This window comes from Oryctolagus cuniculus, chromosome 1 (genome assembly GCF_051225735.1).
Source record: "Oryctolagus cuniculus isolate XC-2025 breed Fujian yellow rabbit chromosome 1, ASM5122573v1, whole genome shotgun sequence".
Taxonomy (NCBI): Eukaryota; Metazoa; Chordata; class Mammalia; order Lagomorpha; family Leporidae; genus Oryctolagus; species Oryctolagus cuniculus.
This window is the reverse complement of record NC_142867.1, coordinates 122,600,568-122,670,682: the sequence shown is the minus strand read 5'-3', so window position 1 is coordinate 122,670,682 and position 70,115 is coordinate 122,600,568. Positions and strand designations below refer to the sequence as shown.

The 70,115-nt window shown below is 53.6% G+C and overlaps 2 protein-coding genes across 4 annotated transcripts in view; one reads left to right on the top strand and one right to left on the bottom strand.

Annotated features, from left to right (window-relative positions):
• Nucleotides 1–13,811: 13,811 nt before the first annotated feature.
• Nucleotides 13,812–46,197, bottom strand: KCNJ5 (potassium inwardly rectifying channel subfamily J member 5). The gene is made up of 3 exons (XM_002708453.6): nt 45,864–46,197; nt 21,770–22,718; nt 13,812–18,255 (listed from the first exon to the last, which is right to left on the bottom strand). The coding sequence occupies exons 2-3, from the start codon at nt 22,704–22,706 to the stop codon at nt 17,933–17,935; spliced, it is 1,260 nt and encodes a 419-aa protein (XP_002708499.2). The 5' UTR covers nt 22,707–22,718; nt 45,864–46,197; the 3' UTR covers nt 13,812–17,932.
• A 20,794-nt stretch (nt 46,198–66,991) lies between these two features.
• The window catches only part of KCNJ1 (potassium inwardly rectifying channel subfamily J member 1), a 32,261-nt gene continuing 29,137 nt past the window's right edge, over nt 66,992–70,115 (top strand). For all 3 annotated transcript variants that reach the window (XM_008259312.5, XM_070065451.2, XM_008259307.5), the window contains exon 1: nt 66,992–67,196. The gene's annotated coding sequence lies outside the window, so the exon portion shown is untranslated. The remainder of the gene's footprint in view (nt 67,197–70,115) is intronic.

The window sequence follows — 70,115 nt, the reverse complement described above, 5'->3', positions numbered from 1 at the left end:
TGTCAGTCCCCAGCACCATGTCTGGTGAAGAACACCGACTCCATACGTTGTGGAATAAATACGTTCCGTCCATCCCAGGTGAGACCTGGTGCCAGGGCCCCCCAGGCCTTGCATTCCTGGATTCCCTGTGCAGGCAGGCAGCCATTCTGATAGGCACGGGGGCTCAGCAGAAGCCCCAACCGAGCAAAGAGCCCTGACGCCCATTGGGTGGTCAGATGGGTAGGGGCGTGGCCTGATCTTGCATCATTCTGACCATCAGAGGGAGTTTCGTGTATGTGTTAGTCAGAATTCCCCAAAGAAATACAACTAATAGGATGGACATGGCTAGAGAGACTCATGTTAGGAACTGGCTCATGTGCTTGTAGTCTGGAGACCCTGGAAGGAGCCGATGTTGGAGACAGGTCGGAAGTCGTCTTTGGGCCCCGTGGATGTCAGTCTTCTGTCAGCCCCTCCACTGGCTGCAGGTAGTCGACCACCATGATGGAGGCATCCGGTCTGTGTTGCCTGAAATCCACAGCTTTAAAAGGTGTTGTCTTCACAGAGACATCCAGAGTGATGCTTGACCAGGTGTCTGGTCTCCGTGGGCCAGCTGAACCGACACAGAAAGCCAGCCATCACAGTGTCTTTTGGGGGAAGCCTTCCTGGAGTGACGGTGGGCGTCTGTTGAAGAGCACCCTTCCCTGGGAAAACCGGGCCCCAGCCCTGTGACGCCCCTCTGGGCTGGCTCCTCTGTCCCCACCACAACCGCTGCCCCGTAGGTGGGAGGACCTGCGTTTCCCTGATGGAGAAGCACGAGTGAGATCAGTGACTTAGCAGTGGACAGCCGAGGCACTGCTCACAGCCAGGTTTACAGGTTTACCTGGCTCTCACCCTTACTTTGCACGGTCATAAGAACTTCTGTGGTGCTGGTGGCTTTGTATTTAGCACTCACACTCTGTCTCGGGCGTGGGTGCTGCTCTAAACACTTTACCACCGCCTACCCACCACTTCAAGCCCCTGGAGGTGTGAGAAGCCTGTGGTCAACATGGCCCTGCAGGGAGCCTTGGGGGTGGGGTGGGGGGTGGGGTGGAGGGTGGGGAGTTGGGGGGTGACGAGACTTGGGGGGTGGGAGCCTGGAGGGCTCTGAGCTGCCTGGGGCTGGTTATCTCCTCCACCGTATTCACACCTCATCTGCTCTTAACACCTCCCAGCGCTTCTGAGATCAGCGCCTGCCTGCATTTGACACTTGTGATGAGGAGAGGAACTGCAGGGCACCAGGGATGCTGTCAGCACCCGCCCTCCCCTCCCAGGCCCAGCTCTTGCACTCGAGCTCCCAGGGCTGTGGCCTCTTTCGCAGGCTGCCTGTCCGTTTCTGAGCGCTCACTCAAGGGGCAGAGTCCTACTGTGCGCAGCGGAGTCGTGGGGCTTCCTCGTTTGCCTCACCCCTAGAGAGAGCCTTTTGCAGGAACAGCCAGTCACCTCCCTTTCCGCTCAGGTCAGTGCGGGTGTTGAGGAGGGGTCACCAACAACGGGGAGACGCTTCCTCACTGGCTGGGCCAGTGGGCAGGCAAGGCCTTTGGCACTTCTGGGCGATACTGGTCCTTATTCAGTGTGGACGGTGAGACGGAGACCACATGCACTCCATGGGTAAGGGGAGCAGCGTGGGCTGAGTTGGAGAGTAGAGTCTTCTGGGAGACTTCTGGGAGAGGGAGGGTAAGTGGAATCTTAGGGAGGCAGAGGGAAGGGAGCAGGCCCTGCAGGCCTGCCGGGAGCTCCATGTCCAGCCTTCCCACCTGCCCTGGGCCCTCACTCTCCACTGTGCCTTTGTAGCAGGCCTCTCCCACTTCCTCCTGCTTAGCAGAGTCTTCCTGTGAGTATTTTTTTTTTAATTTATTTGACAGGTAGAGTTACAGACAGTGTGAGAGAGAGACAGAGAGAAAGGTCTTCCTTCCATTGGTTCACCCCCCAAATGGCTGCTACAGCTGGCGCACTGCACCGATCTGAAACCAGGAGCCAGGTGCTTCCTCTTGGTCTCCCATGCGGGTGCAGGGCCCAAGTGCTTGGGCCATCCTCCATTGCCCTCCCGGACTACAGCAGAGAGCTGGACTGGAAGAGGAGCAGCTGGGACTAGAACCCGGCGCCCATATGGGATGCCAGCGCCACAGGCGGAGGATTAACCAAGTGAGCCACGGCTCTGACCCCCGTCTTGTGAGTATTTGAACCTGCTCCAGTCGCTGGTGTCCTAACACAGCAGCAGGCCACGCTGGAGTCCTGCTTCTCAATGTCTCACCTCCCGCGCCCCTCTGCCTGCCCCGGAGCTGGCCTCCCGCTCACATTGCCTGTAGCTAACATCCCCACCGTCTATGCATGACCCCCTCGGAACACCAGGGGCTGCTCCCCCAGGGACCAGCTGGCTCAGGTCTGCCTTCGTGGCTGTCCTGCCCCGGCTTCCTTCCCGACTCAGAGTCTTCCTGGGATGTACACAGCGTCTCTGTAGCTAACAGAGGAAAGGGGGCACTTAGCTCCGTCTCCAGCTACCCCTGCTCCAGAATGCTCTTCATACGTGTTCTTCCCATCCGCCCAATTGCTCAGGCTCCAAATGAGGGAAGCAATCTTGACCTCTCTCGCCCTACTCTATCCACCTCTCCCATTCCTCACCTGCCCCTGTCAAGCCGACTCTTAGCTCCTGGAGCTGTGTGTTTCCTTCCATAGCTACAGGGTAGCTGCTGCTCCCCGAGACCAAGCTACCAGGTTGCCTCCTGGACTGACACATTTGCTCCCTAACTGACCTCCTGCATCCACTCCGGGCTCTCCCCAGGTCACTCTGCACACTGCAGCCCGCTTGATCTGTTCCGAGTTCCCAATCTCATCTCCAAGCTCCCCCGCGTGAATCAGCCAGGGTCAGGCCATCCTCCACATGGCCTGGAGGCTTGACTGGGCTGGCTCTGGAGATGCTGCCAGGCCCACCCGGGCTGCCCTAGCCCCTGTGCCCAGGACTCCGCCCACGCTGTCCCTCCAGCGTTGCAGGCTCCTCGCGTCCACATGCTGCTTCCGAAGTGCAGGGTGTTTTTCTTCCATGTCTTTACTGAATTCACTCCTGCTCATTCTGCCATGTTCAAATCCGGCACTGTTGCCTGGAGGAACTGGCTGGGGACTGCCTTGGCCTGGGTTAGCTCTGCGTTCTGTGGCATCGTTCCCAGGGCGCTCAGCAGAGTGGCTTTCCCAGTGGGGACTCGGGGTTACCTGCAGCACGACTTTGGGGGTGCCTCCTTGTCCCCACCCGCATGAGAACTTCTGTCCGCCGCTGTCATGGCTGCACCCGAGACTGTGTGTCCTGACCCTGGGCGCTTGGAATCTGCTGGCGGCCTGATCCCTCTCTCCTGCCCGCTCTCCCTTTGTACCACAGATCCGGTCTTGATCTTTCCTTGCTGGAAGATCCTGGGTGACTGGCAGTGATGCACAGCTCCTCTTGTCAACGTGCTCTGCGTGGATGAAGGGGGCCCTAGGAGGCCACACGGAGCAGCCGTGAGGTTATTTTTTTTTTTTTTTTGAAGTTTCACATTTCCTTTGACAAATTCATATGAAGTTTACATTCCAGTTTATAAAAGTCCACTTGCTGAAAAAAAAAAAAATCGCGATTCCCACACAAAGCTCTAAGAATTGATGACGCAAGCATTGCCTACCAGCCACCACCGGGGCCCTGGCCTCCGCCATACCTACCGCTCCATCCCATCGATAGTGGAGAGAGTTGAGCAGTGCAGGTCGGCTGTCCCCTGAGGCAGATGCTGCTGATGCCCAGCTCCCAGGGCGCCAGGCCCACCTCCGGGTATTGTCCTGGACTGTCTCCCTCCCTGCCCCACACCCTGCTTCTCTGTGCAGCAAGAGCTTGCTTGGCCAGAGTACTAGGCTGCCTGGCTGAGAGTCTAGAGCCCCAGGGCAAGCCTCAACCCATGAAGGGAAGAGTTGGTGTAAGAAGACCTGGTTTTCCACATTCGACGGCCATCACCCCCATCCGACGGCCATCACCCCCATCCAACGGCCATCACCCCATTAGACGGCCATCACCCCCTTCGACGGCCCTCAGCCACATTCAACAATCCAGCCTGTGTTCTCTCTCCGGCTCATGCCGCAGCTCCAGCAAATGAAAGGCATGGAGCAGGGGGTGGATAATGACTGTGGAGTTGGCTGGTTTTGTCTCTGCCCCATGACAACACAGAATGAAGGGCTCAAGTCCACCAGCAATCGGTCACCTCGGAACGTGCCTGGAAGCCAGCAGGTCCCTGTGGCCATGGAAAGGCATGCTCATCTCCTCTGGCACGAGTACAGGCTGTGCTGAAAGTGAGGTCCGGAGTTGGTCATAAGGATCAACTGAGCTATCAGAGACCTAAAGCACAGCCCCAGCAAATTCTACAGGCTCAGGTGAAGGCCGGGATGATTTGTCAGCTTGGAACTAAGCAGAAGTGGGCAGAGGGAGCCCAGGGCGAGTCTGCCACCTACAGAAGGAGATGAAGATCCTTAGAGGGCAGGGCAGCCCGGAGCAAGGCTCAGAGAGCCCGTGGGAGCTCAGGCCTGGGCCTGCATAGAGGAGCCCAGAATGTCCAGGCCTGGCTGTGGGGCAGGTGACTTCAGTCTGAAGGCAGACGAGGCCATCAGTGGACTGCTCCCTTGGGGCTGGCTCTGCCAAAGACTGGGCAGCTTGTAACAGCAGCAACATGTTTCCCCCAGCACTGGGCTCTGGTGAGGGCCCCCTTTCTGGTTCAAGGTGGGCACCTTCTCGCTGCAAGGGGTCTCGCTCTGACCTCTTCTATAAGGCACCAGATACCATCCATGAGGGCTCCAGCTCATAGTCCCTCCCAAAGGCCTCACCTCCTAACACCACGTCGGGGCTTCAACATGTGAATCTGGGGGAGCAAGAACTATAGCAGAGAGCAAACCAACCAGCGAAACACATACATGGAGAAGGAGGGGAAGAGAAGAGTAAGCAGACGTTATAGGGAAAGTAATGCCAGGGTGGAGGCGGTGGAGGGGCTGGGAAGGGAGTGGGAACACAGGCATTACAGCCTTGGTCACCACCTTGTCCACTACACCATGGGTAGAGTGCTGGAGGAGAAGCGATTGAGCAGACAGGGAGGTGTTACTTACACAGCCAAGTGCAAACCACACTCAGATGCTCCCTCCAGCTCCCCCTCTCTGGGCAGGGTTTCCAGCAAGTGGGACTGCTGACCCCCAGCTGACCAGTCTGCTCTGTCTGCTGGGTCACAGCAAGCCGGGGCTGACTGAGGTCATTGTTTGGCTCTGTGACCTGGCAAGTGATTTTCGGGGGACTGCTCTGCTGGAGATGAATTTATTACAGCTTTCTGTTGTGACTCATTTCCGCGTGTTGCCCACATCTCTGAAGAGAGTATTCGCAACGGCAAAGGGGCTGATTCATGAGCCAACGGTTCCATCGACTGCCCACGTAGGTAGACAGAGAATCCGGCTTCCAGAGGTCTCTTTTGGGTCCTACCCTGCGTGAAAGCCGATTCCTATCCCTGCTCAAGACTTCACAAGGCCAGGGAAAGAGAGCCTGCTTGCTTTTCTAGAATGCAGTCCCATCAGCCCTCCCACGCACAGGAGTAACTGGGAGCTGAAGCTCATTAGCCGAGACGTGCCCTTGGCCCCAGCACCCTGCCCAGCGTGCATGAAGCCTGACTGGCTTGTGTCTCCAGTGACCACCAGGAAACCCTGGGCAGGAGCTGGCGCAGCACCAGGTGCAGGGGAAGCCAGCTGTGGAGCACACACACAGCAGATGATCTCTGCAGACCAAGTGGAGGCGTGCAAGGCTGGGGTGCAGGGAAAACAGGGAGGAGGGCTGCCTACTGGGAGGGCAAGGGGATCTGGGCCCCACACAACAGTGTCCTGCTCTGAGCAACAGGACAGGATGCCCCAGTAGCCTGGCCTAAGAGGTTCTCAGGAGGCCTGTGCTTGCGTGGAAAAGAAAAGGTGATGTAGAGGGGGGAGAGGACATGAGGGAAAAGCAGGGCTGGCTCCTTGCTGGCTTAAGAGCCGAGTGCACCTGCTGAATGGAGCTGCCCTCTGTGCACAGGGCCCTTCTGGGCCGTCTCATTGATTCCACGGCTGAGAGTGACCCTCAGAGGTTGAACCCAGGTGTGTCTCACAGAATAGTTTTCCTCCTTCCATGATGGTGTGGACCTTCAAAGTGCAGACGGGGGATGCCTCCTGCTCTGCACAGGGAATTGTTAGCAGACAGCAGTGGTGAGACGTTAACGCCAGGGCAGGAGCCTGCTGTTTCGTCCACGCTGTTGTATTTATGACTCTGGTTGTTAACTGGGGAGGAGGGCTGTGGGGTCTACGGGCAGGAAGCAGAGTGAACGCCGGAATGACGCAGTGGAGACTGCTGTGAGTCTCAGAGCGGGGGGCCGTGTCTTTGTGTCTGCCTTGTCACTGTGTTGGTGGACGTGTTGCCACCTGTTGGATGTATGTCCGTGAAGCCTGGCCACAAGGTTGTGCTACAGAAATGTGAAGCAAGCTATCATGAGAAGGGCAGGAGAGAGAGTGCTGGGCACCCTGGAAGGGAAGGGTGCTGACTCACGAGTCACAGAGACCATCCTTGAGTTCATAAGACAAAAGAGGTGGAAGTACGTGGGACATTGCATTGAAACTATGACCTGGCTATTGCTGCGTTCTCTTCCCAAACAGGCTATCCGAGACACAGTAAGTACAAATTAGGAGAGGTGGGGTGGGATGCGGGGCAGTCATTCAGCAGTCGAATTTGGCACTAACCCTCAAAGTTCTGTACCCACTGTTCATCTCTTACATTTTTCCCCCTGAGATCCCACTTGCAGCAGGAGCCCAGCATTTCATCCGATACACCTCTCTGCCCGCCAGCTACTTCTCCAGCTGAAACGAGAATGCAAATCTGTAAAGAGAATATGGAAATTCACTCCTTTAAACTAGTTACATGTCAGACATTACAATAGAAACCCAGGAGGTGACAGGAAATTTAAAGAAATGCTTCAGAAATGACAATAACGCATTTAAATGGGCAGTGGAAATCCAAGAAATCGCAAAGCTCCCCAAGTAAAAAGAAGTAATTAGGAGAGAAAGTCAGAGCAGCCCAAATCATGTGACAGGCTGGAAAGAGAGAAACGGAGGAGGTCGGGTTCGGGGGGAGGGGAGCCAGTGTCGCAGCAAAGCTGGGCACGCGACATGGGTTCTCATGCTTGGCCATCCTGGGGCCGACCTCGTGAGCTTGGGAGGGAGCAGACAAGTGCAGTGGGAACTTCCAAGGCTGCGGCCTGCTTAGGCTAGAGAGTGAACTGTTGCTGCCAGGGTGCTGGCCTGGGCTATGGGTGGAGTATGGATTGCTTCTCTGCTAAACCCCCGAAGTTTGATCCCCAATGTCTTGATACTAAGGGTTAGTGATAGTAAGAGTATGGAAGGTTAATCCCCTTATGGATTTAATTAAATTAGAGGTGGGGCCCTTGGGGAATGATTAGCATTAGATAAAGTAGTTAGGGTGGAGCCCCCTGATTGAATCCTGGTGGGTTTTTTTTTTCCCAAAGATTTATTTTATTTATTTGAAAGGCAGAATTACAGAGAGACAGTGGGAGAGAGAGAGAGAGAGAGAGAGAGGTCTTCCATCTACTGGCTTACTCCCCAAATGGCCACAGTGCTTGAAGCTGGGCCGATCCGAAGCCAGAAGCCAGGAGCTTCTTCCAAGTCTCCCACATGAGTGCAGGGGCCCAAGGACTTGGGCCATCTTCTACTGCTTTCCCAAGCCATAGTAGAGAGCTGGATTGGAAATGGAGCAGCTGCGACTTGAACTCGTGGCCACATGGGATGTCAGCACAGCACAGCAAGTAGTGGCTGTACCCGCTATGCCACAGCACTGGCCCCTTCTTGGGGGTTTTCTAAGGAGAAGATCACAGATGTGCACACGCCCTGTCTCTCACCGTGTGATACTCTGAGCTGCCTCTGGACTCTGCCAGCAAGAACGCCATCCCTGAGCCTGAATCCATGGGGCCAGCCTGATCTTGAACTGTGAACCTCCAGAACCATGAGCCCAAATAAGGTTCTTTCCTTTATAACGTCACCTGCCTTGGGTATTTCATTACAGGTTAAGCTGACACTGGGGTGGTTGTGTAGCCTTCGCATCTGTCTCCCTGTTGGGCTTTCAGGCCTCTCTTGCTCACAGCTGGGTGGGACTCGAGACTCGGGCACCATGCCTGGTCTGGGAGTCCTCAGCCCTGGCCTGGGGTGCTCCAGTGAGGGCTGCTCAGGGAGGTTGTGTGTGAGTGTGAGAACTGCAGAAATCCCCTCTGCAGGCCAGGTGGGAAATGCTGCCTCCTCCTGGCCACCTGCAGTATTGCGTCTAAGTTGGGCAGAGAGAGGTCTCGGGGCAGTGGGCTGTCTGTGGGCAGGGTGCTGTCCCCCTCCAGGTCTGTGGACAAACAGCTAGGATGTGATATTTTTCTTTTCTTGCTTGGGGCATGGAAACATTCTGAGAACTGGGGACTCCCTGATGCAACCCACACCCGTGGATTGCCCTCAGGAAATCCCGAACCCACACTACTTCCTCCGGGCACAACACAGGTGAGGACGGGCTCAGGGCTGATGGGATTGGCTGCTGCAGGTCCAAAGCAGGTCTGCAGAGATGAAGGTGGAGAGCATGGCGTGGCCCTGTGCGGGGCAGGAAAGCCGTGCCTGGGACGGGCACCGGGTGCTGCGTCATTGTGTAGATCACTAACATCAGTTGATGGCGAGTCATTGATTGCTTTTTTAGTTAAGACCTGCATTTTGTGTCTTTTCCTTCAGTCTTTTTTTTTTATGTCTGAATCCATATGTTTTCATCCGATTCTTTCCTGTAGTGACCAACAACACGGCATTTGTCTTGGTCTGCACACCACAATGATCTTTGTAAACAGAGTGCAAACAAAGCAACACAATTAGTGAACCAAGCGACTCAGAGGAGGGAGGCAAAGAGCCGTCTTACAAAGCCTTCCACTCTGAAAAAGCGTTGGTTTGCCTATTTGCTGCTGCTGTTGTTTTATAGAACCAGTCTCATTTTCATCTGCGGAGGAGAAAGTTTAAGCTGGCTAGGGGATGGAAACCTGCCCCAGGATCCCTGAGAGGGAGAACTGAGGGAGCAGTGGGCTGCATGGGTGAGACAGGAAGGCGGAGGGAGCAGAGATTGAAAAGGGGGAGATGGAGGCTGGTGCTGTAAGGGGAGCAGGTTAAGCCTCTCTCTGCAATGCCAGCATCCCATATGGGCGCTGAGTCAAGTTGAAGTACCATTTCCAATTCAGCTCCCTGCTAATGTGCCTGAGGAAGCAGAAGAGGATGGCCCAAGTGCTTGGGCTGCTGCCCCATGTGGGAGACTCGGAAGAAGCTCCTGGCTCCTGGCTTTGGTTTGACCCATCCTGGGAGCATTGCAGCCATCTGGGGAGTGAACCAGTGGATGGAAGATCCCTGACTCTCCCTCTGGACGACTTTCTCCACTTCTTAAGTAGCCCGAGGCAGACGAGTACCCAGTGTGACCAGCTCGGAGAGCCTGTTCCCAAGGCACAGGTGGAAAATGGGGCAAGTGACTGTGGCCGTGGGCTGTGTTCTGTGGCACATGGAAAGATCCTCGTGCGATCTGGTGATTATATAAGGGATGTGAGATAATCTTTAGGATGAATTTGTTTGGAATGGGCAACAATACACCTGAGTTTGCAACTTGGTACTATGAGTGGTCTCCCCAAAGTTCCTGCAAAAAGCATACTGTGAAAAACCGTGGATTTCAGATTTTTTGCACCAAGATAAACATTGCTGTGTTCTACTTTTCATGGTTCTGAGGTTCCCTCGTCCTGGGAAGAAGTATTTGAAATTATCTGTGCCTTTAGGCCTTAGATGACAGGATCAAGAACAGCCAGACTAAGCAGCTCGGAAAATGCCTCCATGTGGCTGATAACCTGTGACCCTGCATCTGAGGCCGGTCACATGGGTCAGCCTACGATAAAACCCTCCCATGGCTGCCCGATGCCTTGGAATGAAACCCCACTGTGTGCTTTGCCTCCCCATCGGGCATGGGTGGACTCCACTTCCCTGCCCTCCAGGGCTGCAAGTGCCGTGGTCTTTTTTCAGTTCTGCTGACACACCTTGCGTCTTCCACGTCAGGACTTTCATACGTTCGCTTCCTCTGCCCAGATTCAGCAGCCCTGCCCAAGTCTCCTGGTCAGTCCCAGCTCCCAGAGCAGGCACCCTTCAGGGCGTCAGCCCTGCCACCTGCTGCTCTAGAGCGTGGTCTGTTTGTTTCCCTCCTAGCCCTTCTTGCAAACAGTCATCCTTGTGTTCATACTTTCTCCATCTCTCCTGCTCTCTGCTCCCTACCAGCCAGGGAGGCATCCCCACTTCCACCATATGATGAAGCATGAAGGAGCCACCCACGAGCAGTGGGCCCTCATCAAACACTCAGTGTGTTGGTGCCTTGACCTTGGACCTCAGCCTGCAGAACTGCCTCTGGCAAATTTCTGTTGTTTGTGTTACCTGGCCTAAGATCTTTTGTTATAGCAGCTGGGACTGACTAAGACAGTCTTGACTGTTACTGAATCTACAGTGTCTCTTCTTGTTTCTGACACAGATTTGGAGCTCAAAACGTATTTGCTGAAGGAAAATAAAGGAAAATAAAGTCACGAGGACTCAGAGACCCCTCTGGACCACGTGATCGCTGATGCAGCATCCCTACTCTCTGCCACAGTGAGAAGGTCACTGGGATGCCCAGCAACTCCCAAACCTGGAGGAAATGGTCAGGATGGGCCGCTGCTGGACAAAGGCCCAGGTCCTCCTGCCAGCGTGGGATTCTGGGAGACAAGCGCAGGAGGACACTGCCTTGCAGGATTCTGCCCTCGGGTCAAAAAGCCTGTGAGGACCCACAGGCAGGCTGTGTGGGTGGGGGAGAATCTGAGCCTGATGCTTCAGCTGGAAAGTGGGGGGCAGGCTCTCCCAACGCGTTATGGAATGGGGCTGGCGCGGGGGCTGACACAGCCAGTCTCCGTCCGTCAGGGAGCAGTCCGGGTTTAGTCATTGTTCTCCCCTCCTTCCCAGCTGTCATTGCGGATCAGAGCCAGGGGGCTGTCCTCTATGTGGGGTAAATTCCTGGATGGCCAAGGCTGCACGCTTCTCCACACGGTTAGGAGAGGAAACACTTGCTGCCTGGAAGACTCACGTCACACAGGCAGGCTGCAGTCTCTCCTGCGAGCAGGGTTGTCCAGGAGGCAATTTGGAAGGTGACAGTGGCATTGACTGGGTGCACACTCAATGCACGTCTCTATCAGCCCTTCCACCAGCAGCAGCCGTACCCCTCTCAGCTTTGCGTCTCTCCCCTTAATGATTTTGCCACTGGGTAGAGGGATGAAGTTCAAAGCATATGCAAAGGCGTCTAAAGGCTCAGTAATTTCTCTCCTGAGATTTGGGATCTTGGCTTCCCCTGTGGGAGCCAACCACTTATTTGAGTAGCAGCTTCTGGATATAAGTGAAGGGTGCCTTAGAGGATAAGTCAGCAATGCTTCTGCATGCAAAACGCCTTCCAGACATTGATTTCTACAAAGTTGTCAACAGGCCTCCCAGCTGGATTGAATGGGGTGGGAAGAGGCATCTGGCGTGAGAGTGGGGGTGCTGGTCTTCTGGGGGCACTAGCAGAGTGGATCTCCTGGGCTGGGCTGGGTTTTTCTTTTCTTATTTTTTTAAATATTTATTTATTCGAGAAGTAGAGCTACAGTGAGAGGGAGAGACAGAGAGAAAGGTCTTCCATCTGCTGGTTCACTCCCCAAATAGCTGCAATGGCTAGAGCTGGGCTGATTGAAGCCAAGAGCTAGGAGCTTCTTCCAGGTCTCCCATGTAGGTGCAGGAGCTCAAGGACTTGGGCTATTATCCACTGCTCTCCCAGGCCATAGCACAGAGCTGGATTGGAAGAGGAACAGCCAGGACTAGAACCGGTGCTCATATGGGATGCTGGTGCCGCAGGTAGAGGATTAACCTACTGCACCACCACGCCAGCCCGTGGGCTGAGTTTTTCTAAGAGAAACATTTAGGGTTTTGCTTTTTATTAGGTGTGTGTATTTAGGTCTCCTTCCCTAAATTACAATCCAGACCTCACTGGCAAATGTGCCCATTTTAGACACTTTTCTCCCCCTGTGCTGGTGCCTCCATTCGGACCTGGGACAGCATTTGTAGCACAGTCCCAGGGTGAGAGGCTTCCCTGCAGAGCAACCTCCAGCCATTCCCCAGGCTCCCTGGCATGCAGGAGTCAGTTCTTTTTCAGCCCCGCATGGAGGCGGTTTCACTGTCAGTGCTGCCAGGAAAGACTGGGCACCTCCTATCTATCTGGAAGCTCTGGTGGGCTGCTGGGTCAGGTGCAGGAAACAGCCCCACAAACCACAGGGCGGCACAGCCCTTCCCACCTCATGGTATTGCATCTCCTTTCGTGTCCTAGCGTGGGTGAGCTGCCAGACCTTCCACAGAGGTTGGAGTGAGAGCTCTTCAGTGAGCCTGCTTGTCAGTCTGGATGCTCCAGGGCCATCAGTGGGCAACTAAGGAAGAAGAGAAGCCAGCCCCCCATCCTCTGCTGCTCGCGCCATTTCCAGTGGCCATCCATGGTCTGCCCCGAAGGCTCCACAGCTCTGCCAGTGTCAACTGTCATGGTCTCCTTGTCCTCACCCTCTGCTCTACCCCATCCTGTAACATTTGGGGCACTTGTAGCACGAATGTAGATCACCAGTCCAGAGACTCCCAAAATGGGCATTTTCAAAGTTACTCATGACTTAGTGATAGGAATTGGACATGGTTTCATTGCATTCCCCGAGCATTCATACATTGGGAGCTCAGTCCTCAGTGTGATTGTGTTGAGAGGTGGTGGGACCTTTAAGAGGTGTGGCCTTGTGGGGAGTGGTGAGATTGGTCCCACCCACCCCCATTCTGGCTTCCTGTCTGGCCTTGTGATCTCTCCCCATAGCAAGTTAGCAGGTTCTGGCCACTGTGGGGCTCTTGCAAAAACTGGTACCTAAGGATTAGATTTTCAGCTTCCAAAATTGTAGCCAAATGAACTGCTATTCATTTTGTTGTTTATTTGTACATATTTGAGAGGCAGGAAAGAAAGAGACATAGAGAGGTAGAGGTGGAGCTCCCCTCCACCGGGTCACTGCCCAAACAGCTGCAATAGCTGGGGCTAGGGCTGGGCCGGGCCAAAGCCAGAAGCCAGGAACTCAATCAGCCACACGAGTGGCAGGGACCAGCTACTTGAAGCATCACCACCACCTCCCAGGATGTGCATTAGCAGAAAGCTGGAATCAGGAGTGGACCTGGGATTGGAGCCCAGGCACTTTGCTATGGGAGATGGGCGTGTTAACTGTCGTATTCAATGCCGGGACAAATGCCTCCCCCAACCTCCATCTTTGTAAGTACCCAGCCTCGAGATTTTTGTCACAATAATGAAGAACCAATGGCCGCGGATAGGGTTAGGTAGTGTGGACTGTGAATATTGGACACTGAAGTGCATGAGTGTGATCGGGGGGTGGAACGAAGGTGTGAGTGTGAGAACCCTCCCTTCTCGCATCCTCTGCACCTGCTGCTGTCCTGCTCTGCAGAGGCTGAGCCCTGACACCTGGTGGACCTGTCCCCGCCCACCCCTCTCCTCCCCACCTCTGCCCGTTTGACCCTCTCAGCATCAGTCCGGATGTTAAGATCGCATTTTTCAGTCTGATGAAAACAAAAGGGCACATTTACTGAAACCGGCAGTGAGTTTGTTTCTTGGGAAAGCAGTGGCCATGTATTTAAAATGAGAAAGAATCCTGTAAGGCCAAATCCATTTTATTGGGTGAATCTGTAGCAGTGCGGTGGTGTTCTTTTTCATAAGATTGACAAATCCTACACGGAGAGAAAGAGATTTGACACAGCAATTTAAGGAGATGTCATTAGCAAGCACGAAGCCGAGCAAAGTGATTCCTCCCCATCGGATCTCTTTTCACAGCTCATTAGTTCTCTGGGAACCAGAAAAAGGTGCTTCCCAATTATCCTGCCACAGCGTGGTGCCGCGGGGAGAGGAGGGGCTGTCCCTGGTCCTGCTGCGGAGCCCGTGACTTGCTGCAGACAGCGATGTTTATGCAACCTGGTGGCCCCTTGTGTGTGCTTGGGAGGAGCTTGGCACCAAAGCTTTGTCTCATTATCTGTGGCCGTGAGCAAAAGCATGGACCTCTCTGAACTGCGGCTGTCTTGTTAGTACCGAGGGGCTACTGTGTGCTTCTCTGCAGTGTTTTGAGAATCAAGGTCACGCACCACGGTGACGCCAGCCTGCCGCCAGGCACACAACAGGTGCTCAGGCCAAGGGACACTGCAGAGATGAGTCCGGACTCAGGCTTAGACAGCAACAGCAACTCTTGTCTTTTTGGCAACTTCAGTGCAAGCAGTTTAGGTTTCTGTGATGCTCCCCTTCCCTGAGACACGCCACTGAGGCCGGCAGGAAGGAGGCCATGGAGTAAGGGCTACGAAAAATGGGGACCATTTGCTCCAGATCACCAATAGAGAAGGGACTCCCCGAACACACAGGGGCTCCTCTCCTCCGTCAAGAGCAGCTGTCCTAGGCAATGACCCAAAGCAGTAGGAATGAAGACCAGTGGGCTCCCTGGCTGTGCAGGAGGCTGGTGGGTAGCATCTGCTGGGAGAGTCATGGGCAATACCCACCTTGGCCTGCAGGGGTGCTGATGGGTGGAGAAGGGGAGAACTGCTTTTTTTTCTTTTCATTTCTTTTTTTGGACAGGCAGTTAGACAGTGAGAGAGAGAGAGAGAGAGAGAGAGAGAGAGAGAGAAAGGTCTTCCTTCCGTTGGTTCACTCCCCTAATGGTCGCCACAGCCGGTGCTGCGCCGATCCGAAGCCAGGAGCCAGGTGCTTCTTCCTGGTCTCCCACGCAGGTGCAGGGCCCAAGCACTTGGGCCATCCTCCACTGCCTTCCCGGACCACAGCAGAGAGATGGACTGGAAGAGGAGCAACCGGGACTAGAACCCAGCGCCCCAACCGGGACTAGAACCCAGGGTGCCGGCGCTGCAGGCAGAGGATTAGCCAAGTGAGCCACGGCACCGGCCATGGGGCAAGCTTTTCTTCTGGGGTCCTGGAGGCTTCTCCCTGGTAGTGGGCCTTTCCAGACAGGAGAGGCGGGGATGTTAAGGCAGGAAGTCGGCACTTGCGGGGTCTCACAGATGAACTTTGGGAAATGCTGGAGATGCTGAGGTCTGTGGGGATCACCAGCAACCCGGTCTCCAAGCCTGGCTCCACTCGCATTGGTCCATGCAAAGTGACAAGCGCAGAGCCAATCCCTTGCGGAGGGCCACACCCCACAGGGGGTCTGCACGGAGGGGCAGTGTTGGGACGTGACCCACCGAAAGGCTGGCGGCCCTCAGACTTAGCATCTGGTAAGTCCATGTTTAGTCCAGGACTTCTAGGATAGGAGAACGTTCCAAACTCTGATTGGAGCAACTGGTCGTCCAGCACAGGGTGTGCTTGGGATACCAGGGGCTGCCTTCTTGTACTGTCACTTCTTTCCACGCCAGGAAGCAGAATTGGCACATGGAGATTAATAGTTTACTAATCCCTGTGTTGGCGGGCTCTGGCCTGGGGAGTTTCGGGACAGCGCTGTGTTGATCTGTTCCGCTTCTGCAGCCTCTGGAGTTCCTAGAGTGTGCTGACGGGTGTGCTTTGGCCCTGACTCCTGGAGGCCCCAGCAGCGTTAGAGAGGTGAAGGGTGCCTTCCTTGGCCAGGTAGGGGATGTTGCAGAATGGTACACAGAGGCCAGTGTGAATCAGGAACCTGGCCAATGTCCAGCTGCCAGGGTGGCTGTCGCCATGGCATCCCATCCTCACCTGGCCACCTCCCTGGGGTTGTCACCGGTGGGCACTGACTGCGTCTGACTCCGACCAGTTCTAGGTCTGGCAACAACGGGGTGTAGAAATAGGCCTGCTGGGTAGGCCTGGATCTGGGGAGCCTGGGTGGAGGCGAGGGTGCTGGCCCTCACCCAGGAGCTGGGCTGTGGTTCCTCTACATTGCAACCAAGGCATCCAAGCTTGCTGGTGGGCGCCCACCTTAGACTCCTGATGGCATTGGCTCCCCCAGTGGGTGCAGGTCTGCTGCCTGCCTCCCTTTCCCCTGAGGGTGGGGTGCCAGTCCCTTACCCCTTCCCTCCAAGCCCTGCCCCTGGCGGGAAGGCCCCACATGCCCACTGCTCTCAAGGTCACAGCCATGTGCTAAGCACAGAGACCCTCTCCTGAGAGGCGGGCAGGTCTCATCCCAGGCCGCCGCCCTCCTCTTCTCACCAACCCCAGGACCTAGAAGACCTAGCCTGAGGGTGTGGGGCCTGGGCTCCACACGCTGTCCCCTTGCCCTGTCTTACTGTGGCTCTGCCTCTGCCCCCTGGGAAAGTGCTCCAGGACCTGGACAGGATGAGGCTTCTGTCTTCAGAGGCCAGGGGAGCCATGGCTGTGTGAGGCCGTGTGGCTGGGAACGCGGGAATGCTTATTGCCAGTCCAAGGCAGCCCAGCAGGAGGCCGTCTCAGTCCCTGCGGTCTACACCGCCTGTCTCCAGACTGCTCCCTGGACTTCCAGACTGGAAAACCAAAGCCCATGACATCCATGTCAAGGCTCTTCTCTAATCTGTTTCTCTTAACATGTGCCTCCCGGACCCCATTTCCAGGGTGGGAGGACGCAGCCTGCCCCTCCTTCCCTGGGCCTTGCCCCTGTCCTGCCTGGCCCAGGCCTCCTGCCGGGTAGAAGGGAAACCCAGGGGCTTCTCACCCAGCCCAGGAGCGTGGTTCAACCTGGGCCTGGCAGTGAGGCCAGGGTTTAAGCTAGCTCCTGTCCCATCTTGCATTGTGTGTGCTCATCCCCTGGAGTCCTTCCCTGACACCTGTCTGTCACCTGTCACCACTGCCTCATGTCCTGTTGCTCACCTTGACAGCACAGGTGAGCACCCTGAGCTCAGGCTGTGTCGGGGCATATGCTTATTTTCAGACCGCTGTGGCTTTTCTTTCTGTGTGTCCCCCCCTCCCCCCGCCCACCCTGCCCTCTGTAACTCGGCTTTCTCCCCCCTCACACCACAGGCTCTGAGACTGTGAGAGAACAGGACAGAGCCGGTTAGAGGTGTGCTGTGGATCTTGGGCCATGAAGGACAGGACGAAAGCCAACTGCTGAGGCTCTCCCTTGGGTGGGAGGTGCAGGCCATGGTGCGAAGGGCCCAGGCCCCCTTCTAAGACTCACTCTAGGGAGATCCAGCGTCTGGAGGGTGACAGTAGGCACGCAGACACAGCAGTGGGGAAACACGCTCACTGGGCAGGTGGCAGAGACAACCAAGGACCCTGTGCTCTGTGGCTCTCAACAGGATGCCATTGGCTTCAGATTTCAAAGGGGTTGCCTACAGGACTTGGATGGACCTGAGCCACAAAGGCTCCATGAGCTCACCCCAGGCCAGAGGTTGGAGCTGCCATCTTACCAGGCAGATCCCCCTCCTCTCTGAACCCACAAGCCTCAGGTCATAGCAAGAGGGCAGGGGGAGCCCCTTGCAGCTGTCAGTCCTTGGGGAGGTCTCTGAGGAGTCTCAGGAAGAGAAGTGACTGGGCATCAGTCGACAGAGAGAGGACAGAGGCCACCCTGCACCTGCTATCGTGGGGGAAGCCCGGTTGGCTTGGCCTCTAGCCAGTGCAGACAGAGGCTGCGACACAAAGGGCCCAGGATGTGCCCTGCAGGAGGCCACCTGCTCCGGGAGGCCCTGAGCTGGGGGATGCATGAGTTATTTCTCCCCCACTGAGCCTTGACAGCCCCTGGGCCCCCTACCAAAGCTCACTCAGCAATCTCCTCTCTCCCCCGCCCCGACTCCGCAGTGCCTTTGTGCACAGAAACCGGGGAGGGGAGGCTTCGGGGACGTGGCCCCCTCACACGGAGCCCCTGGTCTCCCGGGAGACACAGAGCCTCTCGGGCTCGTCCTCTCCGTCCTTCTCAGCCTCGGCATCCGGCCCCGTCTCAGCACAGCCCCCCAGCAGGAGCGGACTGGGGAGGTACGGCAGGAGGCGGCCTTCCCGCTTCATTTCCGCCAGTTCCTTGGCACAGCAGCTGGGTGTGTTGGTCTCGTAGGTGTCGTGGAAGGTATTGTAGTCCACCTCATAGAAGCCCTTTTCTAAGGTAAGGACTGGTGTGAATCGGTGGCCCCACAGCACCTCTGTATCCATGTAGGAGCTTCGTGCTTGGCAAGTCATGCCTGGAGAGAGAGAAGCCAAATAAATGAAGGTACAGTCACCCATCCGTCTGTCCCTCCTTCCACCCATTCATCCAGTGATCGATCCATCCACCCATCCTTGTCTCCTTCCTTCCTTCCTTCCTTCCACCCATCCATCCATCCGTCTGTCCCTCCTGTTCGCCCAATCAAGCATTTGCAGAAGGTTCACTTCATGCTAATCACACTGGAAATAGAAAGCTGGGCAAGACACAGTACTTGTCCTGGAGGAGCTCAAGGTATGATAGGGGCAGAAAATCAGAGCTCACCTCACATGATCCTGGAGTACTGCCCTGACTAGGATGAATTCACTTTTGAAATAGCTTGAGGCTAGGGCGTGGCTACTGATAAAGCATTTAGGTCCAGAAGACCGAGGTAGGAGAAGGCAGGAGAAATTCAGAGGTGAGGCTGCCGGGAGTTGAGACTGTATGGGGACTGTGTGAGTAGACACATATGGATAGCAGCCGCAGACACACACACACACACACACACACACACACACAGCCTGGCTTCCCGATTTGAGGATGCTCCAATGCATCCGTTCCCTGTCCACTCAGCCCTCGCCATGCCTGTGTTATTTTTAGGTGCTGTTTTCTCTCCAGAGAGGGAGGGAAGCTTTGTTTATGGATGAGGAAGCCTCTGTTCTTAAGAGTCCCAGGAAAGCAGCCTCCTGGTATTTAATCTTCTGGCCCTGCCAGGTGCTGGCTCGTGCTCTTTGGAAGCAGAGAGAGACGCTTTCCGCAGCTGCCCACTGGGAGCCTTGCCTGGGAGGAGTCTCATGGAACCCGGACCCAGGTCAAAGGTGGCTTCCCACCCACGTGTGCTCCAGGGCCTTGGCACCCCCACACACGGTGGGCTCACAGCTCCTGTCTGCTCTTAGGAGACACCCGCCCCAGGCAGGCCTCCCCTCTCAGTGCTCACTGGCCCCCAGCCTCAGCAGAGGTGTAGACACCCAAGGTCTACAGGTCCAGGCCAGATGCCTGCAGGCCCCCCAGGGCTCAGTGAGCCAGGCCTCCCACAGGAGTCCCTGTTGGGCTTTTCCTGCTCTTCTTCCTGTCCCCCCTCAGGGGGATGGGGCCCGGGTTGCCCAGCAGAAGCGATCCTGCATGTGTCCCTGGCCACCGACAACCCCTGTCCCCCTTCAACGTGTTTGGGAGGAGTCTCCAGCCACCGTTACATCTGGTGTTCATTTCGGCACTGAGTCCTCCCAGCACCCGAGACTGACCCTCCTCATTGTGCTGACAAGTTAATCAACTTGCACAAATGCAGGTAGGCGATGGCAGAGTGCTGCTGTTCTAACCTAGATCTGACAGCGCAGCGTCTGCTTGCCTAGGTGAGCCTGCTGGCCACACCCTTCGAGGCACTGAGGTCAGACATGTGTGGCCAGAAGGCCTCCCTCCCTCCTCGTGGGCCTCCCCAGGAAGGGAGGAAGTCAAGCAGTTAGGACAAGGCAACTCTGGGCCACTGACTTTGAGGGAGATGTCGTAGACGGAGCCAGCTGGGCCGGGTCAGGGCCTGCTCCTGCTGCTGCGTGTGGACCACAGGCGCTCCCTGCTGCACAGCCGGCATCAGCCAGGGTGACCACAGGAGGAGAGGGTCAAGCATGGCTTTAGCATTTATCCTCATGTCTCTGACCCGGGTCCCCCTTTGTGGTTTCTATGCAAACTCAGCTGATGCTCTGATCAAGGGCAGGGTGACCTGGGAGGCCCCAGCTCTGCAGGAGGAAGGTTCCTGCATCCTGGCTGTCCTTGGCCCCAGGGGATACTGCGGCTGTCACCATATGTTGCTTGGCCAGGCTCCGGCTCCCAGCAGATGGCCAAGCAGCCCCCTCTGGCACCAGTCCCTGAAGTCCGTTAGCAGCCCCATCCTATGCCACTGCTTCCAGAACAACGGGAATGTCTGTGGATGCCCCTTTGAGTCTCCCATCCAGGAAACAGCTTCCCAAAGGCTACAAAGATGTGCTGGCCACCTGGGAGACAGGCCCCCATTATTTTAGTGAAAAACCTTATTGTGAACACTGACAACCTGTGCCATCTTTTGGAGAGTCAGCATCCACATGTATAAAATGGGGCTGAAGCCAGCCCTTCACTGTTATGTGCAATAATTAGAACAAAATAATTTAAAAGGGGGGGTGTGTGCTGTGGTGTAGTAGGTTAAGTCTCCACCTGTGGTGCCAGCATCCCCTGTGGGCACCAGTTCGGGTCCTGGCTTCTCCTCTTCCAACCTAGCTCTGTGCTATGGCCTGGGAAAGCAGCAGAAGATGACCCAAGTGCTTGGGCTCCTGCACTCATGTGGGAGACCTGGAAGAAACTCCTGGCTCCTGGCTTTGGACTGGCCCAGGTCCAGCCATTGAGGCCATTTGGGGAGTGAACCAGTGGATTGAAGGCCCCTCTCTCTGCCTGTCCCTCTCTCTGTCTGTAACTCTGCCTCTCAAATAAATAAATACATCTTCTAAAAAATGTGCCATTCTGAACATGGGTGAGTTTTCTATAAGTCGCCTTCTCTGGCTGCTCTGTCTACTCCGTGATAGAAAGAGAAAGAAGGTGAGAGGAGGGAAGGAAGTGAAAGGCAGGTGCAGGGTTTTGCTGGTGGGCTCCCAGCTGGGAGAACTGGCCCTGAATGTGGGTAGGGGGACGGTGGTTCTCAGCCCGGGCTTGGGCTCCCTCAGGCCTTAGGCTCCCAGGGCCACATGACCAAGGAACATTGGAGGCTCCTGGCTGGCCTGTGAGGGTCAGCTCCTGAGCAGGGAGGAGCAGGCTGAACGTAGAGGTCACGTTCTAGGGCGTATGTGAGAGCCGACGGCCCAGCATGAGTGACTGTGCACTGCAGGAACAAGCCAGCCTGCTCTGGGTTCACTGAGCAGGGAGGCGCCCGGCAGACTGCTCGGGAGTGGGCGTGGCCAGAAGAGCCCCTCCCCCAGGGCTGGGCCATAGCTCTCTCCAGAACCAGGATTCTCTGTGGATGTCCTGAGTGCCGGAGAGGCGGCACACTCCTCTCTGATGAGCTTCACAGTATACAAAGCCACCCTACTGGAAAGCATCGGTCTTCTGTGTCACCCCATGCTTACCAAAGTCATTTGATCAGACAACTCTTTTTGGGGGTTGCACCTGTGCCAGGCTGTGGTGGGGAAGGCAGTGCGGCACTTTGAGGTTCAGTACCTTGCTCTGCAATTTAGGCATTAGTGCTTGTTCTTGGGGAAACAATTTAACTTGTCTCCGCCCGTGTTTCTTTCATCTGTACTTTAACTGAAAACTATTTTATTGGGGGGGGGGGAGACAAGCAGTTAAAATATGTTTCAAGTCTAGAACCTCGCCTGGAGAAGTCTCAGCGTTACTGTCAGCTTGAGCAACAGTGCCCTTCGGACCACAGTTTTGGGACTGGGTGCCCTGTGCTGTCTCTAGACCCGCAGACACAAACCTGCATCTTCTTGGGGTCGCAGTGGCCCAAGGTCCCGGTGTGGGCAGGGGCCTCGGTGGCCACGGCGGACAGAGCACCTTACCTGTTGCTTCCACCATCCCTTCTAGAATGACCACGACTTCGAACTCCTCCTGATCCAGCTGAGCCCGAGACATCTCCCAGAAGGGGCTCTTCTCGTTGATCTCGTGGGAAATGATGAGCGGGGACACCAGGAACAGGCGGTCGTCGCCGGTGTCGAAGCCCACATTGATGTCCGTCTGGTTGAGGGGGATGAACTCCCCTTCTTTGGTCTGCCGGGACTTGATGAGCTTGGCGCGGATGGAGGCCTCCACGATGTGCGAGTTGCGCAGGTCGCCCACGCGGAACATGAGGCACAGCTTCTCATCCCGCATGGAGATGACGGCGTTGTTGGAGAACATGAGGGTCTCGGCTCGCTTCTTCGGCTGGCTGATCTTGACAAACATGCAGCCCACCATGAAGGCGTTGACGATGGAACCCAGGATGGCCTGCACCAGGAGCAGCACGATGCCCTCGGGGCACTTCTCAGTGATGACCCGGAAGCCATACCCGATGGTCGTCTCCGTCTCGATGGAGAACAGGAAAGCCGACACGAAGCCGCTGAGGTTTTCCACGCACGGAATCCACTCCTGGTCGCCCACGTGGTCCAGATCCCCCCGGATGTAAGCAATGAGCCACCAGATGAAACCGAAGAACAGCCAGGTGACGGTGTAGACCATGGTGAAGACCAGCAGGTTGAAGCGCCACTTGAGGTCCACCAGGGTGGTGAAGAGGTCGCTCAGGTAGCGGTAGGTCTCCCGCACGTTGCCATGGTGCACGTTGCACTTGCCGCTCTTCTCCATGTAGCGCTGCCGCGGTTTCTTGCCTTCCGTCAGCAGGCGCGTGCGGTCGGTGGCGATGGGGACGTCATCGCGGGCCTGTTTGGGGATCTTCTTGGGGTCCCGGGGAGTGACTCCAATCTCCATGTCCTGGTTCATAGCGTTCCTAGAGTCGCCAGCCATAGCTGGGATACACTGAGTTAAAAAAAGATACCATGAGTGGAGTAGACTGTTCTCAGCCACAGAAACACCGGAGTGTTTCTCCCCTCCTCCCTGTACCCCGCACGCACACACACCCCGACCCTCTGCCATGCAGGGCATCCGACTGAATTCTCAAGGGCAGCTCGTTCGTATTCCAGGGACGGATCCTAGCACATAACAGTTGCTCAAGAGTTGATTTTGCGGGGGACCAGCCGGCCCTGTGGCTTGGTGGGTTAATCCTTTGCCGGCATCCCATATGGGCTCCAGTGCGTGTCCCGGCTGCTCCTTTTCCGATCCAGCTCTCTGCTGATGGCCTGGGAAAGCAGCAGAAGATGGCCCAAGCCCTTGGGCCCCTGCACCTGTGTGGGAGACCAGGAAGAAACTCCTGGCTCATGCTGTTGCAGCCATTTTGGGGGGTGAACCATCAGGTGGAAGATTTCTCTCTGCCTCTCTCTTTCTTTGTAACTCTGCCTTTCAAATAAATAAATACAGTCTTTTTTTAAAAAAGAGTTGTTTGCTGAATGAATACATGAACAGTCCCTGAATGCAAACTACACATAAAGTGCTTAAAGGATTTAAAGAACTCTGGGGGCAATTGAAAACATCATAATCACAACAATTTAATAAAAGTCTACTATGGTCTTTGTAATATTCTTGGGTTATTGCCTTTGCTCACCACATAACCCGTTGGAGTTAGATATTGGAATACCCAATTCATGATGTGTGCTTATGCACTGTGTTTTCTTGTAGGCCTCTCTCCTTCACTGAGATGTAAATTCCTCAAGGCCATATTTCTGTATGCTTTCTTCCCGGATACATGCCAAGCACCTACAGCATATTTAGGCAACACAAGGGGGTCTTCAAAAAGTTCATGGAAAATGTATATTGTGAAAAAAAAACTCTGCATAGATTTCCAATTTTTTGTACCAAGATAAAAATTTTTAAATTCCATTTTCATGATCTTTTTTTTTTTCAAAAAAAGATTTATTTATTTATTTATTTTAAAGGCAGAGTTAGAGAGACAGAGACAGAGACAGAGAGAGACAGAGATCTTCCACACCCTAGTTCACTCCCCAAATGGCCTCAATGGTTGGGGGTGAGCTAAGCCAAAGCCAGGAGCTAGAAATTCTGAGTCTCCCACAAGAGTGCAGGGGCCCAAGCCCTTGATCCATCTTCTGCTGCTTTCCCAGGTGCATCAGCAGGGAGCTGGATTGGAAGAGGAGAAGCCAGGAGTCAAACCCATATGGGATGCTGGCATCACACGCAGGTCGCGGATTAGTCCGCTGCACCACAACACTGGCCCCTCCTTGAAGTCTTTGTGGTCCCCTCATCCTCTGTACGCTAAAGGTACTTCATGAGTACATGGATGAGAATACAGGAAAACATAGTGTTAAAAGAGTAAGTGAGATCCAGGCCACAAAACCAGAAAGTGGCAGAGCTGATATCTGAAACCTGCTCGCCGGGCTCAAAGCCTGTGCTCTTGCCTTTATGCCTTGCTGTCTCCCTTCTTTTTATCTGGGATCTTTTAGCAGCAGACAGAAAGGAAAAGGCAGCGTGTCTGATTCACCACGTGGTCACTCCTCTTGTCTGAACAGGGCGCCTGTGGCTGGCTGAGCACTCACCAAAATCACAAATTGCCGTGCAGAACCACCATGGAAAAATCTGATACAGTTATACCCTGGCCTCTAAGAAATTGAAATGGGCAAGATGTTCACATCCCAAGGTTTTCAAAGGGACGGGGAAGCATTTTTCCAGTCCATGCCCTAAGGAGACAGCGAGACACCTGCGATACCCAATGTGTTGTTTCCCTGCTCTGCTGCTCCAACCCACTTAGAATACTTTGAGGATCTGAGGAAAGACCATGGGAATCTCTGCACTGAATAACAATAGCTTAAGCCTCTGAGTATTCATGAACCAGGCAACTGTGCAAGAAATTTATTTATTTATTTATTTATTTTTATTTTTTGACAGGCAGAGTGGACAGTGAGAGAGAGAGACAGAGAGAAAGGTCTTCCTTTGCCGTTGGTTCACCCTCCAATGGCTGCCACGGCCGGTGCGCTGCGGCCGGTGCACCGCGCTGATCTGATGGCAGGAGCCAGGTGCTTCTCCTGGTCTCCCATGGGGTGCAGGGCCCAAGCACCTGGGCCATCCTCCACTGCACTCCCAGGCCACAGCAGAGAGCTGGCCTGGAAGAGGGGCAACCGGGACAGAATCCGGCGCCCCAACCGGGACTAGAACCTGGTGTGCCGGCGCCGCTAGGCAGAGGATTAGCCTAGTGAGCCGCGGAGCCGGCCAAGAAATTTAAACGCACTGCCCCGTTTGTCACTCACAGCAAAGCTGGCTGACAGCACTGCCTCTTGCAGGTGAGGAGAATGACGCTCTAGAAATATGTGGGGGCCAGTGCTGTGGCTTAGCAGGGAAAGCCACCGGCAGGGCCGGCATCCCATGTAGGCGCCGGTTTGAGTCCCGGCTGCTCCCCTTCTGATCCAGCTCTCTGCTGTGGCCTGGGAAAGCAGTAGAAGATGGCCCAAGTCCTTGGGCTCCTGCACCCATGTATAAGAAGTAGAGGAAGCTCCTGGCTCCTGACTTCAGATTGGCACAGCTCCGGCCTTTGCAGCCAATTGCTCCCCAATTGTGGAGTGAACCAGCAGATGGAAGACCTCTCTCTCTTTCTCTGTCCTGGCTGAGAAACATGGGGGTGTCTTGGCTGTTCTGTCACCCAGCCAGCTGCCTGTTCTCTGCTGTATGCTTGAGCCCAAGCGGAAGCTTTGAGCATTTCCAGGCACTGATAAACTTGTTTAGGCCATTGCCTGAAACACTGAAGGACTGCACACGTTGTTAAGCTCTTAGAAGTCAGCCCGGTTGGCTGGCGCCGCAGCTCACTAGGCTAATCTTCCGCCTTGCGGCGCCGGTACACTGGGTTCTAGTCCCACTCGGGGCGCCGGATTCTGTCCCGGTTGCCCCTCTTCCAGGCCAGCTCTCTGCTGTGGCCAAGGAGTGCAGAGAAGGATGGCCCAAGTGCTTGGGCCCTGCACTCCATGGGAGACCAGGAAAAGCACCTGGCTCCTGCCATCGGATCAGCGCGGTACGCCGGCCGCAGCACGCCGGCCGCGGCGGCCATTGGAGGGTGAACCAATGGCAAAGGAAGACCTTTCTCTGTCTCTCTCTCTCACTGTCCACTCTGCCTGTCAAAAACAAAACAAAACAAAACAAACAAACAAAAAAAGAAGTCAGCCCGGGCTCTAAACCAATTCCTTAAGGCCTGTGTAAATGCCATGCCTGACCCCTAGATGCAGACACACCTGGGCAGGATGGCTTTTTCTCAGTGTCCCTCGCAAGGACAGCTGGCCACTTCGGGATCACCTTGGCCTTTAGCGCTTCCTTCTTTGGAATACACATCAGCCCTATTTTGGGGGTGGTTTGAGGTATTCCTTTGTGGGAACTGCCCAGCCATCACTTTTGGGGTAACCCCAGTTGTGGGTGTAGCCGGACAGCACACCAGGAAACTGTGTCCCGGATAGAATAACGGGGTGAGTGTTCTATAAGTCAATGAAGAAACCGGCTCATTGGTTAACCAAGGCAGAGCTCCCCCAACCTGGGATGGCAGATGGCCCTGGGACTTGTTTTCCTTTGCTACCTGAGTGACTGCGGCCATTTGAAGGTAACCTTTAAAACTTATCAAAGGGTCATGCAAAGGATGATTTGTCTCAGACGTCCACTGGCCACATTCCATTCTGCAGAGCCACCTGCTCCCTGCTCTGTCACAGGGCGCTCATAATGATAAATGCAACAAAGAGGGACATGCATGGGGCTGCTTGTGGAATCCCAAGCAAGATGTGGCTCTGTGCAGATGTTTCCCTGAAAACCCAATGGACATGCATGCAGGCCTGAGAAACGCTGCAGATCTCCAGGTCCTGAGCTCGCGGGACCCACACAGGGATCCATCAGCAGAGGGGGACTGTCCGAGCTGCTGGTGTTGGGTGGGGCAGGCACAGTGCCCGCAAGAATGAGTCAGCGGCCCGGGCACCTGGGCAAGCACATTCTCCCGCCTTCAGCTCTTTGGGGAGAACAGCTTTCTGCTGATTTTCCGCACTGTTTCCTTCTTTATTTTTAAACATACTCTCCTATGTTCTTGTCACAGAAAGCCTTGTGCTGTACCAGAAACAGGAAAGTGTTTTCTTTCTTTATTTTTTTAATATTTGTTATAATTTCCATTTTTAAAGATTTATTTATTTATTTGAAAGTCAGAGTTACACAGAGAAAGGAGAGACAGAGAGACAGAGAGAGAGAAAAGTCTTCCATTCGTTGGTTCACTCCCCAGATGGCTACAATGGCCAGAGCTGCGCCATTCAAAAGCCAGGAGCTTCTTCCAGGTCTCCCACATGGGTACAGGGGCCCAAGGACTTGGGCCATCTTCTGCTGCTTTCCCAGGCCATAGCAGAGAGCTGGATTGGAATTTGGAGCAGCTGGGACTTGAACCAGTGCCCATTTGGGATGCCGGCACTGCAGGCGGCGGCTTTACCTGCTAAGCTACAGTGCCGGCCCCCAGGGAACTGTTTCTTAGGACAGCTCAGTGCAGCCCTGGAACCGTCGCCTGTTTGACAGGACCAGGAAGTAAAGGCAGTCGCTTCTGACTGATGCCGTGATTCCTTCTCCATGTGCACACCGACTGTTCCTCATTCACGCCAGGGTAAGGTTTCCTCTGGGGCTCAGCATCCAGCAAACGTGCCCTACAGTACGAAAACAACCAAAAACCGAGCTGATCTGAACTTTATTTGCCTTAGCTTGCTCTGCTGTGAGGGGTCTTCAAAAGGACACTGAAAATGAAAAAATTGGAGCTGGCACTGTGGTGTAGAAGGTTAAACCTCTGCCTGTAGAGCCAACATCCCATACTGGCGCTGGTTCAAGTCCCGGCTGCTCCTCTTCTGATCCAGCTCTCTGCTTTGGCCTGTGAAAGCAGTAGAAGATGGCCCAAGTGCTGGGACCCCTGCACCCACATGGGAAACCCGGAAGAAACTCCTGGCTCCTGCCTGGCCCAGCTCCAACCATTGTGACCATCTGGGGAATGAGCCAGTAGATGGAAGATCTCTCTCTCTCTCTCTCTCTCTCTCTCTCTCTCTCCTCCTCCTCCTCCTCCTCCTCCTCCTCTCTATATCTCTGCCTTTCAAATAAATAAATAAATCTTTTTTAAAAAGAAAATGAAAAAACTACACATAGTATAAAAAAGCAAACATGAATTTATTTTTTTTGGCACCAAAGTAATTTATCTTTGTATTCTCTTTTCTATCAACATTTTGGAGGATCCTCATATAAATCTCAGCCCTGGGCATCATGCAAGGGATCCACAGGAAGAATATATGATCAGTATCAATGTACATGTATGCTAATAGACTCTCCTTGAATTGAAATGTAATATCCAACTTTCATTATCTCCATGGAATGTTTTTTGAAGAAAATACTTATTTTCATTTTAGTTGAAAGGCAGAGAGAGAGAGAGAGAGAGAGAGAGAGAGAGAGAGAGAGAGAAGGAAAGAGAAAGGGATATCTTCCACCCTATGGTTCACTCTTCAATTGCCCACAACAGCTGGAGCTGGGCTAAGCTGAAGCCAGAAGGCTGGAACTCAACCCAGGTCTCCATGTGGGTGGGAGAGACCTAACTACTTGAGCCATCACCCACTGCCTTCCAGGGTGCATTAGCAGGAAGCTGGTTTGGAAGTAGAGCCAGGACTTGATCCCAGAAACTCCAAGTGAAGTCTTAACTGCTGAGCCAAATGCCTGCCTTCCTAAAACCCATTTTTCAGATGAAGAAGACGAGGCACAGGGCACATAAGTCAACCATCCAAGACCCCAGCATAGACGACTTGCAAGGTAGGCACTGAGCTGACTGGCATGGAGCTCTATTACCCAGATTTCTTCCAGGGATAAACAAAATGTGCACCCTAGAAACCCTGGCCTCCAGGGCCACATGCCTGTAAGTTCAAAAGGATTTTCAGGGACGACAGAGATGAGTTTCTTTAATCAGGCTTATAATTTATGCAGATATTCTGTGAGCATTAATTGAGGAGCTACTGAAGTCCAGCCCATGTGGGAGAAGCAGGTTAATGCAGACCCAGCCCTCCCATAGTTTATATTCTAGCAGTGCCTCTTTGAACCTAGGATTTGTGTAGAAGCTTCTGCAGAGAACAAAGCAAGGAGACGGGCTCTCCGCAGGACGGGGATGAGGCACGGGCTTGAACAAATCCCGTTACATCTCAACAAGCCCTTCGCAGCTCTTCATCTTCCACCTCCTCCTGTGCCCCTGAATGGGACACCGTCCAAGACCCAAGACGTGATGAAAGCTCTTGGGAAAGACGGAGCCTGAAGTCCAGCACAGTGGCTTAATCCCTTTGATAGCAAAACGCAGGAGGAGAAAGACTCAAAAGAGGCAACATCAAAGGAAGTTGTATTTTAGAGGATGCATTACTGGAGCTGACATCCATCTCAATGGGGCTCTGTATGAAGGATTCCAGAAATCACCCACGCCCAGCAGGGAAGACCGCCATGGGGGTGGTCCAGAGGAGGGGAACTGTGGCTACACAGCATGGTGGGAGCTGCCCTGGGGTCAGCAGAGAGCACTGGGCTGGAGCCTTGCCTCCAACTCGGTTTCCCCATCCATGGAAACAAGATTCGCCAACATCTTTTATCCATGTCCTTCATGCTAGGTCAAAATCTGCATTCCCCAGGATTGGAGACATGGAATGAGGTTAGCGGGAGAGCAGTGGAGGAGGACCAACTCATGGATCCCAGGGAGACACCTGTGTATTAACACAAACCGTGAATCTGTAGGAATGCACTCACTGTTAACATACGGCAGGTTGTTAAAATCCAGGCAGGTTGGTGAGTGGGTTGCTCCAATCGCCCCCCCCCCCCAAGGACAAGGGTGTTATAAATAGAATACGGAGATTTCAAAAAGCTCATGCAAAAGTTAATCAAAAGGTGCTGATTTTGGTGCAAAGTGTTTTTGAAATTGATGCACAGTGTTTTTGTAACTTGCATTTTTCATGAACTTTATGAAGACGCCCTCATATATCCAGGGTAGAGAGAAGGCACATGTATGTAGGCAGACTTCCTCGGATGCCCCCTCCAGTTATGATTCTGGGGATGTGGCCATGGGACCCTCATTCCCATCATTAGAAGCTGTTGTGTGGCACAGGGGACTTCAAGGAAAAGAGGGCGTGGCAGGTGCACCTGACCTAGTCATAGCAGCCCTCAGAAGGGACTGGGCTTTTCCGGAATGAGACGAGTCAGAGCAGTAGAGGAACTGGATGAAAGGGAGACTCTCCTCTCTGACTTCCAGGACGGTAGGGTCCAGGGGCTGAAATAGCCTCAGCTAATGGCCAACCAGGTAGTGAAAGCTTCAGGCCTACGAACCACTGTGATCTGAGTTCTGCCACAACCACAGGCCTTGTGTGAACAGGGCCGAGAACACACTCCGTGACGCCTGGACAGAAAATGAAGCTGGGTATGGACAATGAGGAAAGCTGAGTGTGACGTCAGAGTGCCTAGGTTCCTATTCTACCTTGAGCTAAACGACTCTGGGAAAAGTGACTTCTCTAAGCCTCAGCGACTGTGCCTGCAAAATGGGATGATGATGGTGCGGATCTGAGGGTGCTCTGATGACTAAATGAAAGGTGTCTGGCCCTCCAGGTCTGTGGGGTCCGCATCTGTGGATTCAACCAAACAGGCATGGAAAGTATCGGGAGAAAATGCATCTGTACTGCACACACAGATTTTTTTTTCTCCTCATTCTGTAGATGATGCAGTATAGCAATTCACATGCATTTGTGCTGGACTCGGTATTCTAAGTAGTCTAGGATGACTTAAAGATACAGGAAGGTGTGCCTGGGATTTTGGTAGTGGTGGAGGTGTGGTTCTGGGATAGGATTGGGACAGGAAGCAGGGGTGGGGGCGCTGCAGACAATAATTCGAGGATAAGAAGGGAGGACCCAGGGGTCCCGAGTGCGTCGTGTGCACACAGTGCTTGCTGGTTCGCTTGGTCTCATTGGCTCCTACAGAGGGTGCTACCTCCACTTTACAAAAGGGGAGCCAGGAGCTTTGAGAGTTTGTGTCCAGAGCAGAGATCCAGACCCTGCTCTCTGGATTCTAGCATTGGGAGCCCCCACCCAACCCCCACTTCCCAGGAAGCTGTGCCAGGAGGACTTTCTAAGAACTTTCCCTGTCTGCCTGTTCACCTTGAGCAGAGACCACCCCAATCCCATGCTGAGGCCGGGGCTGGGGGCCGCGTCTCTCTTGCAGGTCACCTGCCACCTTCATCCCTGCGGGGGCCTCTTCCTGACCCCTGGGTCCCCTGCGCATTTCGTGGGAGCCAGAGAGAGGGGGGAGCCAGAGTGGGGGGCGTGGGCCCCCTGGGACAGTGCCTCCAGGGGAGCACTGTTGCTCTGGTCCCCCGACAGCCACCTGCTCTGAGGCTGGGAGAGGGCAGCCTGGGGTGCGTGGCCAGAGTCCAGCCCCAAGGCAGAAAGAGCAGCTGGGATTGTCCAGGGGGAGCCTGCAGCGCACAGGAGGCTGAGCCTAGTCCCCAGGGAAGGAGCATGGGGGCTTGGGGGAGCAAGGGCAGACCCAGGCCCCCTTTCCTGGGGGGTGGGGGAGGGCAGTGTCATCCAGTAGCCCCACCACCAGAGCTGGGTTCCCAAACAAAAAGGAAGGGCTGGCGCCTCCCACGGGGCCAGCCCTGCTTTCTCAGCCTTTAAATTTACCAATCCTAAAACAAAGGGAGAAAAACTGTAGCACGGTGAGGCTGGGCTAGGGCTGGGAGCCGGGGCAGCGGTAAATCTTTCAGCACCTCCATCAGGTGTTTCATGTGAAGCCCGGTCGCTCTGCACCTGCTGCCCTCGCCTGTGCGGCGGGGCCGGAGACTTGAATTCCTGGACGTATTCCAGCTTTCCTTATAGGAGCCGCATTCACCTGAGTCACGGCACATGAGGTGCAGATGTGCAGCCCACTGACTCATTCATTCATTCATTCATTCATTCAACCGGTCAGTCAGTGAACCTCCACTGAGCATGTCCCAGTGTTTTTGGGTGTTGGGTCCTGGCCGGGGGGGAGGGGTAGAAAGGCATTGTGCTTTCCCTGCTGGGCATGCTGTGAAAATGAGGTTCTCAGACACTCAATCTGGGGTCCCCCAAATCCGCATTTGTTCCCTAAGTCACGCCTCCTCCTCAGCCCCCCCTTTAGTAAGAGGCCGGTCCTCCCAGAGTGCTACAAGCTCCGCAGGAGGTGCTGCCTTGGTCCCATCCCACAGAGTGACTGTGGTAGGTGATGAGCCCGAGGGCCCCTGGCCTGTTCCCTGGCCACCAGGCAAAGAGCGCACAGCCCAGTTATGCATGCTGGGAGACACCTAGATGAGCTGTGAATGCAGAATGGCTGGGGTGGGTGCAGAGGAGCCGGGGGTGCCCTGGGAGTGGAGGGGCAGGGCTGGTGGACGCTTCCTGGCATGAGGCTGAAAGGTGGGGGCAGACAGGAACAACAGCTCTGGGAGAGGACACCTGTCTCTTGTGTGGTTCTATGTACCGTGTCATTTTTTTTTTAAGATTTATTTATTTATTTGAAAGTCAGAGTTTCACACAGAGAGAAGGAGAGGCAGAGAGAGAGAGAGAGAGAGAGAGAGAGGTCTTCCATTTGCTGGTTCACTCCCCAGTTGGCCACAACAGCCAGAGCTGCGCCAATCCGAAGCCAGGAGCTTCTTCCGGGTCTCCCATGTGGGTGCAGGAGCCCAAGGACTTGGGCCATCTTCTACTGCTTTCCCAGGCCACAGCAGAGAGCTGGAGCAGAAGTGGAGCAGCCGGGACTGGAACCGGCACCCATATGGGATGCCAGCACTGCAGATGGCGGCTTTACCCGCTATGCCATAGCGCTGGCCCCTGCATCGTGTCATTTAATCCACACGCAGTTCCATGGAGTCCTTCTTAGTAGCCTCATTTTCCAGATCATAAGAGTGTGGAAGTCGGGGCTGGTGCTGTGGCTCACTTGGTTCATCCTCTGCCTGCGGCTCCGGCATTCCATATGGGTGCCGGTTCTAGTCCCAGCTGCTCCTCTTCCAGGCCAGCTCTCTGCTGTGGCCCGGGAGGGCAGTGGAGGATGGCCCAAGTGCTTGGTCCCTGCACCCACATGGGAGACCGGGAGGAAGCACCTGGCTTCTGACTTTGGATCGGCGCAGCACTTGCCATGGCAGCCATTTGGGGAGTGAATCAATAGAAGGAAGACCTCTCTCTCTCTCTCTCTCTGTCTATAACTCTACCTGTCAAATAAATTAAATAATATAAATATATATATACAAATATATATAAAGAGCACAAGTCTTAGTCGTTTGCTTGGGGCACACGATGATGAAGGGTGTCGCTCCCCCTCTTCGTGGAGGAACGACACAGGACCCTGCGCTGTTCTTTTGTCTGCTCGGCCCTCCCCGGGTTTGCTGCTGGTTCTTCCCGGGTTGGCTACTGTCCCTTCCACCTCCGTGGAAGGGCGGTTCCCCCTGCCACATTCCCCACTTCCGCGGGGGAGCGGCACACCGCCGGCCGGCTCTCTCGGGGGCTGCACAGGTGTTCCCTCAGATGTTCCTCTTAGATGTTCCTGGTGCATGTTGTCTCTCTCCTCCTTTATAGTCCTCTTCCACCAATCCCAACTCTGCTACCCACACGCCGAGTACGCTGCTCTCCTCCAATCAGGAGCAGCTCCTGCAGCTTGTCAAGTTGGTGAGAGGCAGCTGGGTAGAAGCTGTTGCCTCCTCTCCCAGCGCCATATTGTGGGAGAGCAGATGCATAGAATAAGTCTTAATTCCAGTAACTTAGTCTAGTCCGAGTTGCTCCCCACAAAGGGGCAGAGCTGGGGAGTCCAGGAGCTCTAAGCACAGCCAGCATGCCCCGGAAGCTGCTCCTCCCCAGCCCTCAGGGGCTGGCCAGATGCTCCGAGCCTCAGTGGGGGTCAGGCACTGAGAAACCTGGCCCAGGATGCAGCTGGAGCGACGCACAGCCAATCTGGGTCAGGAAGCCGCTTACCCTGCCCTGCAGTGCCCTGTCCACCTGCCCTGCCTGTGGGGGCTGAGTCCTCCGCCACCGTCCCGGGTTCCTCCAGCGGCTCCTACTCGTCTTCCAGTTGCTCCCGGCTTTTCTGCACTCCCACAGTCCTTGCCCCCAGAAGCTCCCGACTGCGCTCAGGAAACAGGTTCCACGCGTCCAAGGTCACACCTGGTGTTCCAGCAGTTTCTAGGTGTGACACTTTCACTGTTCAAAGGGCTTCTGCTTGGACAGCAGGTCCCCCAGCAGGGAAAGACCACTAACTGGCAGCCACCAGTTTCACCCTCAACATTTCACGGCTGGATCTTCCTTCAGCTGCCTCTGCCGGGGCCTCGTTACTCCCGCATCTCTGAGCTGGGGGTCCCTGTGGCACTCTGCTGCCTGCAGGGGCAGATGCCTGGGCTCACCGAGTGTTCTTGCCACACAGACTCGCTGCCTATCCTTCTTGGTCATAGACAGACACACGCTTTCTTCCATTTGTGTTTAAACGGAGGGTTTTCTCAGAACTTCATTTTGGGGTCGCTGCTGTGGCAGGAGGGTAAGCCACCACCTGTGACATAGCATATTGGAATGCTGATCTTAGTCCCAGCTACTCTGCTTCTGATCCAGCTCCCTACTAATGTGCCTGAGGAGGCAGCAGAAGTGAACCAAGTGCTTTGGCCCCTGCCATCCACATGGGAGACCTGGATGGAGTTCCAGGCTCCTGTCTTCAGCCTGGATCAGTCTCAGCCATTGTGGCCATTTGGGGAGTGAACCAGCAGATGGAGGATCTCTCTCTCTCTCTCTCTCTCTCTCTCTCTCTCTCTCTCTCTTTCTCTTCCCTTTTCTCTCTGTTACTCTGCCTTTCAGTTAAATGCTTTTTTTTAAAAAAAAGAACTTAATTTTTTTATTTTTTCACAGAGAAAGAAATGTTGAATATTTAATTATCTTATTATCTGTATTCTAGGAAAAGTAACCATACAAATATAAGGCAAATGAAAGCAAGACTTGCTGTGGGTTTTGGGGAACAGTTGGGCATGGTGGGGACTGCAGTGCACTGAGCACATGCGCAGGTCTAGAGGGGCACAGTGACTCGGCTTTAGCTAATTATCGCCAGGGCAGAATGTGGAGCTGGTACTGCAAAGTTCCACGTTCGCTTCCTAGGGAAACTAGAAATTAAAACTCGTGAAAAGAAATTTCTTTTCTTCTATATTGACAACGATTTTGGTGAATGTGGAAAACACTGAGCTAGCCAACGCAAGCATATGTATGAGTCAGATCCATCCTGTGAGCTGCCAGTTTACATTCTGCGCTCCGAGTCACAGAGAGGCTTGCTCCTGCCCTGGACACACGGGCTTGTACCAGGAGTGATGCTGAGCCTGGTGTTAAGGGCTGTGATAACGCCAACGAATTCTCCTCACAGCTGTCTTGTTTGCAATAATGGGTCTGCATTGCACACAGCCTGTCAGTCCTCAGGAGAGAGAATGGCAGGAGGCCTGGGCTGGGGGAAGATGACGCGTCAACACGGACACATGCGCGCCACAGCAAAGAGACGGGCCATGGGCTGCCTCCATTGCTACCATTGCTACCAGCTGGTTTCCATGGTACTAGCAGGCCCCATCTCCTGGCCATGGCTTTGCCCTCCCATGCAGGTGGCTGTTAGGACATGCTCCGTGGCTAAAATTACACCTTCTACCCCGCAGCGGCCTGCACTGCTTGCAAACACACCTGAGGGCAGCGTTTGGTGGCATCCTGTTGTTCCCATTCCACCAGTGGCAGTCAACGGGATTCACTCTGCCCTTGCCAGAGAGGAGGGCGGAACAGGTGCCCCCTCTCACAGCTGGTTCCTGGCCCAGGGGCAACGGCTGCTGATTACCAAGGATTAGAGGACCATGGACCAATAGGACAGCTGTGTGGAGCTGCCCACAGGCGTGGCTGTTTATGGCTGGGATGCGCCTTGCTTCCATGAGGATTTGGGGAATGCAGCGCTCTGCCTTGGGGCAGAATGCCCAAGAAAAGGAGCCTTCTTGTGTTGTCCCACAGCCACAGCGGGCAACAGGGGCTGTGTGCCAGGAGCAGGGCAAGGGGCTGGAACCCAGGGCCAGGGGCAATGCGGACCTAGGTACAGGCTGTGTCAGGTGCGACACTCCTCAGCTAGAACTGCTGAGCTACAGGCTCTGGCCTTGCCCGGACCTACCCACCCCTGGATCACAAGCTCACGGGCCACCCCTACTCAGGACATCCCGAGTGGGATTACCATTGAGAACGAAGTCCAAGTGGGGACAAGGACGCAGGGCTGGCCCCTGGAGGCACTCTGTCCAGGGCAGCCTCCGTAGGGAGCACATGTCCCACCAGTGCTGTGTTCCCCATGCTCTTTGCACTCTTGAATTTTGTATTAGTCTTGTGCTCAACTCACCTCCTGCAGCAGGGTGCACTGACTTGTTTTTCTTTGCAAAATAACCCTGGAAGTGAAGTGTGTGTGTGTGTGCACGCACACGTGTGTGTGAACAAAGTGCCTCACATATGTTAACTCCCTTGCTCATCTCAGCAATGCTGATGAGTAAGTACAATACATCCATTGTACAGATAAGGACACTGAGATTCAGAGCAGGGAGAGAGAACTTGCCAAAGGCCACATGGCTTGGAAGAGCACAGCTTTGAACTATCCCTGGCCTGACTCCAAGCGCCTGTTCCTCTTCCCTCCTACTTCTCATCCATCAGGGTGCAGCGACGGCTCTGGATTATAGTCCTGACTCTCCTGGCCACATCTTATATCTTGAGCAGCACATTTCTCCACAGCTGCCTACCCTGGGTCTCTTTTCTACATAAGAAATGGAGGGGCAGCACTTGCAATACCAGCATCTCGCACAGGAGTGTCTGTTTGAGTCCTGGCTATGCTGTTTCCAATCCAGCTTCCTGCTAATGCACCTGGGAAGGTAGTGGAAGGTGCATTCAATAATAACAGGGATTAATAATTAAATCAAGATGAAAAACCACCTGGGCCCCTGCCACCCATATGGGAGGCCCGGATGGAGTTCCTGGCTCCTGGCTTCTGCCTGATCTAGACCTGGCTGTTGTGGCTTTTTGGTAATTGAACCACCAGATGGAAGATCAATCTCTCTGTCTCTGTTTCTCCCTCTTCTTCTGCTCTTCTCTTCTTCTGACTTTTAAATAAACAAATAAATCTCAAAAATAGAAATGTAAATACCAACAGGCATCACAATGTTAATGAAACATTAACTTCTTCTCAGGAAAATTCTGCCCTACCAAATATGTAATGTACTTGGCCTTCACCTGAACTGGTACAGCTTAAGAACAACTATGGAGCGGGAAATAATGCCAGCATTACTATTACAGAGAATTATTATTATGGAAGAAGAACAAGGCAATTTGCCTCTCCGTTGGACCCCTTCACAACTCTTGACTTGACTAAGGGCACGCAAATGAAGTTAACTGAAACCCAGGATAAGGGCATCGTAGACCCAGCAACACTGACTGTTTAGTCTCATGTAAGACAAACAGTGTGAGCTTACAAAGGTTTAGGACAGGTCCAACAGGTGGCCCTGATATCCCGCTGCAAAGCAAGGGCTGGGTGTGGTCAGTGCCCAAAGGGGCACCAGAAAGTGGGCTTTGCAGCTCGGGCGGCCCTGACCTGGGGCTTCTGATCCCAACTGCGATTGTGTCCTTGCCGGATTGCCGGCCCCGGTCTAAGGAAGTAATAAAGCCCCAGGCATCATCTTCTGGTGTCTGGAGAGGCCCATGCGCCCTATTAGAAGTGCTGTGCACAAATCCTGTGGTTACTCTGTCAATAAGGAAGCAGAAATGCTCAGAGTTTATGGTCAAGACAACAAGACAGAGAGGGGCGGGTTGAATGGTTTTCGCTGAAGGGTTTATGGAGGAAGACAGGGCTCTGGCCTGAAATGAGAGCAGAGAGATCTGATATTTTGCTTGGGGAGTTCGATTCTTTGGAGAAAACAGAGACAAAAAGCTGGTATTTAAAAGATCCATTTGAGCATATCAAAGCGAGTCCACATATATGCAGTGATTTTAAAAGGGCATATATTAGAACTAATTTGAAGTGTGGAACACAGATTTGAAAGGCTTAATCACGTTTGAGTATCTTTCAAGGCATTTAACACTATGTTTGGACCCAATTATTGAGCAGGGCACCTTGGAGCAGGCTTGTGAGCGTGTGGCCAAGGGTCCCTTAGGATGGAACAGTCCGGTTCGCCGTCCTCCCTGGCGAGCTGCTGGGGGCCACGCCTGGCCCCTTCCATCTGTACACGCTAGACCTTGGCTAAGGCTCAACCACACAATGCGCGTGCTCACCCACCTCCCGCCTTCTGCAGACATGCAGAAAGCCTCTGCAGAATCATGACTGAAGGCCTTGGAAATCAAATTAATTCATTTTACATTTTCCCCACATTTGCACCTGTCTGTCCAGTCTTACCCCCTCTCCGTCTGCCATCCTTTTGAAAGCAGGTAGCCCCCTGATACTACATTTTCTTCATTGTAACCCCACACTGCATGTATTCTGCATTCAATAATAACGGGGATTAATAATTAAATCAAGATGAAAAACCACTTGTTTCCTCTCTACAGCCCAAGGGACAGACTTCCTGGGCTAGCGTCAATTTATCAGTGATGATTACAGAATATGAGATAGGGCAAATGCAGGGAAAACAACAGTGAGAGAGCAGGATGCTGTGGATATGATTATATTTATGTACAAGTACGAAAGGATGGGAGGGTGAGAGAGGTAAATAGACCAGTGAGAAAGAAGCAGAGACACAGAGCCCACTAGGCAAAGCCCCAACAACGGGGCTGAACCCTAGCAGAACGCACCATGCACTGATTTTTACCAAGTGCCTTATACGGATTATCTCATTTCAGAAAAGATTTGAGGTGGGTATTGTTTTCCATTTTGGGCACAGGAAGGTGAGTTGCTGATTTGGATTTGAACCCAGGCTGACTGCCCTGGAGTCACACTCACAGTTAAGGAAAACAAGGCAAAGAAAATGCTGCTAACAACTAGAGGAAGAGGAACCACAGAAACAGGAGAATGAATGGGACAGGAAAGTAAAAACATGGGTGATGGAAGAAGCGACAAAGTGAAAGGAAGTGAGTGCAGGTGCAGAAGGTGAGCACGGGGCGGGGAGGGGAAGAGAAGAGAGGACCAGTGCAAGGGCAACACCTCATGGGACACTGGCCCGTGGGCACTTCCCAGTTCCCAGCTTACTTGAGCTTTTCCTCGCCACTTCCAGTTGGTGTGATTAGCCCCATTTCATAGAAAGGGAACTGAAAGTCTGAGAAAGGAAGTGAGGTTACGAATAGGAGAGCAGAAAGACCTGCTGGCAGCTCCTGAGTGCAGAAGGGAGGAGTCACAGAGCAGCTAAAGGAGTGGAGGGAGCACACCTGTGTCAGCAGGCTGGACGGAGGGAGCACGCCTGTGTCAGCGGGCTGGATGGAGGGGGCACGCCCGTGTCAATGGGCTGGACGGGGGTAGCATGCCCGTGTCAGCGGGCTGGACGGGGGGAGCACGCCCGTGTCAGCGGGCTGGATGGAGGGAGCACGCCCGTGTCAGTGGGCTGGATGAGGGGAGCACGCCCGTGTCAGCGGGCTGGATGGGGGGGGGCACGCCCGTGTCAGTGGGCTGGACGGGGGGGGCACGCCCGTGTCAGCGGGCTGGATGGGGGGAGCACGCCCGTGTCAGCGGGCTGGATGGGGGGGGCACGCCTGTGTCAGCGGGCTGGATGGAGGGGGCACGCCCGTGTCAGTGGGCTGGATGGAGGGAGCACGCCCGTGTCAGTGGGCTGGATGGAGGGAGCACGCCCGTGTCAGTGGGCTGGATGGAGGGGGCACGCCCGTGTCAGTGGGCTGGATGGAGGGGGCACGCCCGTGTCAGTGGGCTGGATGGGGGGGGCACGCCCGTGTCAGTGGGCTGGATGAGGGGAGCACGCCCGTGTCAGTGGGCTGGATGGAGGGAGCAAGCCCGTGTCAGCAGACTGGATGGGGGGGGCACGCCCGTGTCAGTGGGCTGGATGGAGGGGGCACGCCCGTGTCAGTGGGCTGGATGGAGGGAGCACGCCCGTGTCAGTGGGCTGGACGGAGGGGGCACGCCCGTGTCAGTGGGCTGGATGGAGGGAGCACGCCCGTGTCAGTGGGCTGGATGGAGGGGGCACGCCCGTGTCAATGGGCTGGATGGAGGGAGCAAGCCCGTGTTAGCAGACTGGATGGGGGGAGCACGCCCATGTCAGTGGGCTGGATGGAGGGAGCAAGCCCGTGTCAGTGGGCTGGACGGGGGGAGCACGCCCGTGTCAGTGGGCTGGATGGGGGGAGCAAGCCCGTGTTAGCAGACTGGATGGGGGGAGCACGCCCGTGTCAGTGGGCTGGATGGAGGGAGCAAGCCCGTGTCAGTGGGCTGGACGGAGGGAGCACGCCCGTGTCAGAGGGCTGGAAAACCCGGCAATGATGCACTGATTCCAGCTCACCACGACTCCCAGCAGGCATCCCACAATAGTTTTTGTAGATACTGACATGATTATTTTCACATGTACATGGAAAGGCAAAGAAGCTAGCTAGGCAAAACAATTTTTAAAGGGGCCGGTCTACTTAATTTTTTTTTTTTTTTTTACCTACTTTGTTTTTTTTTTTTTTTTTTTATCTTTTATTTAATGAATATAAATTTCCAAAGTACGTCTCATGGGTTACAATGGCTTTCCCCCCCATACCGTCCCTCCCACCCACCACCCTCCCCTTTCCCACTCCCTCTCCCCTTCCATTCACATCAAGATTCATTTTCGATTATCTTAGTATACAGAAGATCAGCTTAGTATACCTTAAGTAAGGATTTCAACACGGTCTACTTAATTTTAAGACTTACTACACGGCTAATCGCAGCTCCAGCAGTCACGACTATTCAGTGTTGCTGGATGGAAGACGGGAAGAGAGATGAGTGGAACAGAAGGGAGAACCCCACAACTGGCCTTCACAAAGATGTGCACAAGATTTATGACCAAAGTGCACAAACAACTCCATCGAGGAAAGACAACCTTTTCAACAAATGGTGCTGGGTCCCAGGGACACCCATAGGGAAAACAAATGAATCCTGACCCGACTCAGTTCTTATACAAAAAGGAACTAAAAATGGATCATGGCTTTCAATGTAAAAGAGCAAGCTAAAAACTTTTAGAAAGGGGCCAGAGCTGTGGCACAGTGAGTTAAAGCCCCGGCCTACAGCGCCAGCATCCCATATGGATGCCGGTTCGAGTCCCTGCTGCTCCTCTTCTGATCCAGCTCTCTGCTATGGCCTGGGAAAGCAGTGGAAGATGGCCCAAGTGCTTAGGCCCATACACCTGCATGGGAGACCCAAAAGAAGCTCCTAGCTCCTGACTTCGGATTGGTGCAACTCCAGCCATTGCGACCATCTGGAGAGTGAATCAGCAGATAGAAGACCTCTCTCTCTCTTTCTCTCTCTCTCTCTCTGCCTCCACCTCTCTGTAACTCTGCCTTTCAAAAAAAAAAAATCCTTTTTAAAAAAGACAAAACTTTCAAGCAAACTACCCTGGTACTCAGTGGTCGCCCTCTGGGCAGGCACCCCAGAGGAATGAGAACTTAGGTTCACACAAAGCTCAGCACCCAAAGACTTGTAGCAGCCCTGGACTACGCATGCCTGTCAGTGAGCGAGCGTTCAGACAAATGGTGATGCACTCCACTGTGGACCACTACTTTGTGATAAATCCAAGACCTCCCCGCCCCATCCCTGGGGGAATGTCCTGAGAATTACGGTGAATGAAAACACCAATCTCCAAAGACTACAACAATGTGATTCTATTTGTATAGCATTCTTGAAAGGACAAAAAGCTACAGAAACAGAGGTGATGAGTGGTGTCAGGGGCTCGGGGTGGAGGCAGTGGCGGAGAGCAGGTGTTGGCTGCAGAACGACACCCCCAGAAATACTGGTGGAGATGCACGTGACAGTGAACGCAACCCCTTGCGATGCTGTGCTGTAGTTCTGCACAACGCTAGGCTGAGAGAGAGGCTGGGTAAAGAGCATGGTCAATCTCTCTGTATTATTTCTTATATGCACGTGAGTTTACAGTGGTCTCATGATCGAAAGCTATTTAATAGACAGCGGAGAACGATGCTGTAAAAAAAGTGGGAGGGACTGAGCCCAGGAGGCACAGCGGGGCACTGACTAAAGAGAATGAGTGAGAAAAGGACACAAGTGGAGGAAGCAAGCTGGCGGGAGAGAGGCCAGGAAAGGAGATAAAGGCGACAGGGTGGGTGCTGGGGAGAAGGAGCAGGCGACATGCAAAGGAAACGGCCACACGGCCACACGGGGCAGCTTCCGGGGTCGTCACCCCACGGGCCCTGCTCTTCCCGTTCCCTTGCTGCTCACCTGGGCTCCCCGCTCCAGAAGCCATGCCCGGGGCCTCCTCCACCCCTCTCCAGCCCCTCTGGGTGTTTTGCAAGCCCCACACAAAGCCTCCCTGGTTCCTCTGCCTCTGCCTGCTGTGGCCTCGGCACATCTCCCTCATGGCGTCTGCCGCTGAAGCAGGCACTGATTCCTGGGCCGGTACAGCCCCTCTGCGTGAATGACGCCCATCTTCTGTCTCAGGGGCCTGCACCAGAGAACCTCCATGCGTGCATCTGAAAGGGTACCGTGAGATTTTGAGCTCATCTGACTTGGGTGAGGGAGGTCTCCGTGCCCTGGTGTCCAGCTGGGGGAGACACAGGCATAGCGCCAGGCATCATCTGTGGTCCTCTTGCCCCCCTCCCCCCCATACTTTCCTTTTCTGAGCAGGAGGAGATAGTGGAGAATGCTGGCACTGGGGCCACCGTGTTGCAAGATCAGGAGCCCGAAATGGGAGAGAAGGTGTGGGAGTGGGCAGCCCACCCGGCCCCATACAGCCAGGTCAGGAGAGGGCAAGGAGTCTGCAGCTTCATCTCACTCTTCCTGCACCCACCTCCATCCCCTTCCCGGCTACCCTGTCCCCGGACCCTCTGCCCACCAATAGGGGTTGACCCCTGATGTCCAGAAAGTGCTGTTGCCACCTGCCACCTGGTCAGGTGATCCCTGACCTTTGCCCCCAGCCCGCTCTGGTCTGGAAAGATAATGGAACTTAACATTTAAGGCCCGGCCAGCATCTCCAGGGTCATGTGCGGAAGGTCTGGCTTTGACATTTAGCTTAACACTGCTCTTGGCGACGGTTACTGTCATCCCCGGCTCTGTAGACCAGAATAGCTCCCTTATCTGAATGTCAAGGTGGGAGGGAGTGGATGGCAGGGAGTCCAGCCCAGCCAGCCCTGGCTTTAGGCAGTGGGGCGCTCTCAGCTTCTTTATAAAACAACTTCAGAGAAAGCCACTCTACAAGTCTCTGTAAAATGCACTCAGGCCTTTTGACTCAAATGCCGCACTACAGTCCTGTGTGTTTGAATGCCTCATCTTCCTGCTTTTAGAAAAAAAATGAAAAAATGCCTCCCTGGCTGGCAACCAACCATCTAAAGAGCCATCTCATGATAGTTTCTCTTCTACAAACCCTGCCAGCTCCCAATGGCCGCTGGAGCTCAGATGCACAGCGAACATTTCATCTAAACCTGGCTCCCTTGAATGACCTGGTGGGATCCTGGGCCCCCTGCTTCCTCTCCCTTGTCCTTCCACCTCCCACCCCAGTAATTGGCGTAGAAAATGCAAGCTTTTGTTAGCATTCTCCTAAATAGGAAACATAACCTTGCCCACACAGTTACATTCCAAGGTTTTCAACACTGAATTTGCCCTGGCACACGCCAGGTGATCAGTTGCCTGAACAGATTTAAAACAGAATAAAAAAAAAAAAAACATACAGAAGCAGAAGCAGTTCCCACGTATCTGAACACACAGCACCCATGCTCATGACTTCAGCCGCCTAAGGCATGGAGGACGGGCTGTGTTAAGAGAGAAAGGGCCTGGAGTACAATACTGCAGTTGTTTGGCCCCTGCTTGGGGTTGGCGTCATCACAGGTGACTACAGCGGCCGTAAGAGTCTCCCCGATTCCTGGGCAAGAAATCCACCCAGGCCCGTGCAGAAAGCCCAGAGCCATCTTGCCTGGCAACTTGCGCCAGGGGCAGGGAGGCAGAGGGAAGCGAGCCGCAGGGCCCAGGATGTGCGTGCAGCCTTAGGGAAATCCATGGTGGGGAATCCCACCGAGAGCTGTCTCCAGCCCAGGGACGGAGCTCGGCTTTGGGAACCACTCTGGGCAGAGCGAGCGGCAGGTGCGTCTCTCTGCTTGCCCTTTGTCCCGCCTCCTCCTCAGGGGCACTGCTCGCCGGCTGGAGCCCACTGCCATCTGTCTCCTGCAGACCTGCTGCCTGAGCAAGAAACCGTGTAAGGGAGTAACGCCAGCTGTTTACAATGGCTCTCGCGGAGGCCAGGAAATGCCCAGCCCCAGTGGTTGGGCCCATTCTGTTGGAGGCCAGGTTGTGCGATCCCAGTGGGTTGCAGTGTGGGCAGGTGAGTTCCCTGTGTGCTCTTAGTCCCTTTCAGTGGTGGCCCTGATGCTGTCCTTCCAAGCAGCTCACTCCTGCACCCCTGGACTCCCATCGAGACTTTGTGTTTTGCCTTGGAGCAAGATATGGGTCTCAAGTCGGCTCCACCGTCCGCAGTCGCAGCTGGCTGGCCCAGCTCTGCAAGTCAGAGTCACTCCAGGGCCTCCTCTCTCCAACCCCTAAGCCACTTCTTCCGCTGTGATCAGATTCTAGGAAGCCTGGGCCCCCATTCAGCCCACTGCCGGGATTTGCACCTAGATGTGAGGAAGAGGCATGGATCGGGGAAGTGGGGAACACTTTCAGGGCTAGTGATTGACAGTGAGAAGACCCCCCCTGCCCCAGAGGGCAGGATATAGAAGTTGACAGTGCTGCCACTTAGCACGGAAGAACTCGTGAGCTTTCGTCTCATCCACACACCAGAGAAGAGAGCGCTGCCTTGCAGGACTGGACTCACTCACATACAAAAGTGCAGCCTGCACATGGCTCCCTGAGTATGAGCTTTTCCCCTTACCCCTCTCTCTCTCTCCCATGGAAAGCACTTGGTGAACCACACAGCCCTCTCACTGTGTGGCTGTTCACGAAGACCAGGTACGTCTGGGAGTGACACCCAGCTGACAGCCTCTGCTTACGAGCTGTGTGCTGCAGGCCAGTGACATGGCTTCTCTGGGCTGCCAGGTCTCACCTGTGGAGTGAGGATGGCAAGATCTGCTTCCTTGAAAGGATGACAAGAGAGTGAAAAGCGGTTGGCAAGCGTGCATGCCCCCGGCCATCTGCTCCTGCCGCTGCTGTTGACCAGGGCTCTCGGAGCAGGTGCTGAGCTGGCCTTGTCTGCCTCGACGTGTTTGGGGGATGCGCTGGAACTCTGAGATTCAGACCAGGTCCGAGAGCACCCCCCTCCTCCCGGACCCAGGGCGGCTGCACAGCCCCTGGTGCAGGAGAGCCCTGTTGGAAGGGAGGTGGGGGCAGAACCAGGGTCCACAGCTGTCCGGGGGAGAGGCACTGCGCCGAGGAGAGGGGGGATAAAGAGGAGGTCGCCCCTCTCTGTTCCCGTGCCCGCACGCCCGCCTCGCCTCTCCCAGCACTTTGATAGATGTTGAAGAATAGCTAGGGAGGCACGCAGGAAGTGACCCGGGCAGAAATAACAAGGCCGTGCTTCCAGCTTGGCCCCACTTAAAAGAGAAAGCAAGAAGACGCTGAAGACAGCAGGCGCGGGGAGCCGCCGCCCCCATCCTGTCCCTCTGTCTGATCGCAGGTAGAGCCGCCGCCGCCCAGGGCAATGACGCCCCCTCATCCCCCAGCCGCCACCGCCCCGGCCTCTCCCGCAGCCAGGTCCTGGGGTCTCCCACCAGCGGCCAGATGCTAGCAGCCTCCCAAGCGCCCCAGGCCACCGCTGGCTGCGGGCACCGCGGATTTCCCTGCGCAACTTTGGACCCGCCCCAAGCCTTTGCATATCCCCGCGGCCCCCTAGGTGGACCAGGGGCCAGAAGCGAGGGTCAGTGTCTCGCACAGCCCGGGAACCCGGCAGAAAACCCGGGGATGCAACTGGGGGGTGCATCTTACCGGCCGCGATGGGAGCTCCGCGTCCCGCCGGTGCGAAACTTCGGCGAGGGGCGCCAGCGCTCAGGGCTTGCGAGGGAACTCTGGGGCCACCGCCATGACCCGGCGCAGTGGCCGCAGCCTAAGGTTTCCCCTGCGCCTGGGGTCCTGCGGCCAGAGGCGGCCCGGCCATCCTGTCCCTTCACCGCCAGCCCCTCAGTCACTCCCTTTTCTTAGAGCAGCCAGAGGCGGGCTCGCGCGCGCTCTCTCTCTCCCTCCCTCTCTCTCCCTCTCCACCTCCTTTCTCCCTCCCAGGACAAATGAAATCTCTGGGTAACATTGCGATTTAAAGGGCCCCGGGCAAAGGCTATGGGGCGGGGTGGGGATGGGGCGGGGGCTCCCTGGGTTCCGGGGACGCTACCGGAGGGAGGAGGAAGGCAGAGAGAGAGAGAGAGAGAGAGAGAGAGAGAGAGAGGGAGAGAGAAAGAAGAAGAAGAAGGAGGAGGAGGAGGAGGAGGAGGAGGAGGAGAGAGAGAGAGAGAGAGAAGGGGGAGGAGAGAGAGAGAGGGAGAGAGGAGAGAGAGGGGGAGAGAGGAGAGAGAGGGGGAGAGAGAGAGATGAGAGAGAGAGAGAGAGAGAGAGAGAGAGAGAGAGAGAGAGAAGTGTAAGCAGAGCTCCACTCTTTGCCCCAGACTGGTGCCTCACTTCCCTGCTATGCCCTCCTGGGCTGGTGGTGCTGGGACCTGTGTACATGGGCACACAGGTGAGTGCTGTGTGTGTGGGGGGGTGCCTATATGTGTCCACGCGTGTGAGTGTGCACGTGTGTATATTCGTGTGTGTGTGTGTGAGTGCCTGTGCATATGCGCCAGCACCCCATGCATGCATGCGAGTGTGTATGAGTGTGTGCAGGTGTTCAGGGCGTCCGATGGAGCAGACAGAAAGCAGGAAGAAAGTCCTACAGCAGGAGGCGTGTCTCAGAGCCTGGGAGGGGCTGCTCCGTCACTGTGCATGGTACTGGGGGGGGGACCCAGCAGATGGGGGCATTCCTTCAGAAAGTCAGGGGAGCCACAGTCCTGGCACAGAGTCCACACCCCTACAGACTGGGCTGAGGGGCTACAGACTACAGACTGACCTGCCGGCTGCAAGTGGAGACGGTCCAAGGGCAGAAAACAGATCTGCCATGTCCTGGCTCTCTGTACACCCCTGGCTCTTCCTCCCAGCAGCCTGTGGGTTGGAATAAATGGGACATGTGCCCTCCACTGCAAGATAGCAGCAGCCTGAGGCAGAGACAGCTGGACGCAGCCCCAGGCCTGGGCAGAGCTGTTCCGGCAGGGCCCTCTCAGCCTCCAGCCCTTCCGCTCTGGACTCATGCCTGCCCTGGGGAAAGGTGGTTCCCTGAACTGATTCATAATCCATGTGAGCTGCAGGAGAGGCAGCTGGCAAGGGGACCCAGCAGCCTGGGGTGGGCGGGGCAGAGGATGCACAGGTGTCCCTGAGCCTTCCTTATCTCTGACTGCTCTGTCTGTGGTCTGTGGCCCAGCCCTGGGGTTCTACACCCCGCTGCCAACCTGTGACTTCTCCTCCATCTGGGGGCAGGCACAGCTCTCTTAAGTGTGTGGTATCCCCAGTACTTGGCACTCAGCGAGTATTTATTAAGTAAAATTCACCCACAACAAGAAAGCTGCATGGTTTAACTACAAAGAGGAATACTTGTCCCTGAGACGGGCATGTACCAACCTGTCCCTGCCCTGCTGTCCTGCTGTCCGGTGCCTATAGGACCCCCCTGCCCTCACCGTGGGCCTAGTGCATGGAGCAGTCCTGGGCACCCCCTTCTTCTCTCTGCAGAGGCGCCGAGTGCTCCGTGTGGCCGCTGTTGGCCCAGCCAACCAGGACATCTCTCGGCCCCCTTAGGGGACTGAGCCTGTCTTGGTGCTCACTCACAATATGTTGGTTGGTCTTACAGTTTAACACCTGGAGAGGAAAATTCATATTCCCTTATCTCCTCATTCTTGGGAGAAGGCTCAGCTGTGCAGCTCTCGGGCCCAGAACCCATACCCACTGCAGTTCTGAGCTCCGATGAGGCACCCCGTCCTGGGGTAGCAGTGGCCTTGGGACTGTGTAGAAAGAGCCACCAGGTCTTCCTTCTGCAACGATGGGTGGAGCCCAGCTGGCTTTAAAGCAAGACCTGAAGCAATCTGGGAAATTTGATCTTGCAAACACTCTCTCAGGGCTGGGATCCTGGGTCATGGGGCCGAAAATGCGAGTCCAGGAGACCAGGGGGCACTCTGGAGCTAAGGGGCCGTCGCAGACCTGGGCGAGCCCTGCCTTCCCATGGCCACTTCTCCCAAGGAGGACAGACAGGCTAGCAGACTCAAGGGAAGAGCTGCTCCGCCAGGTCTGGAAGGCGCTAAGCATGCCTTTCATTGCGGAAGTCTAGGAGAGCGTGCTGGAAGGATCCAGGCGTGTGACCCCTCCTCACCCCCACTATCTGCCTCCCTGACCTTCTTTCATCAAACAGACCACCCATTCTCCATTGGCACTTTCTCTTTAGAATATGACACTTACAGGAAATTATTTTTCTCCTATTTATGGAAATTCCATTTGCATTTATGAGACTGGTAATGTCTCATAAATATTTCCTACCAGATAAAATATTAATTAAAAGAGTTTCTTGAGTTATACTCTGAAATTCTAACTGAATCTCTTCTAAGACAAATATTTTAAGTATTTTTTTCTCGTATGAGGAGAACTCCTCATACATTACTTGGTTATGGTAATGAGCTCATCTGTAAACAGCATAGATCTATCAATTAATGAGATATTGCTTTGTAATACTTAACAAATAATTGTGCAGCTGCAACTCAGTTTAAAAACAAAGCAAAACACTGCCTGTGCTGTTGACTATAGTCTGGGTTACTTCTTCTCTCAAGAGAGAAACAGCAACTTCTATTTGGTCTTTTTGTCTCCCATGGTTTCTTCTTATTAAAACCAAACACACACACGCACACAATCACATACACAAGCCACATACATACACCATACACACACCATACATGCACATACAACACACACCACACATGTATGCACACCACACACAACCACACATATGCATGCATTTATCACGCAGATACATACAACACACACACACACCACACACACACCACACATGCACATACACCACACACCACACACACATACCACACACATCATACACAGCACATGCACAAATACATGCACACACATAAACACATACATCATACACGTATACACACTGCACAATACACACACCATTCAGATACAGTACACACACATACTACATACATACATATGATTCACAACACACATACCGCACACACACACACACCCCTTCCACACTTGTTCAGTCTGTGGATATGGATCATCTTACGTAATTCCCCCTGCAACTGTTTCAGTGTTCCCAACTTCAGCTACTGTGATCAATTATTTTTTAAAAAAATATTACCTGAGAGAGTCCAGAAGTAAACAGCTCATTGCCTGCTGTTTTGAGTAGGGTGATGTCATCTCATGCCATCCCACTCCCTCCAGCCCATAATGGAATCCCCCTTGGTCCAGTGTATCCACGCTGTATATGCTGCCCGCCCGTTAGTCTCTCAGTGGCTGCCTTGGATACCAGATCGACTGGCACAGTAGAGCTCACGTTCGAATAGACCTTTTAAGTGAAAGTAAAATAATGGCCCCATAGTTCAAGGCCAGGGAGGCTGGAGATTTAGATATGCCAAAAAAAAAAAAAGAAGCTGTAAAGAGCTTCCTTTGTGTGGAAAGCAGAAAGTCCCCAACTTCACAAGGACAGCATCCCGTGCTGAGGTGGCTAAGATCCACGGGAAGAACAAATCTGTGAACACACGAACAAGGAAAAAAATGTTGTGCTCACTTTTCTGTCGCACCTGTAGTGACAAAAGGTTCAGCTACAGTACACACATCAGGAGTGCTTCATAAAGAGGGGTGAGACATTCAGTTGTTTGTCTGTGTAGCAAAAAACGTCCCAGACGCAGAGTTCCACACTGCCAGAGGTTTCAGGCATCCTGCGTGGGGTCCCCACGGAGGTCAGAGGTTCCCCCCCTGCCCCGACCTCTGCCAGTGCTTCTGTATTCCCAGCCTCTTCTGGTAGAAGAAAGCCTCCTATGTTTGCAAGACATAGACAGGTGCTAGGAGAGAGACCATGGAGTGCCCCGGGGGGCCTGGGTCCACCATGCCTCACATCTACTCGGGAGGGGCAGTGGATATGCAGGCAAAGTGAGTGGAGGCATTAACTACGTGGGACCTCACTGGGTCGGTGACAACTGGACGGTGAGCTGTGAGCGGCAGGAATGCTAACAGAGTTGGGAGAGAGGAGCTGAGGCTCACTTCTGACCCCAAGGCCAAGGAGAAGGGGCTTCCGGACCAAGCCAGGCAGGGAGACTGGATTTGAATATGCAGAGAGGGGCAGAGCTGTGTACCATGGCTGGGGGTGGGCAGTGGGCAGGGGCCAGAAGGAAGGCAGGGGTTGCCAGGGGGGATTGGGGAGGAGGCAAGGAGGGATGGCAGTGGCTTCAGCTGGCTGAGTGCCTACTCTGCCCTGAGCTCTGCAAGGTATTGTGGAAGTCCTGGCTGTGATTTTGCTAACAGCCTTGTGAGGGAGCTAGCGAGCCGGCAGCAGTGTCTTCTCAGTGGCAAGTTATTAACAGTGCATTGCAGAGCTGGTGTAAGGTCCCAGTTTTGTTAGATTCCAAAATCATGTGCATGGTTATGGGCTAAGTTGTGTCCCCCATCCATACACTGAAGTCCCAGCCCCCAGCACCTAAGAAGGTGACTGCATTTGGAGACAGGGCCCGTGAAGGGGTGGCTACATTCAAATGAAGTCATTGGGGCTGATGCTGTGGTGTGGCAGGTAAAACTGCCACCTGCTGTGCCGGCATCCAAAACTGGGCACTGGTTTGAGTCCCAGCTGCTCCACTTCTGATCCAGCTCTCTGCTATGGCCTGGGAAAGCAGTGGAAGATGGCCCAAGTCCTTGGGCCCCTGCACCAAGACCTTGCTCTTGGACTGCCAGCCTCCAAAGCTATGGGGAATAAATTTGTGTTATTGAAGCTGCTCGTTCTGTGGCATTTCACTAACACAGCATAGGCAGACTCATATGCTAACCATGTCACACCTCTGCCTCTTGGCAGGGCCTTGGATCCCAAGCTATGGAATCTGGACTTCATTCTGCAGATGGGAATATCATTATGGAAGACTTTTGAATTGGGAAGAATTATGAACGTCACTGAGAAGATTTCCCTGGGGGTGGATTTTGCTTGATTCATTTCATTTCAATGAGTAATCATACAGCATCGGTTTTGTGATGCTCCTGGCAGCAGGGATAACAGTTTTCTGTTCACCTCTGAGAAACACCTGCTCCCAGTGCTAAGCACAGCATCTGGTACATAGTAGATGATCAACAAATATTTGTCAAGTGACAGGAAGGATAGGGTATAGGTTCTGCAGATAAAGTGACAAGCCAAACAGAGCTTGCCTTCAAAGAGCTCCCAGTTTGTTAAGGGTGGCAGTGGGTGTTATAACTAGTTCCACAAAGACATTGGTTTTGGTGGGACAGGGATATGCACAATTAAGCAATGCTGTACAAATAACTTTTTTTAAAAAAGATTTTATTTATTGATTTGAAAGGCAGAGTTACAGAGAGGCAGAGAGAAAGAGAGAGAGAGAGTGATAGAGAGAGAGAGAGAAAGAACCATCTGCTGATTCATTCCCCAAATGGCTGCAATGGCCAGGGCTGGGCCAATCTGAAGCCAGGAGCCAGGAGATTCTTCCAGGTCTCCCATATGGGTGCAGAGGCCCAAGGACCTGGGCCATCTTCCACTGCTTTCCCGGCCATAGCAGAGAGTTGGATTGGAAGTGGAGCAGCCAGGACTCGAACCGGTGCCTGTATTGGATACCCGCACTGCAGGCTGTGGGTTTACCCGCTGCGCCACAGTGCCAGCCCATCCAAAGAACTTTTTCAAGGAAGGAAGGCTTGAAAGGGCCCACACTGTGGCACAACACTGTAAGCCACTGCTTGCGACTTGCATCGCTGGCATCCTAGGTCAGAGTGCTTGTCCAAGTCCTTGCTTCTCTGCGTCCCATCCAGCTCCCTGCTGATGTGCCCAGGAAAGCAGTGGATGATGGTCCAAGCTTGGGCTTCTACTACCACGTGGGAGACCCAGATGAAAGTCCAGGCTCTGCCTTCAGTCTGGCTCAGCCCTAGCTGTTGCAGTCATCTGGGGAGAAAACCAGAAGATGGAAGGTCTCTCTTTCTCTTTCTGTCTCTCCCTCTGTCTCTGTCACTCTGCCTTTTGAATAAATAAGTAAATCTTTTTTTTTTTTTTTTTTTTTTTTTTTTTTTTTTTTTTTTTTTTTTGACAGGCAGAGTGGACAGTGAGAGAGAGACAGAGAGAAAGGTCTTCCTTTGCCGTTGGTTCACCCTCCAATGGCCGCCGCGGCCAGCGCGATGCGACCGGCGCACCGCGCTGATCCGATGGCAGGAGCCAGGAGCCAGGTGCTTTTCCTGGTCTCCCATGGGGTGCAGGGCCCAAGCACCTGGGCCATCCTCCACTGCACTCCCGGGCCACAGCAGAGGGCTGGCCTGGAAGAGGGGCAACCGGGACAGAATCCGGCGCCCCGACCGGGACTAGAACCCGGTGTGCCGGCGCCGCTAGGCGGAGGATTAGCCTAGTGAGCCGCGGCGCCGGCCTAAATAAGTAAATCTTAAGAAAGAGAAATGCATCTATAATATTCTGAATAATGTGGCCCGCACGTGTGGATTTGGAACTTGTAAAACGTGGCTTCTGTGAATAAGAAATGGAATTTTCAATCTTGCATAATTTTAATTGAAATCGGCGTTGTGGCTGCTGGCTACTATATTTTCAGGCCAGGGTTAGAAGCAAGGAGAGCACTGTTGGCCAGCCACTGGGTGATAGGGCAGCCTCTCAGGCAGGTGCATCCTGAGATGCCAACCTAGTATAGCAGCAGGAGCGCCACCTGCTGGATGTGGGCGAGAAGGGCAGCATCTCAGGCCACACCCTCCACCTGTTGAGAGAGCAGCATCTTCCTGCTCATGAGCTTCCCCAAGTGGCTCAGGGGCACCGTGGGGGTTTGGGAGAAAACCATGCAGAAGACACAGCTAGAAAGAAGCAACAGGGCCGAGTGTCTGATAACATCTGGACACCCATGGAGAACAGCGATAACATTGGGTGATTTGGTGCTGAATCTCCAGGGGCCCCCAAGGGTCCCCTCCATTTTCATCCACCAGGACTCTGGTCACATGTGCTGTCTCCCTCCCCTACCTGCCGTCTACAAGTTCCTTGATGGTGGGGATCTTGCTCCTTAGAATCCCCGGATCCCCAGTGACTGTTTCCTGAGTTATGCACCCGAAGAAGAGAGCAGTGAGGTGGAGGGCTGGACGCGAGAGCTGCAGAGGGTTTCTGACACCCGCAGGCTGCCGGGGGCCCAGAGCCACCTGCGTGGGGCAATGGATGCGTGCAGTGAGGGAGTCAGGAGGAGGGGGGCAGACCTTAGGACGCCCTCTGCAGAGAGAAGACTGCAGCTCTGACAAACAGTGTAGGCACCTGGAGGAGAAGGGAGGGAAGAGGCCAGAGTGGGAGGCCATGTCCCTGTGTAGGGCAGGGGCAGAGGAGGATGGCCAGGCAGCACCACGCGGGAGGGCGGAGTGGCAAGGAAGCAGCGTGGTCAGCGCACCCGCTTTGCTCGGTAAGGAGGCGTCTATCCAGGACTCAGGACAGATTCATCTCACAAAGCTCAGCTCGGCAGCGGGCGAGGACGGCGTAACCACAGCGTCACACGGTCAAGGGAAGTGTTGTCAGGAGAGCACCCACCCACCCGTGATCCGCCTCGCGCGGTGTCCTTGGAGCTGTGCGGGGGCGGCAGACACGGCTCTGTCCAGTGTCAACGAGGAAAGCGGATGCTGGCCGGGGCAGCAGCCTGCTGGTCTTGGCTGGGCCTCGCCTGCCTGCTGCTGGTGGGTCACCTTCCTGCCCGCCACAGGGGACCCCAAACACACTTGACAGCGAGTTTCATTGAATTCTGACTACAGGATCAGTGGTGGCCCTGGCTCCCCGGGTCTGGATTCCCTCTCATTCGGGAGTCCGGGCCCAGGTGCCCAGAGAGCGCCGCCTGCCCCCCGCTGGCTGCACAGTTGGGCGCGACTCTGGGCTGTCCCAAGAGCGTTTTCAATTCCGGCACCACCAGCGGGGAATACCATTTGTCATAATAGGCAGCTTTAATTCCTTCCTCATTTTATTGCTGAAATTCTCACTTAATTCTCTTTCGTGGAAGACTGCATGGATGAGCCGATAGGCAAGTCAAGTGTCCACCCCACCCCACCCCACCCGCCCCCTTTCCCGGGCCTGGTTTCCACGAGGGGCCAATGGCACCATCTAGTGGTTGCAAGAGATTTCACACCCTGTGGAGTACAGAGATCTTCAAAACGTGTGTGGAAAATGCACGTTATGAGAAACCTAAGCACGATATCATATATTTTCTGCACCCACCCAGCATCCTTAATTCTGTTTTCCACAAAGTCTTTGAACTTCTCTTGCACATGCATTTAGTCATTCGCTCCTCTGATCTTTAGTTTTTGTTTTACCAGAGAAAGGTATGCACGCACATATATGAAGCACAACAGTGTTGCAAATAATCTGAAATGAAAACAGCGGTGCTTCCTTTTGCTTCGCTCTGAATCGCCAAGCTACTACTTTCATTTCCTTTGGCGATTCCTCCCCCTCGCCGCTTGGTTTTCCTGCATCTCTCTGAATGACACGCTTATAATAATAGTTCTAGATGTTTCTGTCTCAGAAATCATCCATTCACTTTCCACCATGAAGTTGGAAACTCAGCTGTCTTTCTGACCCCGTCCCCACCCCACACTCACCGTTCCCATTGCTCCTTCAGTAATGCACCTGTGTCACTATTTTGTTTGGATAATAGTTTTAAAATATTATATTATGTCTATAAAATTCTATTTATAGCTGATGCATGCAGCAAGTCAGCTTGCTTTTTCTTTCCCGAGTGTGATGAGTTGTCTTGGCTTGGCTGGTTCAGCTTTCTTTTCATCACCAATTTCAACAGCAGAAACAATTTCCACCATTGGCGCAGTCTCTTCTCATGATGCCCAGCCTCACTGGGTTGCCTAGTAATTCCACCTCCTGGAAGAATTCCCCCCGGAAGCTTCCTGGTCCCTTTGCTCTCTCTGCTTCTTTTCACTTTGCCTCTTGTGGAAGACTCTGGACTTTGTTCCCAGGGTTAAGCTTTCAAACCTTGGCACCACGACAGGTGGATGTTTTTTCTCTACCCTGTGTAGGACCTCACATCTCGACAGGAGGCTGCTGCTGTCTCCAGGACACTCCCAAATTGCATCCCATGTGTCCTGAATCCTGGGTAGGGTTCTTGGTTCCCTCTCCCACTTTGGAGGGACACATCCCACAGTTGCTCTCTGAGAACGGGAGTCGCTGAGATCCATCTTTTGCGTCTCTGAGAGTCCACCACTGTCTCTGCTTTACTTGACTGACAGCTGGCTCAGGGCTAGACTTTTTAATTGGAAATAGTTTTCTTTCAGAATTTCGGAGCAGCTCTTACTTTCCTTCTACGTCCCGGTGCTGTTGTTGTAAAGCCCGCAGCTGGATTCTTTCATTCTGGAGCCTTTTGTGGGTCCTCTTTTTTTTCCATCTGAAAACCTGCAGGCCTTTTGCTCTGTCCACAGTGGCGTGATGATTTCACACCGACACGACTCCGTGAGAGACTTTTCCCATCCGGTGTGCTGGGCGTGGGTTAGCTCTCTAAATCATTGCCTCTCCGTCTGGGAGAGTTTCTTGCAATGCTTCTTTGATGACTTCTTCCCCATTCTCTCATTTTAGAATTCCTGTCACTTAGATGTCTGGCTGTGGAAACTTCTCGTTTCCTTATCTTTTCTCTCCTAGCATGCCTTTGTGTTTTTGTTACATGTCTTGGTATTTTTTTTTTCAAGCATTTCCCTTAACCTTTCCTTTGAGAGTTCTGTGTTTTCTATCATAGTTTGATTTCTATGAGCTCCCCCTGTTTTATTCTCTGAAAGTTCAGATCCTTTTGTGGTATACTTTCTGTTTGAGGATGTCTTCTCCCTGCACGGTCTCTGTTTTCTCCAAGATGCTTTTTTTGAAAAATGATTTATTTTTTTATTTGAAAGGCAGAGTTACAGAGAGGCAGAGGCAGAGGTGGAGAGGGAGGGAGGGAGGGAGAGAGAAAGAGAGAGAGAGAGAGAGAGAGAGAGAGAGAGAGAGAGAGAGAAAGAGAGGTCTTCCATCCACCGGTTCACCCTCCAGACGGCCACAATGCCGATCCGAAGCCAAGAGCCAGGAGCTTCTTTTGGGTCTCCCATGTGGGTGCAGGGGCCCAAGGACTTGGGCCATCTACTGCTTTTCCCAGGCCATAGCAGAGAGCTGGATAGGAAGTGGAGCAGCCGGGTCTCAAACCGGCACCCATATGGGACGCCGGTGCTTCAAGCCAGGATGTTAAACCACTGCGCCACAGCGTTGGCCTCAGGAATAATTCTTTCAACCTCTTACTTGAAGAGTCGAGGCCTCGCTACCAGCTTCCTGGAATCAAGTCAGAGAAGAGAGTTGGGTGTCTTGATGTCAAGCGCGTATGTATTTTTCAACCATCTAGGCTACAAATGTGTGTCAACCCTAACATACAGTGGGCTCTGTGCTATGGTGATGAATCAGGTCATGTTTCCTGTCTCCTCAAGGCTGCCTGCCCTGTGTGGTAGCAGATTCATAAATAGCTATCAAAGCTTATGGACAGAGGAGCTTATGGACAGATGGTAGGGTGTCTCCTTGCAAGTCAAGTTGAATGTCTTCCAGGAGATCCCAGGAAGCAACGTAGCTTAGGACATGTGCAAGATCCCCTTGCAAGTCCAGACACCTGATCTCCAGCCTGGCCCCCTCCTGAGATCAGCCATCTCCATCAATGACAGTCCAGATTCCTGGCGCCTACACGAGAATGCCGACTCATGGACTAATGCAGTGAGCTCTGTAGCTGTGCTGACAACTCAGATGCCATGATGGGCCAGCTCTCCCTATAGGCAGTGAGCCAGAGCTCAGGGCCAATCATTCCTGGCATTTTGCTAGGTGAGCCTGGAGTCCAACAAGGGCGTGAATTGTGGATGCCTGGGTGCCTACTGGCCTTGACTATGGAATGAAGGTCATGTTCAGTGGACCGGGCTTTTGGAGTCTGCTGAATGTGAAAGAAAGTGCCTGATTCTCCTGCACCAGGGGCTGTTCTTCCCTTCACTACATTAGTTCTGGCCCTGTGAGAGGACTCTATGCAGGTGAGCCTTCTCTCGGGGTGCAGACTCCTCCACCCAACGCTGATCCCCCAGGTACTATGGCAAAGGGAGATGCCCCAGGGACAGGGGACATGGTCCTTTCCTGGATGGCAGGATCTATCCTCCATCTGTCTGATTGTGTGTACACCTGCTGGGGGTTGAAGAATCACTTGCAGGGTGCTTCCCAGAGGGTCATATGCCTGCCCCCCCCCCCCACTTCATAGCAGTGGGAAACACGTCCTGGGCAATTGTTTCTATACAATCACCTGCCATCGAGAGCCTGGAGGTCCAGAAGAAACCAAGCCCCAGGGTTGCAGGTGAGAGTGGAAGGATCTCCCTCCTCCACTGCAGATTCGCAGGGAAGACTGGAAGGACCCTGGGATGGTGCTCATGGCGTCTGCTTACTCCCAGGAAGGACGAGGTGAGCTTGGGGTGTGGGTTGCCCGGGTAGAGGTGGGGAATGGGACATGGACACGTCCTGAACCACTTCATTCCAAGACCCCCAGGCAGCCAGGGTAAGGAGACGAGATTGTTAACCTGGCCAAGAGCCATGAGGCCAAGGTCAGCCCTTGCCCTCCTCTGCAGCTGCTTCTCTTGCATAGATGGTCATAGATAACATCCACGATGTGCTTGTGAATGGCCGGCAGACACAGGGAGCAGCCCCATGAGCAACACCAAGACGCCCAAGACATCTTTGCAGAGCAGAGTTCCCCGCTGGAATTCTCTCGCCTGATGGTGCGACCACCCAGGCCAAGGTTAGGTCTCTCCAGTCTCCAACGAGCATCCCAGCCACCCACACCCCCTTGCACGTAGCCCCTGCACATAGCCCACCGGAGACCACTGTGTGTACCCCCGTGTTACAGCCGGGGGAGGCACTGTGCTTTGATGGAGGACTCAGCTGAAATCAGGACTTCCTAGCCCCTGCTTCGTTCCACTTTGGGGTGACAATCAGCAACAATAGCAGTAATAAAAATAAGGTCGACAAGTGATGTTCCCATACAAGTATACTTTGTCCTTTTTCCACAGGAGGAAGCTGAGCCTCAGGAAGCTCCCGTAACCACCCCAAGGTCAGACTGCTGTGAAGGGGCCACAGCACACGGCAAATCCAGATTTTCTGACTCTGGGTTCAGTGATTTTCCTACAACCCAAGCTCCCTGAGGCTGCTGGCCTGAAATCTGGGCCCCTTATTCGAATGCACGTTTCCTTCCCCTGCGTGGAATCCTCGTGACCTAGCCCCTGGCAGCTGTAGGCCAGACACAGCCCTTCTTCTCAAGTTCCTAGATATTCTGGGAGGGCCTGGGGTCTGGGGTTTGTCCTGTAGGTATGGGGAGCACTCAAGGCTGTCCCACAGCATTAGTTGTGGGCGGCTTTTCCAGCAAGGCAGGTGTAAGGCAGGTCACCATGGCAGGACCAGACTTGACTTCAGCTGACGTGGCTGACGTGAATCAATGTCAAGGTCACTGGACTGGCCAGAGTGTTTGGGGGCTGTCACTGCAGGTGCCGGCGGAGCCAACCTTGGTGCTGGAGTCGGGAAGCCGGCTCTCGTCACTCTGCGTGGCTGAGCAGAGGTGCCTGCCATAGGCGATCTGTGTAGGGGAATTTGCTCCCTGTCCCCCCTCCCCACCTCTCCCACACATTCAGTAAGCACGTGGGAGTGACCAGCTGGGACTGTGTGAACTTGTCTTGATTTCTGATCTTGTGGGGACAGGTGTGAGGCAATGGGGACTCTGGAACAAGGTATCTGAGTTGCTGATCTGAAAATCCCAGGCCAGCGTTGCCCAGGAGGCAGAGTGAGGGGTCCCCTGGGACCCCCTTCTTGTGATTTTTCCCAAGTCTCCAGTGTGGGCCCCTGGCCTATTCCCTGCCACCTCCCCATCCCCGAGCCCCTCCCAAAACAGGGCTATGAGCAGCTGACCATTGTTCTGGAGCTGGGTGGGGTGGGCCTTTTGGAGTCTTTGGTCACCAGGGTACTGTGGCTCTCAGGGGCATGGCCTCTGGCACAGAGTGGTGGGGACACTCAGCTTTGTCTTTGTACCACCCTCCCACTGCTATGCATGTGTGTCCCAGGAAGGCCATCTTGGGGCTTTCCAAGCAAACAGAAATCCCCCCAAATTCAAAAAACCTCCCCCACCTACTTTGTCATGGATGGCACAATCCAGGGACTCCTGTGTGTGTTCGAGGATTGGGGACCCAGACAGTGAAAAGAAGAAACCACACAGTGGCACCTGGCAGCTTGAGCCTTGTGCCTTGATCTTGAGTATGAGCAACAGCTGTGGGGCTGGTGCTGTGGTGCAGTGGTTAAAGCCACTGCCTGAAGTGCCAGCATCCCATATGGGTGCCAGTTCGAATCCCGGCTGCTCCAATTCCGATCCAGCTCCCTGCTAATGCACCTGGGGAAACAGCAGGAAATGGCCCAAGTCCTTGGGCCCCTGCACCCGCGTGGGAGACCCGGAAGAAGCTCCTGGCTCCTAGTTTCAGCCTGGCCCCGGCCATTGTGGCCATTTGGAAAGTGAACAAGCCAATGAAAGACATTCTAACTCCCCCACCCCCTGCCTCTGCCTCTCTGTAACTCTGCCTTTCAAACAAATAAATAAATCTTTTTTGTTTTTTAAAGAGCTGGTGGCTCCTTGGTGGTGGTGGGGGCACATCGCAGAGGAATGTGCATCCTGCATGAGCAGGTGGGTTGTTCAAGGCGAAGGGAAGAGGAAACACAGTTGCAGTCCTTCCTCCATTCCTTCTTCGGACAAAGTGTCTTTTCGTAGCTTTGGAGTGTGAGGGACCTGAGACGAGACTGTGAAGACTCCGAGGAGGCACCTGCCTCCCAGGAACTTCTAGCCAGGAAGGGAGATAGGCAGGTGCACACAGCAGGGCCAAGAGACGGTCATGTTGAGGAGCCACCATCTAAGATGCTTGAGAGCACAGTGCGTGGATTCAGATTTTGGAATATTTGCATTAGCGTGATGGGTAGTCTTGGGGATGGGACCCGTGTCTCAACACGTAGTTTATTTCTTTTTTATTTTTAGTGCTCCAGGTTTGACTGTGACCAGTCCTGGGAAGTCAGGGGTGGAATTTTCCACTTGCAGTGTCACATTGTTTTCAGGTCTTGGAGCATTCTGGATTTCAAATATTCAGATCTGGGGTGCTCAAACTGTATTAGCAAAGGTCTTCAGGGGTTAGAAAGAGGGGACTGCTGGCTCAGAGGCGTGGAAGCCTTCCTGGAGAAGCCCAAGGATACAGATTTAGGAAGGCAGCCCTGTCTCGTTTGCTGAGGGCTGGGACAGGGGTCAGGGCGGTGGGAGGATGAATCTTGAGAGGCCACTGCGGGGCTCTTGTGTTTCCCTGCCCTATATGGATGCTGCCTGGGACACCTGCGTGCTGCATCACAGAGCCTGGGCTGGAGATCTGACTCCACTCCCAATTCCAGCTTCCTGAATGTACCCCCTGGGAAGCAACAGGTGATAGATTAGGTATTTGGGTGCCTGTCTCCCATGTAGGAGACCCAGACTGAACTCCTAGCTCCTGGCTAAAGCCTGGCCCTGCCCTGGCTGTTGTGGGCATTTCGAAAGTGAACTAGTAGATGGGTAACTCTCTCTCTCTCTCTCTCCCTGCCTTTCAAGTTAAGAAAACAAAACTCCAGAGCGATCAGATTCTCAGAGTTGGTGCCTGAATTCATCTGACACCAGGACCCTTTCTGAAAGAATGTACGAGGTCCACCTGCAGCTGAACTCACAAATCCTCCGTCTGCTAAGAAAAGCTCTCTCTGCCTCCTTCCCTGGCTGAAGAGACCCAGATAGGAGTGCAACACCAAGGCGCCTCTAAGCCACAGAGGGAAAAGAGCTCAACATCTTGATGGAAGGGTCTCGCCTTGTGTTGCCTGCCTTAACTCCCTGAGAAAAGCGGTCTTGGAGCCCCCAGCAGAAGGATCGGGGAGGAGCAAGAGCTGGAACCCAGGGTCCTGCCCTCGTGTCTGTGACCTCCGGTGCAAACGCTGCCTCCTGGAAGCTGACATCTGAGAGTGTATGGGGTTTAAGGGGCACAGCCCCAGGGTGGTTCCGTTCCCAGCAGCTGCCATTGGCCGTGACTGTTAGTGCTGACGTTGCACCTGCTTCAGGAGAGCTGACTGCGAGCTGTCCAGTCTCTGGAGCATTTCAGAGAGGCATGAAGACCTGAGGGTACTGCCTAGGGATGCCAGCAGCTGTTTGTAGGAAGCTTGGCAGAGCGGATATGAGGCCAGGTCTTTGACCACCTGGCACATCCTATTCCTTGTTCTGAAATAATATGCTATAAGGCTTGTGTGTGAGACTTGGGCTTATGGGATGTGCCCCACAATGTCCTAGTGAGAGAGAGAAATTGTGTAGCTGTCAGAAATGTACTAGAGATGCCTAACTATGAAATAGTCTGTAAATGTGAAATTCTGTGGAGAACACAGGAAACTCCTCAAGAAAGAAAATGAAACACACACAAATAATGGTAAGCATCATGTGGTGGGGTTGGGGGTGAACCAAGACTCCCACATTTCAAGTTTATGTCTCCTCCCCAGGGGGAAATAACAATTCCTGTGTCAAGGGATCTCTGAAGTCAAAACCCCAATGGACACAACACACCCTTTATGTCATCTGGTCCCCACCAGCCCACCTCTGTCTCAGCTACCGACACATCTTCTCTTAAACCACTGCTTCTTCCAGTGGGGGCACAGATAACTCACATGCTGATTGCATTTGGTTTGGGTAAATTCCCAGGAGTGGGATTGCTGGGTCATATGGTAGATCTTATTTCAGATTTCTGAGGAATCTCCATGCCGTCTTCCATAATGATTGTACAAGTTTACATTCACACTGACAGTGGATTAGGATACCTTTTCCCCCACACCCTCATCAGCATTTGTTGTTTATTAATTTCTGTATGAGAGCCATTCTACTTGGGGTGAAGTGAAACCTCATGGTGGTTTTTATTTGCGTTTCCCTGATGGCTAGTGATCCTAACTACTTTTTCACAAGTCTATTGTTCATTTGTATTTCAGCCTTTGCAAAATGCCTGTTCATGTCCTTTGCCCATTTCTTAACTGGATTATTTGTTTTGTTTTATTGATTTTCTTGAATGCTTTGTAGATCCTGGATATTAATTCTTTATCACTTGCATAGTTTGCACATATTTTCTCCCATTCTGTCAGTTGCATCTTTACTTTGTTTGCTGTGCAAAAGCTTTTTAGCTTGATGTTAATCCATTTGCCTATTTTTGCCTTTATTGCCTGTGCTTCTGGATCTTATCCATAAAGTCTTTGCCGATGGCAATTGTAATATATATATAATATGTGTGTGTGTGTGTGTGTGATATATGTGTGTGTGTGTGTATATATATATATAATGAAATACTACTCAGCCATAAAAAAGAATGAAATCCTGTCTTTCGTAACAAAATGGATACAACTGGAGACCATTTTGCTTAGTGAAATAATCCAGTCCCAAAAAGACAAATATTATATGTTTTCCTGACTTGTGATAACTAATATATAGAGTACAAAAAATGCAATGTATGTGAGTGAAATTGATGTTTTGAGATTTGACTATTGTTTATAGTTCTACATACTGAGGAACTGTGGTTTTTCTACTTAGTACTTGTTGAATACTTTATATAGTGGAAGGTTAAGCTTGTGATTATAAAGTAAATTGAAAGTACATCTTTGTAAAATCTGAAAGAAAAAGAAGAAAGGAAGGAGGAGGGGGGGTTGGAGTGAATGAGGGAGGGAGGGTAGGGTAGGAAGTATCCTTATGCTCTTACAACTGTACATATGAGGGGCCAGATCAGTGGTGAAGTGGTCTAAGTCTCCACCTTATAGGTGTCAGTTCAAGTCCCGGCTGCTCCTCTTCTGATCCAACTCTCTGCTATGGCCTGGGAAAACAGTAGAAGATGGCCCAAGTGCTTGAGCCCCTGCACCATGTACAAGACCTGGAAGAATCTCCTGGCTCCTGGCTTTGAATCAGCTCAGCTCTGGATGGAAGACCTTTCTCTCTGTCTCTCCCTCTCTGTCTGTAACTCTACCTCTAAAATAAATAAATAAATAAATATCTTTTAAAAACCTGTATATATGAAATTTCTCCCCTTTATATAAATAAAAATAGTTTTAAATGTTGAGCTGTTGATGTGTAAGATACATGTTTAATTCATTTTTGCTATTCTTAAAGTGCCTAGCATGGTAGTTCTTGTTTACAAAGCCCTCAACAAGTTTGGGAGAAATGAATGGGATTACCATCGTCTTCTCCTCATGTCTCTCTCTTTCATAAGAAGCCCCTTGACCTGCAATTTCTTTTTTTTTTTTTTTAGTTTTTTTTTTTTTTTTTGACAGGCAGAGTGGACAGTGAGAGACAGAGAGAAAGGTCTTCCTTTGCCATTGGTTCACCCTCCAATGGCCACCGTGGCTGGCGCGCTGCAGCCGGTGCACCGCGCTGATCCGAAGGCAGGAGCCAGGTGCTTCTCCTGGTCTCCCCTGGGGTGCAGGGCCCGAGTCCTTGGGCCATCCTCCACTGCACTCCCTGGCCACAGCAGAGAGCTGGCCTGGAAGAGGGGCAACTGGGACAGAATCCGGCGGCCCGACTGGGACTAGAACCCAGTGTGCCGGCGCCGCTAGGTGGAGGATTAGCCTAGTGAGCCGCAGCGCCGGCGCGACCTGCAATTTCTCGCTGAGTGCCGCACTCTCATTCTCAGTGGCAGGCAGTGTCCTGGAGGCAAAGCACTTCCCCCTGGTCTACGTCTTCCTCAAAACCATTCAGTAGGGAAATGTGGATCCCATGCTTGGTCCCCCTCACCATCTCAATGCATTTTCTTATTCTCTGTAGCAAACATGTTCAGACTTTACTGTCACTCAGCACACACTGACTCACATCAAACCTCAAAGATGCAAGGACTTCTTACAGCCAAGAGTCCCTCTGTCTTGTCCTGTGTGGGAGCTGGGTGGGTGGGGATGGTGCTACCCAGAGCAGGAGCAGGATTCTCATGGAAACAGTGGGTATGAGGCAAAGACTGAGAAAATGAGCCACACTGGTTTCGTGGAAGTTGCCGTCAAATATTTTCACGTGTGCATCAACATAATCAGGATTTGTGGAACAGTAAGGGAGCATCAGCTCTGCCTTCTTGTTGCTTAGCAACCAGCACTTTCCCATTCCCAGCAGGTGCAAAGGGGTCCAGGTTTGAAGTTAGGGGGTCCAAGGGTAGAGAACCAATTAGTCTGCATAATAATGAGACTTTCTGGCTCCACTCTGCAAGGAATGAAGCAGTGAAGACAACATTTATCTCCCTCGTTGGGGGTATATTCTGTCCTGTCTCTGAGAATTTGTGCTCACATGGAGAGGTGTGTGTTTTATATGTATGCTTGTGTTCCCATGGTCACCTGCTGGATAATGGAATGAAAAGGCATCCCCAGGGCTCACACTGCTGGGGACACTCAGAACACCTGCATCCTGGTGTTTCTCTGCTCTGGACATTGGATCACAAAGCTTGTTCCCGAGCTGATCTTCAGAATGCCGGTGTCTCCACTGTTCCGCTCTCAGACCGTTCCTGTCTTGTTTGAACAACTCAGTATACCCATCCAGGTTTTCCAAGCAGTGGACTCCACAATGGGATTTAGAATGAAAGGATGGCCGGCTCTGTGGCTCACTAGGCTAATCCTCCACCTGTGGCACTGGCATCCCGGGTTCTAGTCCCGGTTGGGGCACCAGATTCTGTCCCGGTTGCTCCTCTTCCAGTCCAGCTCCCTGCTGTGGCCCGGGAGTGCAGTGGAGGATGGCCCAAGTGCTTGGGCCCTGCACCCGCATGGGAGACCAGGGGGAAGCACCTGGCTCCTGGCTTCAGATCAGTACAGCGTGCCAGCGGTAGCAGCCATTTGGGGGGGGGGGGTGAACCAATGGAAAATGGAAGACCTTTCTCTCTGTCTCTCTCTCTAACTCTGCCTGTCAATAAATAAATAAATAAATAAATAAATAAAAAAAGAATGAAAAGACTATATTAGGGCAAATGCTCAGGTGAGCAAAATTGGGAGGGGGCAGCTGGGGGGGGGGTCTCTGGCATTCAGGAACAAAAGAGACAAGAAGCTGGGCATGGGGTTGGGAGACCCGCAAAGGTACATAGAAGACCACACAGGTCAGCAGAATGACTGTGAAAGAAGGAACTTTCGGAGACTGGGGTGAGCCCAGGGATGTGGAGCAACAGCGGGGCCTGGTTGGTGGTCCACGGGGGGACCCTGTGTGGAGGGAGAGGCCATGGCCAGCTCATGCTTTGAATCGCTCCTCCCACTGTTTCCGCTAAGGCTTTGCCACCTCTTTGCACAGGGCTCTTACCATCAGACTGCACTCCCTCAGTGGTTTCCCAGATGCCTATGCCTTAGTCTCTTTGTGTTACGATAACAAAATATATGAGACTGGGTAACTTAGAAGCAGCAGAATTTATTGCTTACACTTCTGGGAACCCTACGGATTCTCCATCCAAGACCGCAGCTTGAGTGCGTGGGTCTCACATGGTGGGAGACAGACTGGAGGAAAGAGGAAGGAGCCCAGGTCCCCCCTGCAGGGTACAGCGGTCCTCCCTTTCAAACCCTTCCAAGGGCCCTAATTCCATCCCCGCGGGCTCTGCTCTCATGACTTAATGACCTCGTAAAACCATCACACTGGAAATTAAATTTCAACGCATGAATTCTGGGGGACACTGTCAGACCATAGCAATCTACTATATTCCTTTCTTCTTCTCAATAACAACTGGCTATACTTCCAAGTGTCAGAAAATAAAATCGCCCTGTCCCATGCAGTGGTGCGTCAGTTTCTGCTTCACTCCCTTTGAGACCATGCGATATAGGCAAGTCCTGTGGGGTCAGAGCCTCTGACATCTGCCGTCCAAGCTGGATATGTGCTGCTTGGACTTTCCTCCTATTCTTCTCGTCACTTTGACTCCTGAATAAAGGCTGACATCTCATATCACCGTGTGCAGTGTGTTAAGCGAAGGGGACAGACAGTAAAGATGTGTGTAGCCTACCCATACTTACCACTGTCGCTCCATGCAAATGAGCAGCACCTTCTTAAAGAGACAGATACATGATGCTCCCAGTGGTGACCACAGCAACGAAGTGGGTTCATGGAGGACACCATGACCTGGATGAACGCCTGGAAGAGGCAAACCAAGGAGGGATGGGAGATGATTTTCTCTCTCCTAGTTAGAATCAGAGAGAGATGACCCTAGAAGGTTGGGAGGGGGTGATGGAAGGAGAGAATGTTGACACTTGGAGCAAGTTGACCTTTGTGCTTACTCAATGGCAAGTGCATTCCTTGCATTCTCTTACCACCCTCCATCCCACCTCTGGGTGGGTGGAAAGTTAGGACCCTTGCCCCAGGTTTCATTGTTGGTGAAGTCAGGTCTTCACTGCCCTACCCACAAAGCCTATTATAAAGCTCTATGTTGTCCTGGGACCAGAGTGACAGTTGAAGGGCTGAGGGAAGGTGAGTCTGACCATCGAGGGCCACAGAGTGAGTCCCTGAGCAGGAGAGACTTCAGAGGGGCTCCTGAGGGCCCCTCTCCATCTTGGCTCATCTAACCCTGTGTTCACACGCGCTCAGTCTCACGCACCTGACTCTGACACTACCAGCCTAAGCACATCGGCCTTCTGGTTCCAAGCCACAGCTCCATAAACAAATTCTTCTTAATTAGCCTTGGCAGCTCAACACCTTTGGTGTACCTAGCCCATTTACCTGGCACGCCTACTCTTGTTGGATCCGGTTATAAAGTAAACCATGTTCTTTGAGTGCAGTTGCATACAGATGAGTCGGCAGCCAGTCTGAGCCGACCCACAGACCCATAAAAACCAACAGGGCCTCCGGTACCCTCATCCGGGACAGCTAAACTCTTCGACCAAAGGGGCAAGGACTCGCTCACCTCAACAATCAGCTGCCTTCTTGGGGACCAAGAAAATGAGTTTTCGTCTCCACATACACTCTGGCAATCCATGAGGTAAGGGGAGAAACCCCCCATTGTCTCTTTGTAGACAAAAGGAGTGAATTCTTGTGGAAATTGAGCCCTTTCTCCATCCAGACAGACCTGTCCCTCCACTCCCAGGGGATAAAAGTGTGGTTTTCGTTCTCTTCTTTGATGCTCTTGACCCGTGGGTCTCACGTGGGAGCTGCATCCTCCTCGCCCTGGCCGTCTCCCAGTGCCACAGCCAGAGGCAGCGGAAGCCTCCGTTCGCTTGCGCTACACTTGGTGCAGCCTTTTCCTGCTGGGGACAGACAGGGGCGCAGGGTGTCTGTCTCGGGGCGTCGGGGCATCTTCCTGTTGCTGCAAGAGCTTGCTTAGTGGTGGGGCCCCTCTCAGGCCTTTCTCATCTGCAAGACAGAGTATAAAGCTGGTGTCTGGGGCCGGTGCTGCGGCTCACTAAGCTAATCCTCCGCCTTGCGGCGCCGGCACACCGGGTTCTAGTCCCGGTCGGGGCGCCGGATTCTGTCCCAGTTGCCCCTCTTCCAGGCCAGCTCTCTGCTGTGGCCAGGGAGTGCAGTGGAGGATGGCCCAAGTGCTTGGGCCCTGCACCCCATGGGAGACCAGGAGAAGTACCTGGCTCCTGCCACCATCGGATCAGCGCGGTGTGCCGGCCGCAGCACGCCAGCCGCGGCGGCCATTGGAGGGTGAACCAACGGCAAAGGAAGACCTTTCTCTCTGTCTCTCACTGTCCACTCTGCCTGTCCAAAAAAAAAAAAAAAAAAAAAAAAGCTGGTGTCTGCTTGGGAAAGGCATCCACATTGCAGAATCTTGCCCCATTCAGAGTGAAGGTGATCGATTTCTCAACACTTGTTCGGCTCTCCTAGGACAAATGCTCTGTGACATCTGTGTCTCACAGATTCTAGGCATTAGTGGCCCAAAACAAGCTGGGCTTTTGGAATTTGCAAACTTTAGGTAAAACATTTGTCTTTAATCCTGTTAATCAGACATAGAGAACAAAGCAAAACTTAGTGATTGTAGTTAGGAGGCTGTGATGCGTGTGGATTACCTGACTCCCCAGTCCCTACACATTTCCTTCAGTCCTGGGCTGCGCCTGCAGGGTCTCATTCTATGCTGTTTGGGATCAATGCATTCTCACCAAGCCAGCTTCAGTTTGGGAAAGTACAATGAGGTAGAGGTATCTGGGAAGGTATAAGCCATCAGAAATCTGGCTGTTTTCCATGCTGCAGCCAGCATGTCTTCTGTGTAAGGAAGGAAGCGCACCAAGTCAGTGTAGGTGCAAGATGGAACTGGGGGCCGGCGCCGTGGCTCACTTGGTTAATCCTCCGCCTGCAGCACCAGCATCCCTTATGGGCACCGGGTTCTAGTTCCGGTTGCTCCTCTTCCAGTGCAGCTCTCTGCTGTGGCCCGGGAGGGCAGTGGAGGATGGCCCAGGTCCTTGGGCACCTGTACCCGCGTGGGAGACCAGGAGGAAGCACCTGGCTCCTGGCTTCGGATCAGCGCAGCACCGGCCGTGCGACCATTTTGGGGGTGAACCAACGGAAGGAAGACTTTTCTCTCTGTCTCTCTCTCTCTCACTGGCTAATTCTACCTGTCAAATAAGTAAAAAAAAAAAAAAAAAGATGGAGCTGGCAAAGCAGCAAAGATTACTTGTGAACAGTTCTTGGCGCTTTGACGTTGTTGGTGGCTTCTGCTTGGTGCTCTCTTATTTTCTTTACATAAGATACTTGTAATGGCCAAGCGTGCTCTGCTGCAGAGAGATCTGAGACTCGGAACTCCCATGCATGTCCCTTTCCTTTTCCCAGCAACCTCTCATTCCACACTAGGCTGCAGATGGCCCTGGACCTGCTCACAGCTCAGTCATTTTCCAAAGGATGCAGCTCTGACTCACATGCCCTGCCTCCTGCTTGTCCCAGGGCTCGCGGGGCCTGAAGACTTCCTATTTCCTTCTCGCGGAGCTCTTGCCGGAATAGCTTACGCTTCTCCGCAGTCTGACCCTGAGTTTGACCCAAATTTCCTGCCCTTGGCTATCCAAGGGTGCAGTGGTACTACTGGTCTCTTCTTCACATTTCTCCTTCTCCTTGTATATGTGTGGTGGTATCCTGGGTACAGGCCTTCCCCTCATTTGCCTTCCAGTACATGTATAGTAAGCGTGCACCATGTTCTGGAATCTGTATGGTCCTGGGAGATGACAGGATGCTTGCAGTGGCCAACGATGCAGCACTCTGGATGCGTATAGCACCACGCAGGGCTGTGACAAGGAAACAGGCTGCTTGCCCTCTGCTGGGGGACACACCGCTGTGTAAGGACTTCTGCACAGTTCCACCCATGGTGCACTGGCTGTGTGGGCAGGAAGTACAGCATACCAAAGAAGAACAGTCCTCGACACCCTCGGCAGGCAAGATCGGGCCTGGTGGGGGCAAGAGGAAGAACATTCTAGAACAATGGCATGTACAAAACTACACAAGCCTGAGAAAGAGCCCAGCATATCCAGGGATATACCAAGCTTGTGTGGCTGAGGCGGGTGGTGAGTGAAGGTACAAATAAACAGAGGAGAGAAGTCACATTTGGGGAAGGGTCTCCTGGTGGGCCATGCTCAGGACACACTTGGGAACCTTGCTCAGATCAATGCCCATGTAGGGAAGGCTATCTGGTCTGCAAAATGCGGGATGGACAGGAATCGGGTGAGACCATGGCCAAGGAAACCAGTAGGAGGGTCCTAAGGAGACACAGGCACAAAGTCTGGTGGCCAAAAAGCTATGGAGAGTGAGAGGGGGCAGAGGAGGATGACACGGGGCTGGGAAGAGGGAGCCTGGGACCCAGAAACGTCCCCAGAGTCCACACGTCTTATTTTTTATTCCAGCCTCTTCGCAGCAAGGCTAATGTCACTGGTCAAAGGTAAGAGCAGGCACGCGGCCACACGATGGCACACTGTGG

What these genes read in the sequence shown, in the direction of transcription:
- KCNJ5 (XM_002708453.6), bottom strand. Translation starts at nt 22,706, where the DNA reads ATGGCTGGCGACTCTAGGAACGCTATGAACCAGGACATGGAGATTGGA. An exon ending in AGGGATGGTGGAAGCAACAG is followed by an intron (nt 18,256 to 21,769) that starts GTAAGGTGCTCT and finishes CTCTCTCTCCAG; the next exon opens with GCATGACTTGCCAAGCACGA.